Below are 72,089 nucleotides of genomic sequence, written 5' to 3' on the forward strand. Positions count from 1 at the left end.
CTGACATTCCAAATACCTATCAGCTAGGCCTGTGCGGTATACTGGTTAGTACGGAAAACCGGTCTTTATTTTCGTTATGATAGGAATTTTTCATATACCGCCATACCGGTGAATAGCCCAAACAACATCCAGAACGTGTGCGGTGGGAAAGTGTTTCAGCGGGAACCAATTTCACTGCTGCACACCAACACCACAGGCGTGCTTGCTTCAGTGTGTTCTCTAGGGATGTTCCTGGCGAATAATTTCCCTGTCTATTTAGACTAGTTGAGTAGTCTAACACTAAGAAATCACTCATAAAGCAGTTAAAATTTAGCAGAATTTACTGTGCGAAAAAAATACTGTGTGTATTAAGAGCAATTTGAAGCCGTTAATCACAGTCTACAATCACCAAATCGTACTTTAAATGCAGCTGAAATGTGCGCTACTTTGCACTGTGCAATACAAACCTTACGCATTAATGTACAAAACATGACAACAATTCACTAAACGCTTCACCTTTTCAGACCGAAGAGGGTCACAGTGTCTGCGGGTAAAGGACCCAGAGCTAACGTTAGCTGCCAGCCTGACACACAGTGTGGCTAACGTTAGCAGTGCTAGTAGCAGCAGCTCTGCTTGCAGGTTTATGTCCATGTATGTGCTTAATGTGGTCACGTTTCTCCAGTCGAGTGAATATATATATCAGCTTATTCTGTCACAGTCTACATTAATCTGTCTGACTTTGCTGATATAAACGTCCGGAGTTGCCTCGGCAATCGGTTCATACGCGCTGGGCGAGAGGAGCTGCTGTCTGACAGAGCTGCAGCCCTGATTAGTGGTGTGCGGCTGCATAAAATCTTAGAGGCAACAGATAACTGGCATCGTGCATGAATAAAATATTGATAAATATTTTAAACCACTAGTATTTCTGGTGCCGACTAGCGTGCATGGGGACGTTTAATTGTATAGTCGTCCCTGCCATGTGATTGTAACCATACTTTGAAGGGGTCATGCTTTTATGCTTTTTGATAACCCATTGTCAGGTTAAATGAAATGTTTGTTCATAACAAAGCCGTGAGTTGCACTTCTAAATGCTTGTGATGAGAGTTAAAAAAATGCTTAAACTCTTGTGGAGAAATGAGGAGCGCAGAATGAGGTCATGGTAATTTGCGAGAAGAAACACCACTTACATTAACTTCATGAAGATGAAAGACTTAGTGATAGCAAGAGCACCTTTAGGACGAATGTCCTCAATGCCAGCCTAGACATCTTTATCTGACAGCTTTTGCAGAGGTTCACTTCTAACCGTTCCAGGCTGTCCACCCTGACACAATGCCTCGCTGAGCACCACAGCAGAGATTTCCCAGACCAACTTCTTGCAGTCAGTCTGTATTTATTCTGAAGTGATAAAAGAGCCAACTATGAAGGATCTGGACAGGATGCTTATTGTGGAACGCAAAGGCGGCAACCTTTAGTGATGTTTGCACAGCTTTGCTGTTACACCTCACAACACCTTTCACTGTTGTGTGACTACAGAATGGTCATTCTCCATGATTATGTTTATAAAGTCTTAAGGAGCAGCAGAGCCAGGAATTTGGACATGAGCAGTGTTGTTAATGACTTTGCAGACCACAAGGCATGTAGAAATAATTCTACATGGGTGAGTACAGGTTTATCTTATAGGTTATGGAGTGAGATCAAAGATTTAAATTTGCAATAATCTCTTTGTAATTGTTACCTCTCACCTGTTGGAAAATGTGCACGTACTGTTATCTTTGTCTGTGATAACATTTCGACAATTTGCCATGAATGTTGATGATGAATGATTAAGTGCTGTCATCCAAAATGTGTAGGTACATCATGAGTTGCTTTGCTTTTCTTGATTTGAATTTGTTCTATGCTTAACATACTGTTCAAGCTGCCTTTGTGTTGATTTGTTATTGTCAGCGGGCTGAAGCTATTTCGGATGTTTGATAGCTGGAGAAATCAGGCTTTGGTGGTTTGAATCCAGGGCAGGCTGTTAGATTAGCGCTGATAAATGCGGCACTGTGGCTGCTATCTGTGATGCTGATAAAGGACTGGTTTCCAGGATGGGAGTTGCATGGTGAGCCTCTCTGTTGTGACTTAGTTGTTGTTGCAGTTGTTTGAAGTGGTTGTGTGTGTCTCTGTGTGTTTTTTTGTGTGCATATGCATGAGCACGTGCTTGTGTTTTGAGCGAGGTGATGGACGCAAGAAAAAAATATCTGCAACTGGGGCGAGTCACAACTATGTTATACTACTGTTCTGATGTGTCTCTAAAGACCCTTTGTTCTTACATTCAGAAATAAATAATAATATCTAATCTGCAAAACACTTTGACATGATGTTGACTGCAAAAAGAGATTTCTGAGTTTGAGGTGGTGCTATGAGAAGGGTTGTGCATAAGACTGTAATTACACTGTCATGCCCATGTCATGACAACATGTCAGTTATGTCATTTTTAATTGTTTGAGGTGTTTTCATTATGACAACTTGACATTAACCAAGACAGTATAACCTGTCGCTGTCTTTGACATGACAACTCAAAATGGTGAAACTTAAAGAAACTGTAAGCTTTATACAGACATCACATGTCATATGTGGTTGGTTTTGACACTGGCTGTCATAATGTCAAGTTTGTATCAAAAATGATGTGACTGACTGAATGGCAACAGTCATAAATATCCAAGCCTCCTTCATTTTCATGTCAGGTGGTATGACACGTTTATGACGTTATGAAAGCCTCTGCATACCCCTTCACATAAAGTGTTACCAAGTTCAACACCTCAAATACCTCTATGACTTACATGTATTTCCACCTCTTCCTGTGTGATTGGGTTATAGTCAATAAAAGAAATCAATAAAAATAATGGGTTGGACTCATCACAGTACTCAAGAGTAACCTTCATTCCAAGTATAATCACTATCTAATTAAAGTATATTGTACAGAGGAAACAGTGGCGCACATCCACTCTGTGGATTAAGCCTTCTTTTCTCTCCTTTGGCACAAGTATAGAAGCTCACAGTGAATTGAGACAAAGTCGGCCAGACTCCAAAACAATTAATACCAAAGTTGCGACCAAAACTGGAGCAATACTCATAAAATGTTCAAGGTTTAATAAGTATAGATTTTTTTGTGCCAAGTACTGATTGGTGTGGTGGCTGCCATGGCTTTGTGGAGCAGCCCTGTACAAAGTGTTAAATCTGCTCCGTGGACAGAGAAACACTGTCTTATTGTTCAGTGTCCGGTTGCATAAAACCACTTAGGCTAAGAAATTTTCATCGAAGGATGCCCTGTTGTATAAAACCACATACAGACTGTTGTAAGGGAAAATCCTGTAATCACTAGCTTTGCCGTAACTACTTAAGTATTACCATAAGTGTTGCTAGAAGGACCTTGGCAATATTTTTCCTCTGCAATTTTGAAGAGACCAGAAATAGTGAAATAATTTTTGGAAGAAAAAGAGATACACTGGACACTATGAGAGATGTACAACTTGTTACATAACTCTGTCTCCTATATTAATGTTAGCTATATAGTTTTATTTAAACGTACCAGTTTTTGTTGACTCGAGTTTATGTTCTTTGTTGCTTTTACAGTAATATTTAAATATTTCATCATGACTTCTTCCACAGTTCATTTCACAACAGATTTCTCGCATTGACTTTATCATTTTTTTTACTTTTTGCCACAGCTTCTGCTTGATTGTAATGGCAACATGGTTAAATTTGTTTTGTATTATTTGCTTGCACTTTCTGTTTTCTTTGAGGTGAACATTTTCTATCCAGTTTCTTTGTTTTCTTTTTCTTGTCTGATTTGGAGAGGCTACTTAACAAAGAAAAAAAAAGTTTTATTTTCTTGGGTTTTGGTGAATGAAAATAACAAACAATAGGTTCACCTCCCTGTCGTAAATTGTATATTTTTGCCTATACATGAAAAGGAGAAAGCCCACAGCAGTCAAATATGTCCTACACTGAAGCTGGTTTAATAATACTTAGCCAAGGAGAATAAAGGTATAATCAGTACACGCTTTGTCCCGATGTTCCCTTCAATTCTGGAGTTTTGGTCCTCTGGGATAGTCTTTAAACATTCACAGATAAATTCATGATGAACCTGTGCCCAAATAAGGTCCGACTCAACACATCTACAGCATATAGAATTAGCCTATCGGTCTGCAAATCCAAACACGGGAAATATGAATACATAAGGTCTGAGACCACAGCTTAGCTTTCCTTCTATTCCTCACAGGGTCAGTGACATGATAAGAGGTACATCTGCTCCTTTTAGAGAGACAAGACAAACACCTCTCCAACCTTAGCCGCCATAGCAAAGCTATCGAATTGTTCCCTTGTTTATCTGAAGCAAGAAGACTGCTGTATCTACTGTCTAGAACAGGGCCAGAGCCACATACTCCTCTCCAGTGGCTTCCTGTGACTGACAAAAAATTATATGGAAATGAATAATATATTTTTTAAATATTTTTCATGTTTCATTGTTGTAGTCAATGAAAAAGTTGAGACAGATCAGAATTTCAAGCCAACATACTACATACATAGTACATCAGTTTTGAGCCCAAGTCAAATTCTTCAGGTTTGAAAAAGTTTTACTGATCTTTTGTTGAGATAAATTACCGTTCTGCTTGAGACAAATTTAAATATTTGAATTTTAGAAACCCCAAAATGTTGTATTTAAAAAATGATAGCATAAACTATTTCAGTTTAAGGCAACAAAATAGTAGCAAATTAGGTTCACAGTTAACTGTGACCAAATTTTGAAAAACTTTTTTTTTTGAGTTTCTCAAACTTTTTAACTTTTACTATAAATGTATCTAAGGAAGAATAGTAAATTATCTCAACTAAAGGTCAGCAGAAGGTTTGCAAAAGTTTGAGTTGGGCACAAAACTCAAAAATCTATTGCAGTGTGATGCACACCAAATTTAAAAAAGTGTTAATATTTCATCAACTAAAATATCAAAGACTGTGTCTATTAGAAAAGAATTAGTGCGGGCCCCTCAAGGACTCCAAGCCTTTGTATGATACCTGAAACTGAGAAAGTCCCCAACTCTGCCTTAAAAGAATCTTGACACAACAGATTTTACAAAATGCATGCCCCTTTAAAACTTTCCTGTAGCTGTATTTTTGTTCAGGTGTAAACAGCAGGCTTTTGTAGTTGTAGGGCTTATACGCTCTGTGCAGTGCCAGAAACATGTTGCGATAATGAAAGGAAAAAAGATGTGAAAATTTGTCAAACATCGGGAGAAACACAGAACTGTGATATTGGGAGGAAATAGGGGAGATGGCAATGAAAAACCGGAGTCTTCTGGGAAAATTGGGATGGTTGGTAAGCATGGTTCTGGTGACTTCAAATGGGATGCTGTTTATCATGTTTATGAAAGTCCATAGTCCATAAGAGTCCATATAATGTTGTTTTCACAACATTGTGAACAGGAAGTTTTCTGAAAGCTTTGAGGATACACCAATGTTAATGCAACTTTTTATGCCATAAATGAGTTCACAAGTTCCATTTGAATGCAGCAATAGTCTAAACACTAGAGATGCACTAGCGATTGACCAAGCGATTGATTGGCTTTTGTTTTCAGCATGACCGGCCCTGACCGGTGACCGGCTGGTCAGTCATATTCACACACGTGCTCTGCCTGATGGTCACATCATGCTCGCAGCAGACGTTACGTTGCTAATCACAGCAGCACACACTCAGACACATGCTTGCTTCTGCTTCTGTTTTTCGCACTGCAAAGTTTTACTACAGAAAACTGTTGAACTGCAACTGTCTCTGGTTTGTTTTCATCTGCTTCCTCATGAGATCATGTTGAATCATGCCCCGTAAGATTCCGCAACATCGTCTTCCCTCTAGTACATAATCTTATTTATATAATATAATAAAGCCCGGCTGTAATCTGGAGCATATTTGGAGAAAATGTATATGTTATTTAATAGTCAGTGTTTTATTATGAACATCTGGTTTAATTTTACAAGAAAAGTTGCAAAAGTATTTGCAAATGCTGTCAATTATAGTTCTTAGAAAGACTGAAAGTAGGACTGGGACAAAATCGGAATCGGCAGATCAGACCCTGAAAAAAATCGGAACTTGTAATTGGCCAAGATAAATTAGAATCTCTGCATCTCTACTAAATATATGGTCAAGGAGATAATTTCAGAGGCTTTCTGCAGCGCTGCTGAATGAACTTCTTTTCTTAGGGAGATATAATAAGGGACAAACTTAAGTTCGAAACTTGGAACAAGATAAAAGTTTGAAGCATTATAAAGAGTGAGTGGGCGAGTCTGCAAATCCACAGCTGTGGCAGCTAGTCCAGATGCAAGTGCCGTTCTAATGATAAAGTGTGAGCTGGCCAGTAACCTTGGGAGTAAAGTTAAGATTAATGGGCCATCCCAATGTTTGTGATAAACAGTAGGAAGAGGAAGAGGACAACACTAACACTAACCTTGGTATATCCACCAACTTTTCTTACTTTAAGCCCTGTGCTGATTTCTCCAATGTCCTTATTATTTTCAGCTCATGTTGTTTTGCATTTGCTGCTTTCTACACCCAGTTACATCATATTCCAATGTTTATGTAGAAGGCTGGAATATATGTAGCTGTAATATGGGGAAGGGAAGTAGCTCAGAGAGAAGAAGACTGCCACAGATGCTGCCTCAATCCCTTTGTACGTCTTTGGCTGTATTCTCATTCTCGCTGCATACATTGAACATACATTATTCATTACTCTTTGCCCCTCTATAATCCTCTAACACTAGTCTTTTTGCTAATACTGACCTCGCTATTCTTTATAGTCTCTATGCAGTGTAAAGAGCAGAATGTCACGCATAGTGCATGTTATCAGTTCTTTGTTTACCCGTTCTGATCTACAGTATTTTCACTGAAGATCACGGTTGTAGCTAAGGATTGGTTCTGAAAGGCATTAAACTCAAGGACCCTCTCCCCATCCATTTCCATTAGCCTGCTCTCTACACATCTTTGAACTAAATGGCCTGTCTGTCTGTGTGCTGTCTCACAGTTATTTGGTTCAACCCGAGCCAGTTTACGAGAAGAAAAAGCATTCCATACCCAATTCAGCATTCAATTAGACAGCTAGAAAGACAGATGAGTGTGTTTTGTTCTTTAGTGGTCTTCCAGGTGAGATGAACAATTAATCTGAGAGGGGAAGAAAGCAAATTATCAGAAAATCGGGATACAAGACAAACATGACTTATTTATTTGTCACATGTTTTTAGGGAAACTGCTGCCTTGATTATGATCAGTGGCTATATATTTCCAAATGAAAGGAGTGCTATGGTTTTTTATCTCTCTTAAGCTGTAAGGAGGTGGTCAGGGTGGATGGTAGGTCTATAAAGAGCAGGACTTTGACACTGGAGTCCAGCATATGGTGAGGTTCAGGCGACAAAAGTACTTTGATTAAGATTATGGAATGATTAAAGGTTTGATTACATTGTTGAGCAGCCCCTCTAGGATTTCACAGGCTTTGTTTGTGATTGTTACAACCTATAATGCCTGATTTCATGACGGCTTTAAAAAAAAAAAAAAAAAAGAAGAAGACAAAAATGGATGTTGCAGTGGTTTTAGGCACTTTTTGCAAATTAGTTGAGGGAGCAAGTTTAAAGTTAGGATTGCAAAAAAAGGAAGTTACAATTTTTTAATCAAGAGTGAGTCTGAGCCTGCTGAGTAACCTAACTTGAGATTACAAAAATTGTAAATGTAGAAGTGTACCTGGGGGGTATTCAACAAAGAAGCAAAATCTTTTTGGAGCTCAAACTCAAGCAAGAACAAAATTTTAGAATATATAATAGATATACGTGTACAGATCATTGATGAATGTCAATAGCAATGGCGAACCTTGTGTTCTTTTTAGTGCCTGTGACAAAATGAAAAAAATTAAAAAGCAAAAAAAGAAAACATTTTCATTGAAACATACATGTATGACGAGGGCTGTGATTGGTAGAACTTCAGGAAGCCATGATAATTGGTCAAATTTGGAAAAAAAGTTGCAGTGATTGGACAAAATTGCAAGGTCATGCAGAATTCACTGAAATTGGTTGTGTTAATTGTTGCATCTGAAACATTGCAACTTCCTGGAGGGGCTGGTTGATAAAACTAGCATGTCCATTGTTGACTTTTTCTTCGAAAATGGTGGTCAGCCAGTCCACCATTTTGGTCCATACTGAAATATCTCAGCAACTACCTGATGCCCAATGGATGAATCCTGATTACCCTGACCTATCTCTGGATTTGTTCCAATATTATTTTTTCCTCCCTGATATGATTTTAGTACCTGAACTTTGTGTATTGCCCAGTACTGAGTAGCATTCCGATACTGCTGAATAGAAAAATACTCTTAGGTTTTAATCCACTTGTTTTCCCCACAATCTCAAAACAGTTCAGTCCAGTCCAGTTCACAATAACACATGAATTGGGACATAAAAAGTTCGCTGTGGGTTTTACTGTGGATCTGCACAAAAACAAACCAAATCAGGAAATAAAAACTGAAATGACAGCATCTGTATTCACAGTTCAATAACAGAGATTATGGGCACCTCACAAATTGAATCTATTACAGTTCAGAGAGCTACAACTCAGTGATAAAACGATTCTCGATGCATCAAAATCTTAAGCTTTTAAGCCAGGGGGTGCTGGTTGGATTGTATTTATCTGTACCTGCTCATGTTCAGCCATACTCATCAAAAGTCAAGATGTAGCGTAATTTAGAAGTCAACACAATGCACATGTTACATTTGGAGGGGATCTTTTTGTCTGATTTGATTCAGAATCTGTTAGTTAAGTAGAAGTTAACTGCATTAATTCATGAATTAATCAATTTGAATCCTACAGTCCCCTGCCTGTTTGAGAATAATAAAATGGGGTGGGGGGGCAGAGTGTTTCGCTGTGTGTGGTGTTATTAACGTTTCGTCTCCTGCAGTGCAGAGCAGCCTCTCTGCTGCACCGTGAGCTCCAGAGAAACACATCACTGTCCAACATGCAGAGCCAGCGCACAGTTTTTTGAGGTGAAACAAACTGACTCATCATAGAGTTGGTTTAAGTTTAATGCAGCAGCAGGTGCAATTATTTAGACACTAAATTAAAACATGATTGCAACCACTGCCCCTGTTAACTGCTGATAACTGTAGCAACTGTGCTTTTTAGACTTTCCAGGTGTTGCATTGCCCTCTCAGTTAAGTTCCACCTATTTGGCTCCATCAACATCAAGTTCATTGACATTTAGATAATCGAGTTTTTCCCCCATCCCTCCTGAGTACTGATGGTCAGTCAGTCAGGTTTGCAGCGTCAGCCTTTTAACACTACATGCTTGAGCAGCATGTGTGTGTGGTGTTACCTGTTGGTTTTGATTTCAGCACCTGTACTGACAGATTAAAAGCAGCCACACAGCGGCTGTAGTCATGCTTTGGCTTCAGATTTGCTTATTTTTTCCGTGTTACAGTTGGCAGTCAGGCAAGTGAAAATTATCAGTTGACAATCATATCGACATGATGTCAGCAACGTGACACCTCTCACTACAGTTTCCGTGTCTGCATCTGTAGAATATGTCAGGAACAATGAGATGCAGGGCAAGGGTTTTCTTTTTCCCTCCCTCACTAAACATGAGGGAAAATCACTGATTGCCTTCTGAATATAGCTCTTTTTCCTTTTCCTCAAAACTCTTCTCCATACTCAATGTAGAAAGACAGGGCGGTCAGTAGGGCTGTCCCCGAATAAGTTTTTCCTCTATGAATATTTGATGATTCATCCTTTTTTTTTACGCTGCAGTGTACCACACTAAAGTCCTATATGAGCCTACATGAGTATGTTTTACTCATAACACTTTTTTTCATCATCTGTGATGTGAAGACAGACAGATTTTCACACAGCCAAGTGTGTGTCCTGCAGTTCAGTTGTAAAATCAGTGGACCTGTTGAGCTTCTCTCCTGAGACTTTAAGTACTGTCCAGCATCCCCTGCACTGCATGCTCCCTGCTCCTTTACACTCTGAATTAAAGATTTATTTTGACCAAACCACAGTTGGTGATTGTGGAGATGGTAGAAAGATGAACCAAGATGCTTTTTGGTGAGTTTTATTTAGTTTCTGTAATTTCTGAAGGAAGCTGATGATGATGATGCAAAAGGAGTCTGGTGAGTAATTTAACAGCTATTTCTGGTTAAACTAGAGATGGACCGATTTCAATTTTCTTGGCCAATTCGTATTTCCGTTTTTTTTTTTTTTTTGTTTTTTTGTTTTTTTGTGTGTGTCTGAGTGTGTGTAGCTGTGATCATGACATCACAGTCAGTTTGTCTGCTGCGCGTATGACATGACCATCGTGCAGAACATGTGTGACACTGAAAACCGTCCGGTTCGATCAGTGCATCTCTAAAACAAACTGTATCTATTGGGTTGATTCCACCAAGCACAACACGTCTGCACCATGGTTCTGACCCGTCCACCAGCAGCGTTTCAGAAGCATTTCAGCATTGTAGCGTTTTGCCTGCCTGATTATGTTTACTTGCTCTTTGTGCTTCTACCATGGAAAAGCAGGCTACATGGTTAAATAGTTAATTTTCTGTGAGTCCGCATGGGGTCTTTTATTTTGAAAATTAACCAGGTTCTCCCTACCTTTTCTGTGTCTGACTTCCTGCCTGTTCAGTCTGCTCTGTGCTAACTGATGTGGCATCTGCTTGATTTGTGTCCCCCAGGCTGTCCCTTATTTTTCCACACTGAAGGTGGCAATCCTAGAGGAGACCATGATAACAACTATACAGCTAAACACCGTGTTAGGATGGTAGCATGCTGAAATTAGTATACAGCTCCTCCTCCATCTAAGTACAGCCTCATGCAGCCACTAGCATGACTGTAGAATCTTGCTCAGTATTTCACCAACCTTAACCATGAGCTATGAGTGCCCAACATGACCATAAAAAACTTTAATCATGCTTTAGTTGCTCCGAGTGGAGATCGTTGGGGGAAACAAATGAAAAACATTGTGAGTGCACATTTTTCAGGTGCATTCTGGTGGCGTTCCATTTCTCTCGGAAGGTATTTGCTGTTGCAAATTGGTAGCATATGTAATTTCCTGGAGACAGGGTTGTACATCAAGATCTCAGGAGTTATTATGACAGCAGCAGCACAGCACCCTGCGTATTAGTATACATATATTGAGCTACTGTGAATATCACATCAGGGATATTCGCCTTCCCCTCGGTTGTTAAAGAGGCCAACCTTCGGTTAATCTGCAGGGACGCTTCTCTGTTGTTGTGGATAGAGCAATCAGGATAATTGATAAGTGGCTTCTACTGAAGGAAACCTCCATAATTAAATTGAAACTCGTCAGCTCTCTAAGTGGAACACTGCTGCTGGTCGCCATGGCGACTGCAAGATGCTGGTCTGAATTTGCAGAGGAGATGCAGAGTTGGATTTTTAATTTTCTGATAGCGGTGGATAGCACACTCTGGGACTCAGAGCAGCCTTGGGCCATCTCTTGTGTGTTTATCTGAGCACCAGTGGAAATGCACTTTGCAGTCCAATGTCATGACGGACTATTTTGAAGCACTCTCCACTTTTGTAATTGAATCATGGTCATGCAAGATGGATTATTCCATTATGAGCCCAATAATTTTCAAGAAAATAAGAAAATATTATGCAACCCTATTCCTCCTTGTTTCCAGGAAACCAAAGCAGAGGGTTTTCAAAAATGGAGCTCATGCAGTTTTCTCTCAGCTTCATTTTATTTTCTTCATTTTTTTTTTGCCAACAATTTGAATAAGGCAAATTGAAACACAGCTGCTGCATTAGAAATGTTTTATACAACAGATGCACCAGAAGCTAAAAAGTAATAACACTGCAAAATAACTGGTTTAGTGTCAAGTATGATCAGCACAATTGCCTTACACACCATACTGCAGTCATGGGTTATACAACAAATTAGCATCTTACACAAATGTACAATTATTTATATTCACACAGGCTTTACAATATTCCCTTTACAGCGTTAAGCAGTTTTATATCAAATAGAAAAATGACAAAGTAGTAAACACAATAATGTAAATTACAGAGGTACAAAAGGAAGCAAATGAGAGCAGAGTGAGTAGAGAGGATTAAAGGAGCAACCAGTAACATGAAGTCTTCAGTAGCATCGATTGACAATCAATAGGAACTCTGTCCAGCATATATGGCTCCTTCTTAAAGGGAAAATTCACTACATTTCATGTGGATATTGAGTCAGACTTGATGGTAAGTGTAGTCAGTTGAAACAGTGAATTCCTCTGTGCAACTTAGAGCTGAACAGTGACTGCCCACTTTTTGAACAACTCTGGTTCTGGAAGGGAAATTCCCATTCATTCAATCCATTTGTATAAAGAGTTTTAATCCTGGAGTCAAGCCCACCAACTACAAAATGAATCGTGACTTCAACAAAGATTTGAAAATGCACAAAAAGGCTAAACTACAAGGTTGTGTATAGAATTAGTTTGAGAGTGAAAGAACTACTTATCCCATAAACCACTGCAAATGATACAGCTTCTTCTTGAATTTAATTAGTCATTATTATAGTGTTGTCATATATTGTAGTTTGTGTTGTGTCTGTATATAAATTACATTCAATGTGGAAACAGCATTATTAGTACGAAACGTTAGCTAATGCTAACTAACTAGCCAGCCTGTGAATATAACTACCCATTTACAGATGCTGTAAATATTGCCATGGCAACAGCAAGGTCCACCAATCAAAGACTGCTTGCTGTTACACTTTAGGATTGTGGGTAGTGTAGTACTTCTCCATGTCATTGCGAATAAAATAGTTTTTTCTTAAAATGAGGTAGATATCATATAGACTTGTAGCTTCTACAGGAAGATATATAACATTGTTTTGCAATCTCCTGTGTCTAGTGATGTCACAGTGATGTCATTGGTGTAAAGAAAGAACTATAGACGATTTTAGCGTGGATTTTGAGTCTCCACCTCTTGGTAGCCTGGGCTCATGCTAAATGAGTATTTTTTGTCGCTATTGATACGTTCAAGTAGAACTCACAAACTGGACTTTAAGTTGTGAATAGAACATTGTGAACTCAGAGCTAATTGAAAACTTCCAGTTCACAATGTTGTGAAGACAACATGAAGAGGGCATTCAAATAGGCTCATCTTGTAAACACAACCCCATTTGAACGCAGCACGTTTTGGCTAACAAAGCATCAGCCGGTGCACAATGCATCTGCTGTCACGAGTCCGCAAACAGGAGAACTCAGCTTTATTGGTCAATATCATGCTAAGGAATTTATTGCTTCCATTGACTACATTTACCATCAATACCAGCTGGACTTCCATATAATGATCGGCGATTTTTCCCCTTAACTGTGGTGGTTCGCTCACTCACACCTCTCCCACCATTCCTTTTCTTTCTATCATAAACAGCTTATAAAATGTTTCATACAGTGTAATTGAACCAAATAAGCTACAGTTAATGGATAGAAAACAACAAAATAGAACTGAACTAATGACTGCTATACAGTAAAATTTTGTTGCTACTCCAGAACTCACATCTGTGGTTAGTGTCAGAAAGTATTAATTGACAAAAATTCAGTTCTCATGAAAGACTAAATCTGTTACCAACTGTTAGCCTACGTCTTGAAACACAAGTTGAGTCATGTTAAAAAAATCTAGCTAATAAATGGAAGTTTCATTTATTTACAAGACACATTTCGGTTAGTCTTCGCATCGTTTCAAAATATTTGGTTCTAGAGTCTTGGTAACACAGTGACTTTACTAACAAGGCTAATGGATGAACTGCTGTAGCTGCTGAGCTAACAGTTAACATGCTAGTCCAGTCACAAAAGCTTCCAGACTGTCACTCTATCTTCTCTCTACCGTTGTTTTCTACTCCTAGCATTTTGTTCTTGATCAGTTGCCATTTGGCTCAATAAAATGTTATTTATTGTTAGCAAATTCATTAACATGTTAGCTTAGCACAGTCACAAACGAGTTCAAAAGATGCATTTATACCGCTGACTCCTGTCTCATAGTTATAAGCAACTTATTCCTGTTTTTTTTTCCAGAGGAGATGAAATAATAAAACAGCTAAGAAGCTACAATCGAGAGTTTGCAGATCAATTCACAAAATTTAAACTTGACGTGAGCAAATCTACTAATTGAAAAAGGAATAGACAGGTGAAGTCACGCCCCTTCCAGGACCTAACTTTGGAAAAAAAGTTAAGGTAAAAAGAGCAGTTGACAAATTTATTTTTGATTGTTTGAACTGTGCTGCAAATTTAACATGTGTTGTTTGTCAGTTTAAAACATAATTTCTACAAGTCAAGAAAGGCACATTTTGTTGAAGATTTGTCATAGTTTAGTTTAGTTTTATGTGAAACTGCTCAGTGAGCTACATCTTTTGTCTCACACAATATATGACATCGACTATAATTTTGCTGCCCCGTGTTACGTCACCTTGCTTCAAGTGTTTTATCAGCGACTCCTGGTCCTTTTATCAGTCATGAAGAGAAATGACCTTTTATTGTGTGACTACATCCCAGTATGAAAACAATGTCGGCTTTTGCAGAGAGAAAATCATGATGTCACTCATGTGGCTGTGTAGTTTTTCTAATTCCATATCTTCATAGTCTGACACTTGAACAGCTCTGTGACGAACTGTGACTTTCTTGACTTGTAAACTTATCTGTTACATTGACAAACATCATATGTGAAATTCGTGGCTCAAGTCTAATTAGGTTAAAAAAATAATCACTCATTCTATATCTTTTTTTTTTTTTTTTTTTTTTAAATTAAGTCCCATGTTGGTCCACCAGATGGGGTGTTACGGGTGTTACTTCGCCTCTCTATTAAAGCCACTGCGATATTTTGCTGTTTTTGCCACGTCCATATGCTGCGTTCAAATGGAACTCGTGAACATGAAATTACAACATTGGAAAGTCATTTACACTTCTCTTGCTGCTGTTCTACTGCTATCGTGAACTTGGAGTTTTCAGAAAACCTGCAGTTCATGATTTCGGGAGTGTGACACGAGGGGGATGTTAATATTGATTCATTTTGTAAATGGAATAAACGCGACCCCATTTTAAGGTACTGTTATCTCCGCCCTTGAGTTTGGGCTGGTTACTGGATTGATTGGGTTAGCTAATATTTGTAAGTAGTATCATCAAGAAATATTAGAGAGGCAGCTGTTAGAAGGCTTAAAGGGATACTTAGGATTTTCTGAAGGGGGGGTTATTTGAGGTTGTTATCTGTATTACCTACAGTAGATGGCAGTTGCCATGCCCCTGTTTGGGGAAGCAGACAGGATTACCAGTGTAGGAAGCGTAGCAATGTGCTGCCATGGACATGGACAGTAGCAAAGTGTATTTTAGCCACCTAAAAAAAATTAACATCAGTTTAAGTGCATGCAATATTTAGAATATTTTCATTGCTTTGCTGCTGTTGGACAAATGGAAACCACAGTTATTTTAGGCAAATACTGCTTTCTCCAAAACAGTAATTTTACCCTGCAGAAAAAGGAGTTGCTGTTCTACCGCTGCCTCCGTTGGTCAGTTTGTGTTATTGTGTGACTTCAGGGTTGTAAAGGATTTAGTTCAGATACAACCAAATTCACACAATAAGAAAAAAACAAACAAAAAAACAATCGAGGCAGCAGTAGACCACCAACTCCCATGTTCTATGAGGTAAAATTATGGCGATGGTAATAACAAATGAGACTGGGATGGCTTTATCTTTCTCCATTTGCTGTTGCAAATGAGTAATACTGCCATTAAATTTAATGTGGTTTGGCATTTAAGCATTTGTTCAGCTACCTTTTTCTTTCTTTCCTTCCTTTCTTTCTTTCTTTCTTTTTCTTTTCTTGTTAAAAGTTTTTAAACGATGTTTTGCCAGCTAAAGCAGCAGTAATACCCTGACAACAGAGAAGCTCTGATGGAAGTTTCTGTGACTGAACCCCATTACAATGAAGATTTTAATTAATTGTTTTTGATGAAGTGTTGCCTGTTTGCTTGATGAATACAATTAATCCAGTCATTCATTCTGTTCTGCACCGAGTAATACTGTGACAAAGTGCTGTCAGGGAGTGTATTCTGGGGGGGGGGGGGGGGGGTTTGGGAAACATATTGTTCAGTTACTCTTTGTCCTTCCATATTTATTGATAGTAAAGGTCAGAGGGCACAGGGGACATGTTTTGCTCCAGTAGGCAGGGTTTAGTAGCCTCTTAAAATACCCCAGAGTGTGGACCAGACTTGTAAAGCTTGCAATCTCTGTTGCCATTAGAGCAACACTTAATGACCAGCATTGATCAGTACCACTTGAATACCTCTGTTACTTTATTATACTCACTTTGTGCAAAGAGGTGGTAAAATATTACTGACTGTTTATTTTGGAGTCACCCACACAGAGAAAATTACAACAATGACAGCATGTTTTATGTAACACCCATTCTTGAGAACTGGGACAAATCATGTCCTACAAAAAACACTATTTTTTTAAGCCTTTTTTGGTGAAAACTTATTCTTTAAGGATTTATATCTGAGAGATGTGTAATTTATGAATCGTGTTTAATTTCTAAACTTGCTCTGTGCCAGAAAACGGCCTTGTCCAGGCAGTGTTTCACAACTTCAAACAATTTAAAAATGTGGTAAAATCCTTTAAAATCTAAAACTAACAAGACCTACTCATAACATAGGTGTAAACATGCTATTATAATTATATATTTGTTTTAAAATATATTTTTCAAAGTTGTGCCTCAGATTTTTGTCAACTCTGTCTGGTTTATACAAAAGCATGATTTAATCAGACATAAAAAGGGTTAGCTATACCCTAAGGACCCCCTGTCTCACTTCCTGGTTTAAAGACGGCAGGAAAAGTGCTCAAGCTCTGGTAAACTTCATATTGTTTGGCGAACTCATTAAATAATATTGCTATCAGATGTGTCTCAACCATAACATGTCAACTCTGTAGTCCTTCTAAATCAGAGCTAAAGAGGAATTATGGTTTAAAAATCTGTATTTTAATTAATTTTAAAGAGACCTCTGAGCTACTTTGAAAAATAAAATGGCTACTCACTACAACTCTGCTGTGAAATGAAAAAATGTAACATTTTATCAACTCTGTTCCTCCTGATTTTCATCTGACGGATCTGTTGCAAGGTTTGATCTTCTAAAGTATATTTTCCAGCATAATTGAAGAGTAAAAATCAAACGTCCTTCAAAATACAGTTTTGTCCCATTTCTTAAGAATGAGTGATAACTAAGTGTATCCAGCATTTGAAAACAAATTTCTAAAACAACAAAAAGCATCACCAGTGACAGTAAATTTGATCATACAGTGTGATTAAAAAATGAGACAAATAAACAATTTTTAATTTGCCATCTGGAAAATGAGAATCATGCACACGCGCCCACACACTTCAGCTTTGATCATACCCTGAATGCACATGGTTTGTTACACTTATTTAATCCATCAGTTTATTAGAAGTAATAAGCTTTTGTTGATTTGTCAAATATATAATACACCCTTGTCATTCTTTTTAGGAAAACTAGTTCTATACATTTTTGACAATATATATCTTGACTTTGCAAAAGTAATGGTAGCTGAGAGATATCCTGCACACTTGACACATGCAGCACTTGGTTGAAGCTAAGCAGGTATATACAGTACACTTTAAATCACCACTGTCGCTGTAAGAAAATATGCAGGAATGTGTCACGCTGCAAAAATGTCTAACTCCCACTGCACACAGAATAGTCAATATTTACTGTCTCTCTCCCCGTCTCTGTGGGCAACTACTGTCAACCCACAAGCAAATTGCTGAATCTGTAAACAGAGCAGAAATCCATTTCCACGCTGGATTGTTGTCTTCCCTTTTCTCCTAGTTTTTTTTTCCCCCATTTGAACCACATGAATAAAAGCGTTGTGGTGAAATATTACAATCCAATACGTGTAAAGAAAGCGTACAGAATCACAGGCACACCTCAAAGTCATTTTAACTGTGGCTGAAGCCAAATTTGTTAAAATGCAAGAGCTTATATTATCTACAAATTCACATTTATCAACTTTTTTTTTTCCTTTCATTTTTCAAGTCGTGTCAGTTTTATTAATGTGTAGCCCAATATCACAAATCACAAATTAGCCTCGAGGGGCTTTATAATCTATACAACACATGACACCCTCCAGCCTTGGACCCTCATCTTCTTTGATTTATGTTCACTTCATCTGTTCCACATTTAGCACATTTGTCATAATGCCAACTTAAAGCTACTACAAGGAACTTTCATATTTATTTTGTTTTGGAGGCCCCTGTGGACAAAAGTGGTAGTCTTTCCATGTAATAACCACAAAATATAATGTCAATAAGAAAGGAAGAAATATTAAATTTTCCTTTTATAACTAGCTAACATACTACTTACTGGAACTTTGCCTGAGAAAATATAATCGGGCTCATTTCATCTGATTTCATGGAGAATCGGACCCGGTGGCAGGCTTTAAGAACACCCACTCTTGAAAACTGGGACAACTCAATACCAACACTCTAGTTCCAATTTTTCAGTGAAAATGTAGTCTTTAAGGATTTACATATATACAAAATATCTAAATTTTATGATATGACTTGGTGGGATTTATTTTTTTAATTTCTAAAACTTTCTCTGTACCAGAAAACACCCTTGCCCCAGACAAGAATTCACAACTTAAAACAATTTAAAACTGTGGTAAATACCTTCAAAATCTAAAACTGAAATACTGATAACACGGGTATAAAAATGCGCTATTTTAATTTTTTTTTTTTCTTTTTTTTGAAATGATTAAATGTTTGTCTGTAAAGTTGTCCCAGATTTCCATCAACTCTGTCTGATTTTTACAAAAATCCGATTTAATCAGGCATAAGAAGGGCTAGCTATATCCTAAGGACCCCTGTCTCATCTCCTCATTTAAAAAGAAAAAACAAATTTATTACATAATATTTCTACCAGATGTGTCTCAACCATAACATGTCAACTCTGTAGCCCTTTTAAATCAAAGCTCAGTAAGAATTATGGCGTAAAAATATGTATTTTGATTAGCATGAAGAGGACTTCTAGCAACTTTAACATTTTGTCAACCCACTCAAATGTAATTTCATCAGGAGTTTGGCCCATTACAAGGTTTAATATCCAAGCATTTAAACTTATAAAACATTATTTCCCAAGCATAATTGAAGAGTAAAAATCAAGAACCCCTCAAAATACTGTTTTGTCCCAGTGCTCAATAATGAGTGCCAATCTTCTCGCGGATGGTCTTGTTTGTTTATGTAGGTCATGTAGAGGCATCAGTAATAAATTGAGTGTTTCGTACCTACTCCTCGTAGTAGCTTTAATATTTCAACATTAATCAAAACTATGGCATATATTGACATGTCTGCATGTCAAAACATATTTAGTCCTCAAAATATTTCCACATGACGGCAAATCCCCATGAACTCTGCATTATTACCTCTGAGATACCTCATCAGTTATGCAGAGTTGATGTGGTCATTAATGTCATGGCATCCACTGATTGATGTCTTCCATTTGATTGAAGTTGTAGTAAATAACCCAGAATAAATTGCTATTCTGGTTCATGCCACTCAGCACGTCTTAAATGTGGTACAGATATTCGATGTGACAGATGGAGGGCTTTTTGCTTATTTAAAATGCAGATCAATAATCTCCTTGAAGCGGTTTGTTTGTTGACATCAGGACAGGCGTCTCTATCCTGTGATGAAGCTGCTCTCAGCTCGAGTGTCGGGGCGGTCCTTGACTTAACATTTGCTTTAAACAATGAATACGGTGAGAATTGTGGCTGCCTGCAGTGTTCTTCAGTGGCAGGTTTATCATTCTTTAGTGATTCTGCTCAGAGGCTCACTGCGGGCTTGACACCACCCATGAAAGTCAAGTAGGTGAGCAGAAAAAAAGACGTCCATAGAAATCCAGACTCCAGTGGATTGGTGTCATTCTGGATTTTTCCATCTGAGCACAGGAGCACACAAACTAAGCTTAATATGACTTCATGTCCTTTATGACAGCCATTTTCAAATCAGTGGAACATTGAGCCCCAAATTTCTCCTTCAAAACACTTAATAGAGGCAGAGCATAATGGGAAAAAACAAAAAGGTTAGCTGAATCACACAAAGTACCAAACAAGATTTCCCTTCTTCTCCATGTGAGAGTGGTTGACTTTGTTTGCAGCAGACTATGCTGTAATTCATCATCCAGCTGTCGGTGGCTATTACTTATGTGGGTCTGCTCTATAAGGCTCATTTGTTTTGTGTTAATGTTAAAGATACAGTTGAAAAAGTTTTCTTGCTTACTGCTTCTGCTTCTTATCATCAAAACCATGTTTCTTTGAATGTACAGGAAAAGTGTTCCCGGGAAAGAAGTTTCAAAGTTTGAATTGAAAAGTTCATTGTTTCATACTCCGGTCTTTTGTTGCACACTTTTTGCCCTGACAGTCAGTCTATTTTATTAAAAGGATTGTGTCTTAATGATGCATTCTTCTTGACAAGATAAAAACCTGTAGGTGTTTCTTTGTTCTTTTTGCATCATCTAAAAGTCTTGTACTCTTGTATTTCGATCCTTTGGGCGGACAACTCTTGAGCTGGGGATGTTTCATAATCTTGCCTTAACATTTGGATAAACTCTTTGGGCTGTCACCCCATTTCTTGTCAGTGCCTTTGTAAGGCATCATATTTCCTTTGAGAAAAAAAGACTCCACTTTGTTATTAGAACTTTAATAGAAAAGTAAGAAACTTATTTTCCATTACCTTTAGCTACTCCTTTGAATGTCCGGTGTGTCAGCCAAATTGGACAGAATCAGAGGCATGACTTAATTCTTTGAGGCTTGCTCTTTCTCATAAACATCTCTTAAAACTCTGTTGTGGAGATCTGAGTAACCTCTGATTGCAGATCCTGCTGGATCCTCCTGGAGCGAGAGCTGTGGGGGACCCAGTCCATGCCTAGTCATGCCGGCTTCTTCCCCACTTCTGTTGGAGCGCAGACGGACACCGGCTCCCTGGTGGTGTTGCGGCCCCTGGTCAGACTGTGCTGCTCCACGCGGGTCCGACAGGGAAGGCAGAAATCCCTGAAGCATCGCTTGAAATTTTCATCCAAAAATGCGTAGAGGACGGGGTTGAGGCTGCTGTTGGTGTAGCCCAAGGCGATGCACAGGTGCCAGCTGGCTATCACAAAAGGGTTCCTGCTGTCAATCTCCACCATGGTTTTCACGATGATGAAGATGTGGATGGGGGTCCAGCAGATGATGAAAGCTGCCACCACCACCAGGACCATGCGGGTGATGCGGCGCATGTTGCGGTCTTTCTCCTTGGAGCCTGAGAGCAGACGGACGCTCCTGAGGCGCAGGATCATCAGACCATAACATATGGTGATTACCATCACGGGAACCACAAAAGCAAAGATGAAGACGCAGATCTTTGTCACTGTGTCCCAGTACCAGTCAGGGTCAGGGAACTTCAGCATGCACATGGTTTTACCTGGAAAGAGGGCAGGTAGATTTAGAAAGGTTAATGTATGGTTATGTAACTATTGTGATACAGTTTTCTGGCTTTAAAGCCAAAGCTACAGAGAAACATCTGTACTCACAATTCACACTTTAACCACAAAATGCTACTCTTGTTGCTGCTGTGCAAATTAAAGACTATCAAGAATATATTCTGTGTGTACAGCCTGTTGTCTGTAACAATGTCTTTGTCCAACTCTGTTATAAAGGTTTCTACAATATCCATGGCATGCATCCATGGTTTGATTAAAAGAAAGGATTATCTATCCATCAGTCTAATTCTTTCACTTATCCGGGGTTGAGTGGTGGTGGCAGCAGGTTGTACAGGGTATTCCAGAAGTCCTTTTGCCCAGCAACACTTCCCAGCTCCTCCTAGGGGATTCCACTGTGTTCCCAGGCCACATGGGATATGTAATCCCTCCAGTGAATTCTGGGTCTACCCCGGGGCCTTCTCCAAGTTGGATGTGAAAACCTCTGAAAGAAGGTGCCCAAGAGGCATCTTAATCAAATGTCCGGACACCCTAAGCAGCAGCTCTACTCCCAGATCCCTCTGGATGTCTGAGCTTTTCACCTCATCTCTAAGGCTGAGCCCAGAGATAGGAAACTCATTTCAGCTGCTTGTATCCGTGATCTCATTCTTTCAGCCACTACCCAAAGCTCATGACCATACATGAGGGCTGGAATGTAAATTGACTGTTAAATTCAAAGATATGCCTTCTGTTTCAGCTCCCTTTTCACTGGGACCCTCTCCTGAAGCCAGACTTGTGAGAGGAGTTCACTGATTAGTGTTTGCTGGCTGGGCCTTGACCTATGGGACTCTGACCTGAAAGAATGACATGAAGCCACTGTCTTGTGGGCCCACCACCTGCATGGATTGGCATTGGGGTGGGGTGCTCTGCACAGGATGGCAGGCAAACTATTGGAACATTGGTGTGCTGACACCTGACTGATTGATTTTGGCAAATAAACTATGGTTGAGTTATGGTTAGGGCTTGTTTATAGTGGAAAAGAACTCAAGAACTACCACACTCAAAGGCTAGGTAACAACCTGGAAACACATTTGACCATCCAACAAGCACTTTAGATGGAGTATGGCTGGAGAACCTTCAGTGTTAGGCAATTAAATAATTGTTAGGATTAAAGACTAAAAACACTTTTTGCAAGTCTGTAATAGGACACAAAACTGCACTACATGCCACACCACCAGCCTGACTCCTCAACCTTGTACCCTGTTCACATTTATGGAATACCTTGCGTAACCTCTACTGTCTCTCACAAGCTTAAAACCTGTGACCATCTTTAGCATTAAGAATGTAATTTACTCTGAGTGGAAAGTTATTTTCTCAAGTTGCAACTACACTGGAGCACAATGAAGTTGTTCATTTCTCAAATTCTGTTTTTGCACAAGAAGATCTGGTAGCTCATCACTTTTAAAAATATTTTTTTAAGTGAGTGAACCACAACAATTCACTTCTCTGTCATTTTATTGAAAGTATTTCTGCATAGCTGAGTTGCAATAGAAAACAGCTCTGCTTCTGTCTCCTGAGGAAAACAAAACAAGTGTGATTAGTCATCTCGGGTTGTTGCACCCACGCGTCTAGCGCCTATTCCAACTTCTGAATGTCACACTGTTGGACAAATTCTGAGTTGTGAATAACACTGGGCAGTGCAAGGATGTTATTCATTGGTGTCATTCACAAGGAATGGCAGCTTATCACACCTCCAATGAATTAGTCCGTATTTGTGAACAAGGGTTACTTAACTACATAAAGGGCACACTAATTTACATTGGCACTACATGTAAATCATGGATGTCAATCATTTTTCCAATATGAACAGAAGTCCGAGGAATGCTGGGCTGGATTTTCTGAGTCAGTTATCTCTTATGCACAACGTTTTCTCTACTTCCAGAGATTCATTAGAAAGACTTCTTCGGTGTTGTAATTTGAGCTATGACTTGATCCCAAAGGCTTACAGGCTTTTCACATATTCTTAGCCCAGGGGTAAATATGGTTAACCTAAGCCCAGGGCTATACGATTCACACTGCACTTCCACAAGCCCTGGGTTAGATGTCTGTTGGAACATTTGATGAGTGTTAGTGTGATGTGTGGCGACTCTTTTGCAGCCTTTTAGGCCCTTGTGTTGTTGATTTTTCAGAGGATAACTCCACATACTTGGGGCTAACTCTGCTCCGGAGCAGTGCCAGCAAGCCTTAGGCTAAAGTTGGGTTTAACCCACTTTGGAATGTGCCAGGGTTGTGCTTGTGTGAAACTTTTCTTAGCCTGAGGCTAAAACTGTTATAAGAATGCAGAATAGCCCAAGACTATGTGCATTGTGAAAAGCCATATTGATTGAGTAACCATTCAGCACTTACTCAGACACAGAAAAAAAAAGAAGATTATACAATTCTGAGTGAGTCAGAAAAGTACAGTACAATTACCCAAAAAGGTAATACCCTGAACCCCTGAAGGAAATTAAGTATTACCATAGGGTTTCAAGGGTGTTTGGATCCATTGGTCTAAATTTTTCAAAGACTCTTCTACTTACTCTGTGAATCCACAATGGATCATTCAAAGTAATGGGTGGGGCTGGATTCATAATAACCACTTTTCGTGCTCTTGCTTTCTTTTCCATGTAAGCTCTGAAGGTCTTAAGGACCAGAAGCTTGGCCTAGTAAATGCTAATTATGCAGATCAAAGTGTAATGGAGGTCTTTTCTACTGTGCATTGTCTGTTCTTTGGCACTTTGGCAAAGTCTGAAAATAGCTGATACTTGTTCTAACTAACACTTGGCATTCATAATGAAAAATAGAACAGTGGAAGGAAGCACCGTCTCACCACTATCTGTCACTTTGGTCACAGCCATGATCATGATGGGCACCCCAATCGCAGATGACAGAACCCAGATGAGCACGTTGATCAACTTAGCCTTGACTGGTGTCCGAAACTCCAGCGCCCTGACTGGGTGGCACACTGCGATGTAGCGATCCACGCTCATCATGGTGAGGGTGAAGATACTCGTGAACATGTTGTAGTAGTCAATGGCGATGATGAGCTTGCACAGGACCTCCCCGAATGGCCAGGTGTTCATGAGGTACTTGGCACTCTGGAAGGGCAGTGTGCTGGTGGCCAGGGCGTCGGCGAGAGCCAAGTTGAAGATGTAGATGTTCGTGGCCGTCTTCATCTTGGTGTATCTGGTTGTAATCACAGAGCAGAGGAAAAAGCGTTTGCAATAAGCAGCAGCGGTAATGAGGGCAGCTGGGTATGAAGTCTCTTTATGGGATAGAGGGATTTAAAAGAGATATTCAATGTGGAGTGTGTTTTTATGGCTCAGATGAAGAGTTAATTCCCTCATGCTATAGATGTGCCATGTAGAGCTGCGAACGCCTAATGCTCATTCTTCACAGCTTAGTTTTTTTTCTAAATGAGTGATTTGAGATAATGGTTACAATTGCCTTGTTGGCCTCTGATCAAGCAACCTACTTGCACAGAAAGCACCAGAGAGTTGCAAAAAGAAAATACTTCTGCTATTGAATTGAGATTCATATATATTGTATGTCCTGGATACTGCTTTTAGCATGGGACTGGGCATTTTTTTTCTCTGTGTGTGAGATGAAGGTATCTTTTTCTTATGTATATGAAAAAATAATGGTCATCAGCACTGAACTCGTTTTATTTGCCACAATATGGACTTATTGGGGTCAGAATTCTCCTCTGGGGAACACGGATTATTTTTATGAAGGCTTCTCTCATCAGAAACCTTTCAAGATTTATTTATACTGTGTATAAATCTCAGCTGATTTAGTTTTATAGAAGACAGAAAGATTTTTTTATCACTGCATCAAATAACAATCCAACTTACGTGTAGAGCAGACTGCCCAAAGGCACAAATGGCAAGCAATAGAGACCGAAAAGTACTACATTTTATTGTGATATACCGTATAATACATAGTACAATGCTGTATGAATACATTAAGCTGATACTACATGGAACTGAACATACTTATCTGTCTTTGATTAAAAAACATGGTTGAATGAGCAGATTACATAATAGAGAAGGAAATGAGAAATGACATTCATATTGGTGGTGTAATCTTTGTTGTTCTGTTCCATTAGAATACACCCACGCCCGATGTCTAAATGGATATTCATTGATTTTTCCTCGGGTCATTTTTCACCCAGCCAGTATAGACAATAACCTATAGGGGACTTGGTGATAGTGAAGGCAGGGGGTTGTGTGTATTTGCACAAAGATGTTCCATTTTTAGCCAAGAGGTTTTTGTATTTGTATGATCTATTTTCAGCATTAGCACTAAATTTAAATAATGTTTTGTTTTTATCGGGATTTGACAATTTGCTGGTTTTTAATGGGCTAAACCAGCTTATCAGGAATGACTTCTGTGTTAATAAACACATCTTGGTCTTGGTGGAACTGATTAAAGGCTTCTTTTGCACACAATAAAAGAAACCTGGTTTGATGGGTTTGTACCAAATTAGTACAGTCTCTTCAGCGGCAAATATTTTCAACCATAACAGTCATAAAATTAGAGACAAGGCACAATCAATAGAAAGAAGCAGAGTTGGATTCTGAAATAGAGAATATATTCATTAACCCTCAACCATAAAAATCATCAGTCAAGAATCAAGTGCAGCACATGTTAGAGTTTCCACTCTTTGCTAAGGTCTTAACCATATCAAGCTTGTAATGTTTGCTTTTAAAGTCTGTGTCAAGCAGTATTAAATGTGTGTTCTGAGTTTGACACACCACAGAAATGTTTTATTAACCCTGCAGCAAAATTTGAATTAGGGATGCCTGCGATTAGTCGCCTATACAATTAAACGTCCCCATCCACGCTAGTTGGCACCAGAAATACTAGTCGTTTAAAATATTTATCAGTATTTCATTCATGCATGATGCCAGTTATCTGTTACCTCTAAGATTTTATGCAGCTGCTCGCCACTAGTTGGGGCTGTGGCACTGTGGTCAGACGGCAGCCCCTCTCGCCCAGCGTATGCCTTCTCTGCCAAGTCTGCTAAATTTTAAATGCTTTCTGAGTGTTTTCTTAGTATTAGACTAGTCGACCAGTCTAAATTAAATTTTGAGTTTAATCAACAGGGAAATTAGTCACCAGGAACATCCATAATTTGAATTATGTAAAAAAAGATTGCTATGTGTATAAAATTAGGTCTCAAAATCAAGGAAAAATGAGCAGTTTTGTCTTGTCTGAATCACTAAAGGCATGTCTGCTCTGCTGTCTCAGTGTCAAACACCATTATGACCTGAAAAAGACCTAAAACATGGGAGCTCCATCTAGCAGCTAGTCTAGACATGTTTGAGCCACGAGACCAGAGGACAGTGACAGGATGGTGTTTTATTTCTTCTTTGTTGGGTTGTTGGAACTGAAGTAAGCTGAAGTAAACTGCTGGGCTGATTAGGACTGAGAGAGTTGCTAACATTATGTACATACCTGACTGTTGGGGATGGTGAGGGACGGGGAGGCGGTGTTGTTCGGTTTGTGGGGCTTATATCATGTTGGGGGACATTGGCTCCATTAACTCTTTAATCCAGGACTACATACTTCTTTTCACATGTTTTCAGCAACTATTTTCTAACGCACCTGAACAAAATCTTAAGACCTGGGGAAAAATTACAAGTATTCACATGTCACGCTGGTGGATCATAACCATGTTGTAAGTAGAGCTTCAAAATGCAAAAAAAAAAAAAAAACGGAAACAGGAGCAAGACACAAAAAATAGAGAGTAGGTGATTTATTGAAAACTGGATTTAAATTCAAACAGGCTGTTCATCAGCTGATCAAAAATTTAAGACCATAGCCTTAAAAAGTCAAATCTGTGCCAAAAGCTGGCCTTCATGTCATTTTCTTTCAGGCATTCACACTGTCATGACCTCCTGATGGCAAAGGTAAAAAGGCTTTCTGTCTTTGAACGTGGCAGGATTGTTGAGCTACACAAGCAAGGCCTCTCACAATGTGCCATCACTGCCAAAGTTGGACATAATTAGACAGTCATTGTAAATTTCTTAAAAGATTCTGTGGGTTATGGGACAAAAAATTCAAGCAGTAGATCCAAAAAAATTCATCTGCACTGAGCCAGAGGATCCAACAGGCTGTCTGTGAAGAAACAAGACTTTGCAAGAGAGCACCAAACATGGGACATTGAAAGGTAGAAGAAACTCTTATTCTCTGATGAGAAAAAATTTAACCTGGACGGTCCTGATGGCTTCCAACGTTACTGGCATGACAAGGAGATCCCACTGGAGATGTTTTCTATGCGGCACAGTGGAGGAGGCTGCATCATGCTTTTTCCTTCAATGGAACAATGGAACTTCAGGTTGTTGTTTCAGGTCTATTTTTTTATTTCTCTTGCTCCAGTTTCTGCTTTTTGCATTTTGAAGCTCTACTTTCAACCTGGTTACAATCCACCAGCGCAAAATGCAACGACTTGTAATTTTTGAGTGTGTTTTCACAACAGAAAGTCTTTTTTCATTACACAGACTTTAAAAAGAAAAAAATATCCATTAATCTTTTCTATTGTGAATTTTTAAAACATACAGATTTGGATGTGATTTTATTTCAGTATTTGCCACAAGCCATGCGAGCAAAGATAAAACATGCGTGTACCTGTAAGGGGAAAGACTTACATTAAGTGGGTGGGTAGCCATTTTTCCATATATGGAAACGTTTCACACAAAATTCAATTCCTAGAATTAAATTAGAATAGAATTGCTGTTGCCATGGTCGAAGGCACTAAAAGTCACACTGAGAACCAAAAGCAAACCACCTCAGCAGTGTTAATTCCACTGTGTAACAATTAGACATTGCAGTGCAAAAAGCCTCTAGATTTTAAGTCAGAGACACTTGTGTCAAGAAATTGACCATTTTTAGTAAATGGTTATAGGCTACAGTTAGATTTGCTGTTTGAGGAAGCACTCAAAGAATCCAAGCTGCTGGAGGATTCTGCTGAGAGAGCTAATCCTCCCTAATGAATGTACAACAACATAAATCTTAGTTACATCAACAACTCAAAATACCACGTGAGGATGTTCGGGGTGGTAGAGGGAGCTGCAGCAGAAAAACAGCACTGGCATGAGTGGGATCATTAAGATTAATAGTGATAGTGTGATACAGTAGGTTATAATATCTAAGCTGTGCACTTGCATGAATGTAACATTACCACTAGGGGCGTCTCTCGCATTAAAATGATAACAAGACGTAATTAAAGTAGCGTTAAGGCACTGAGAATAGATAATCAGATGGAGAATCAGATAATAATGGATCTGAAATGTAATCGTGTTCATTGACAACATAGTTTTGTTCATGTTAAGTCATATTTTCTTTTTTCCTTCTTCACTGAAGTTACAGTAACTAGCAGCTACCACGGAAAGGCACCGTTACCTTAAATAAATTTGAAACTTGAAAATGTACTCATACAAGTACTCCTCAAAAAAAAAAAAAAAACTATGCAATTCCAGTAATTTGACTATTTGTAATTAGTTACTTCATCACCTGATTGTCAGCCTCAGAGACTGCAGGAATCCAACAGGTTTGGCGCCCGGGTTCCTGTTGCCTAGCAATGGTGTTCTGAGGACTTAACGGCTTGAACACCAATCATATCGTGTACATGACCTCCCACGTTATAACCACAAGCTCACAGGTTCACTGTCGTTCTGGAAAATGGACTTTGAGCTCATGTCATGCTTGTGCAATAGAATCCTCACCCTGGGTTTCTACTTCCCTGAGAAGAACTAGTGAGCTGTTGAGTTTATAGACAAGGTTAATGTCTGAGCTGGAGATCCGGTCCTCAAGAATTAAACTGATGACATCTATCAGATGACAGTTTTGGGCGTTGGTCCATTGATGATATATGAGTGACTGATCTCTGTGGGCTGATAGGAATTGTATATGATGTAATAAATCAGTTTGATGAGAATCTTGACTTTTGTTGAATCAGAAAACATAATTACAGTGACTGCTGTCTAAGATTACCATCAGTCACTTCATTATTCACTGTCAGCAGCAACAAGACAACTGTCTGTCATATCTGTTCAGCTGAAGGAGAATCTGGCTCCAATTTACTAATTTAAACTCAGCTATTATAGAAATAACATTATATTTTGATGTCATAGCAGGAAAAACAACAGGTATAATTTAGTGTAAGAATAATGTCTGCAGTCTGTTCAGGTTCCAGTTCTAGGGAGCTGCGGTTGTGCACGCTGGATCAATGACGAGGCTTAGGCTGTTTGGACTCTTAAATGGAATCAAAGCCCCAGTCAGAGTGCATTTATTTCTCTAGGGGAGGAGGAGTCATTTGAAAATTACCTGCACAGTGATTTTAATACTGGGTAGACATCCTTTTTAATTTAAGTTGGATCTCTGACTTTTTTGCTGCTTTTTTTCAACAAGGTCCTTGTGAAAATTGACTTTCGTGTAAAAATGGAGTAAAAAAAATGTTTTTGTTAATCTGATAGATGGAAACATGGTAGCACCAACATTTAAGCTATTTTGGAACCAATATGACAACTGAAAATGGAAAGACTACATAAAAGATCATTAAAAGTTGTAATGTCGTGTTGTAATGTCAGCCATAGGAAGGTAAATTACTGGTATTCTCTGTTGTTTTGTTCAGTCAATATCTGTTTACATTTTGGCAAGTTAGAACCATTAACAGCATGCCGAAATAGCCATTAGCAGTTTCTGTTTGCAGTGTCCTCATGGACGTACAGGCTGTACTTTGACACCGAATAATGCTTAAAAAACATGATGATCCTAAGGCAAGTTCTGAATCTTCTTTTTCTACGATTACTCAGGGGATTTATGCGTCTATTCACGATGGTGTCATGTCTGCCTGTTAAGACTCGACCGAGCAATGAGTCCATGAACGGTCATGATTTTTGACTGATAAAGTCACCTCACACAGTGCCGCCTGACATCGGTCTCTCCACGCCTCCCCTTCAAATGACCCGCGCCCCCGTGGAGAAGGCTTAGGCTTTCTCTTTTCATTCCGTTGTCATTCCCAAGTTGTCAGATATCGCCGTTTTGTCACGCTCCTCTGTGTCTCACGCTGGGGGCACACAGCAGGCGGAGGTGCCGTGAAGCGCTGCGATATGTCAGTTCTGGAGCGAGCAGTAGCCTGGCTGTTCACACCAGAAGCACACATGGTGACAACAGATCCTGCTCCGCTGCTCCTTTCTACTTACACTTTACTTTTTAATAATCCAAGTTCAAGATTTTTATTTGTTTCTGGATAAGGAGGGAGGACGAGGGGCTTATAACCTCCCTCTATGTATGTTTCTCTCGCTCTTTGTTGAGATGCAACTGACAAATGTATGTATGTGGAATAGAACATAATTTAAAATACAGAATAAATAAAGTGGATGGCAAATTTTTGACTTTCATCATGTGGGGGGGAAAAAATCAAACAGAGAGTTGGAAAACATGATAGATATTTCATCATTTATGAGAATCTTATCATTAACACATATATATCGTTTCTATTGGTTATAGTAGATCAGTGGACTTCAAATGTTTTGTGCCCAAGGCACACCAAAAGGCAAGCCAAAATCTTTTTTAATATCTGTGCAAAAGCACCATAGCTGGTCGGGAGCAGAGCGAAAACATCTTTTCTGTCGAGAGAAGCCTTCAGTGCCAGTCTTTGCTCTTCTTTCAGTGAAGAAATACTCTCCAGTTCTGATGTTATCACAGCATCTCTGATCACCTCTTCAGGAGCCGCCATCGTTTGTTCAAGATGAGTCACTTCCATGGACCCTTCTCACTGTCGTCACACCTAAAACCACACCAGTTGTCCCTCTTAGGACACTGATTGGCTGCACCACTTTTGGTGTGACACTAACAGTTAACTTAAAGCCTGGCGAGATGGATTCTCACATGACCTTGTGAATCCAGCTGACTAGTTAGTCCACTAGTCTAATAGTGAGAAAACACTCAGAAAGCAGGTAAAGTTGAGCACAATTTATGAAATAATGTTAAACACTGTCCGCTAAAATACTGTGTGTATTAAGAGCCATTTGAAGCCGTTAATCACAGTCTATAATCACCAAATTATATTTTAAATGCCTCTGAAATGCATGTCACTTTGCGCTGTGCAATAAAAACATTACACATTATCCTACAAAGCATGACAACTCAATAAACGCTTCACCTTTTCAAACCAAAGAGGATCACAGTATCTGTGGGTAAGGGGCTGATGTTAGCTACCAGCCTGCTACACCATGTGGCTAATGTTAGCAGTGCTAGCAGCAGCAGCAGCAGCTGCTCTGCTTGCAGGTTAATGTTCGTGTCTGTGTTGAATGTGGTCATTCTGTCAGTCTACATTCAATGTTATTTTCATTTTCTAGATTAAAACACTGCCAAACCATGCCCCCCCCCGAATGTCCATGTCTATTACAAACCACATCCTTTCATTTCTCCTTGGTTAAAACGCTGCACAGAAAGATGGGTTACATTACAGAGGAGCACCATGAATATTTCATTCCTTGCCTCACCTTAAGCCTCACCAGCTCAAGTCATATTTAATGTCATTAGTTACACCTGTGCTTTTTAACGCGTATACCAGTCAAAATGTCTTCCTTCATCTAAGGTCTAAGGCCTATCCACTCTGTGAATTTGCAACACATTTCCATGTAGCCTTGACTGAATGAATGAATTCAGCTTCATTTCCAGTTCAGCTCTCAATCTAGACAAAAGGAAAGAGTGAAGTCGGCAGCAGATGGCTCGTTTTGAACATTCTCTTGTATGTTTGATCATTCTAATCCCATGCTTGTATTAAGTTCCACTTACAGCAAAGGAGAGCAGTGCGCTTTTGATAGTTATGTAAGGGCTGTCTGCGAAGCAAGCACAATATTAATGTGATGCTTTGAACTCTCGGAAAACACATTAAAAAAACACGTCTTGCTTAGGGAAGAGATTGGCATTGACGTAAAAAGGCATCAGTCATTGATAAGAAACAGAAAATCGCCAGCTGGAGTTTTGGAACACAGCAAGGAAAACTTAAATATAGACTCACGCGGTTTACTTTTGCATCTCAATCAGTTTGAAGCCTTTGATTCAGCTCCTTAAGCCTGACTTTTGACATGGGGAGAGGATTATGTTTATGGTCCCTTTCATAATTGAACTGTGATTCCAAGAAAAAAAAAAACACTTTCCCCCCTCCCTAATCCATGATCTGGCCCACACACAAGGCATCTCACTGCGAAAAGCTGCAACTTTATCCCTGCCTTCAGTAAACAAGTGCTGGCCTAGACACTACTCCACCCATTGGGATATTATGACCCTGTGGAGATTAGAAATGAAATGGTGGAAAGGGCTGTAAAAATAATGCAGCAAAAGTCTGCAGCCTTTTACTGTAGGGTCCGTTTGTACACATGAAGACAATAAATCAGGGGTAAAATAATTGAGAACTGAGATTGGTTGGTGTGGCTTTCTCGGCCCCCGAGATATTATGTCACATCGGCACCAGCACAGAGGAGCTTGGTTGGATTATGAGAATATCAAAGAACCAGTCGTGTGGCATAAAACAGCTAACAGTGGCTACAGGGGAGGCTGTTTTATGCTGTTAATGCATGAGTCTTGGCTACAAAGTGTGCCTCTTCTCAGCAGGTCACAAGCACACGTCAAGACTTTAATTTCACACCGGACTGTGACAGGCAGAGGTGGCACAAGTACACACATTCTGTACTCAAGTACAAATACAGATTCTTACGTAAAAATAGAGTGGTAAAAGTAGAAGCACTGATTCAACTTCTTTATTCAAGAAAAATTGACAAAGCACAGGCTATGAAAAGTATTAAAAGCATAAAAGTAAAAAGTCTACAGAGTGTCCGGTTGATTCTGTTGAAAGTGAACTGAACCTCACTTGTCCCGCAGTCGAACCTCCCTCTTGTCTGTTTCATCTTGATACGTCTTTTATCTCATTTTTCATCTTGCCACGTCTTGTTCCATGTGATGTCTTTTTTTTTGTCTTGTTGTCTTGTTGTGTCTTTTACATTGTTTTTCATCTTCTTGTGTCTTTTTTTTGTCCTCTACGTTTTTTTGTTTTGTTGCATCTTTTTTGCCTTATGTCTTTTACATTGTTTTTCCCCTTGTTACATCTTTTACGTTATTTTTCATCTTGTTACTTCTTTTTCGTCTTGTTACATTTCTTTTGTGTTGCGTCTTTTATATTGTTTTCCACATCTCTTGTATTTTTCATCTTTTACATTGGCTTTCTTCTTGTTATGCCTTTTTTTATGTTTTGTTACGTCTTGAAAGTGTTTCCATCCCATAATTTCTTTTTCATCCTGTTACACTGTTGTTAGTCTTGTTATGTCTTTGTCTTCTTAGGTTGATTTTTGTCTTGTTACGTCTTTTAAATCTTGTCACTTGTATTTTGTTTTGTTACGTCTTGTAAAGCGTTTTGGTCTTGTTACATCTTTTATGTCTTGTTATATCGTTCTTAGTCTTGTTATGTCTATTTGTCTTGTTATGTTGTTATTTCTCATTAAATCGTTTTCGTCTTGTTACATCTTTTTTGTCTTGTTACATTGTTTTTAATCTTGTTACATCTGTTACGCCTTGTGAAGTTTTTTGGTCTCGTTACATCTTTTTCATCTTGTTACATCATTTTTAGTCTTGTTACATCTTCTTAATCTTGTTACATTGTTTTTTGTCTTGTTATATGATTTTCGTCTCATTATGTGTGATTTGCACTGATGAAGAAGAACAAATTGTCTTTTCTATGTGTTATTGTCCCATTCATTTAGGTTGAAATCAGTTGTCAGAAAAATGAATACTCACATAAAGTAGAGATACCTGAAAAATCAAGGTACAGTAATAAAGTGTCTGTATTTAGTTACTTCCCTGGTTACAGGTGGTTGTGTAAAAGAACTGACAACAAACTTTTCCATTTCCATGTTCTGCCAATAGAATCACAGAGCTGGTTCTGAGGTTATGTTATGGATATTTCTTCAGCGTATAATTCAGAGAGAGGAAAGGCTTTTAAACATTCTTTTTCTCTTTTGTTGCCTTGGAGAAGCAATTATGTGGCAGGAAATCTAAATGTAACGCCCCTTTTCATGTCAGAAAGAAGCACGTTTTTTGGCACAGTCTGTGATGGTTTAATCACCCTCTTCGTGTCTTTTTCCTCAGTTTCCTTACAGCGTGGACTCCCTGCTACGAGGCTGTCACGGCTGTCCAATCGCTTCCTCCTCACACACGTCCTTTGGTGCCACATCAGAGGAAAAACGTAGTCTCAAAGCCAAGGAAAAAAAAACAGAGATGTGCAGTCTCAACTAAACACAAATACAGACCATCCTGACCTCTGCGGTGTGTCGGCCAAGTGAATGATTTTTGTTTGATTACGTAGATGGAGAGCCATTGATCACAATCTGTCGCCACTGGTTTGTCACTCAGCTTGCCATTAATCACATGCTGCCAGCTCGGCACTATGTAAATCCCATCTAAGCAGCCAGGGTTGTAGGAGCACTCTATTATTTATTAAGTGACACAGATCCGTGGAGCTCTGAAGCTGACAAAAGGGTATTAAAGGTTATCAAACAGGCAAAAAAAAAAAGACTGAATACATCAATAAATTATAGAGATGGAAACCATGTATGTCCAGGGTAACGATTAGTTCAGTGATTGTGCGCAACATTGGTGGACAGAACTGTATGGCGAGGAAGTGTTAGCTTAAAGGTGCAGTAATTGATTCTGGGGAAAGACAGTTAATTGTTGAGTCTTCCCGGGTTGTCGAAGATTGACATTTTTAGAGCGAGACTCCGCAATCCACTATCTTATCGACTTGTGATTGTAAGGCTGGATTTTTTTTTTAAAGCCTGAAAACAGAGCCAAGAGAAGGTGCAGGTCAAGTCTAGTTTTGTCTCAAACGACTTTAATTACATTATGTTTTGGTTATTATGGATCTTTTGCCCACTGATGCCAAATTCAGAATAGTTTCTTGAATGGCGGTGAGAACAGCCGCTAGCAAACCTACAGCCCTTACTAGGACATGCCTTACCGGAAACAGCGCCCCTGCTCCCATTCTCAGTGGTAGGCACACCACTTCTCCATGTCATTGCCCCAATATGAAGGGCCGACCTAAAGACTCTGGATTGGTTCTACAGTGCAATTAAGGGCCAAGTGGGAACTTGCCGAAGTAAGTTGCCAGAAATAAATCCTCAAGTTAAAAACTTTCTTGGTGCTATGTGCTAGGTGAGCAGTTTGTATTGTACTGAATAACCACCATATGTGGGCCGGGAATCCAGATCTTATAATACATCCATGGTTTAGCCACCAGCGCTAAGAGTTTTACAGTGTTAACACACCACTCACTGCTCTGGACGTACATGAACAAGCCTATCTCATCACTGTACTATAAACATTAGAAAAATGCTGAGCTGAGAGGATAGGGAGTATAAAAATTATTACAGGTGTGCCAGTTGACTACCATTTTGAAGCCTCTTGTTTGGCATTTGAGCCATCTTGTTTTTTTGCACGCACAGTACCGACAAGAGTGTGATGCTGATGCTCATATTACTTACTAACCTACCTACTTAACTAAACATTATGCTAAAATATGTTTCTTAAAATCTTTTAAGCGAGAAATAGCAACGTAGCAACAGAATCTTGGTCCACATTTGATCAATACCGTCTAGTTTGACAGTTCGATCTGAGTTTTGGGAGATGTGTGTGTTGCATTGGACTCACTGAAAATGACTTGTCAGTCACACCGTAGCCCTCTCCTAAAGCATTCCCTGCATTATTGTCTACATTAAATGGGACCATAATTTGCAAAATAAACATCCTGCTATGTAGAAGAAGAACCTTTTACTGAGGTAATAAATCAAGTGAAAAGTAGGATCATTTTCTTATATGACATAAAACAATCTAACTTCTTTTTGCAAACAGTAGAGTCGCCCCCTGCTGGACATGAGATAGAATGCAAGTTAAAGGCACTTAGCATTTGCTTCGCTTTTCAGACCTGAATGTTGCGTCCAATTATTTTTCTATGGTCGATGGCCAGGAGCCAAAAACTAGGATAACTAAGAGGCTGAAAAATAAGACCAGAAAAAGATTAGATATTTAATAATGATTAAGTCTGATTTTATTTTATCAAGTGGTCGACGTTAAAAGGGATAATATACATTTATTCATCTAAGTAAATATTAACTGTCTTTTTTTTTATTCAATTATTCTAATGACCTTTTATTGGCTTTTGGCAATTCGAGCACCATCAAAAGCCACAGTCAGCTATTGAGAATTAGCATAATTTTTGGCATGTAAAATAGTCCTGATCCTTCATCATTATGCTAGCTTTGTGACACATCCACACATATCAATCCTTCCCCTGCTGATACACAAGTCAACTCTCCGGTGTCTGTGTCTGAAGGCCATACACACACCACTCGAACACAGTATGACATACAGAAAATGCTCATGGTTGGATGGAAGACAAGTTGTGAGACAGTTCCAATGTTGAGTCAGCCTGGGAAATAAACAGGCTCTCACACACACACATAAACACACACGCAGAGAGGCAGTCATGCTCCTACTGGCAATGAGCTGTGATGTTCTCAGCCAAATTTCCACTCCCAGTCCTTAAAGAGAGTGACAGTGTGTTGACTCATGCTGTAGCTTTATCTTTGTCTTTACCAAAACATTACCAGAATGTACAGAGCGCTGTCTAAGATCTGCTTTCTTATTCGAAATGGAACAATAATCCACAAGAAGCGGCTCAGTGAAGAATCCACTTTCTCACAAACTAATCCAGCCTTCCCACTCGCTGCACATCAAACTGATTTCAAACGGAGGCCACTTGATAATAAATTGCATGTGCACTGAGCCAGCTCTTATCTAACAGGTGTGGCATCGGCAAGACGGGCCGAGGAAGAGGAGGAAGGATGGCTGGAAGATAAGAGAAGCCTCGTGCTGCTGACCCATCCAGCGTGGTCTATCTCCAGAGGTGTCAGTGTCAGCCCCTCCATCAGCAATCAGAGCGTTGGCTCTCCACGCCAGAGTGGCCCAATTCACACTGACGGGAGCATCCATGCAGACTCTTGTGTAAATGAGGTTTGTGTGCATTTGAGTGTCTCTATCCAGGAATCTTGGTGGAGGCAAGTATCTAAAATTCATTACTTGCTGCTAAATTTATAAGCTGCCTTACTAAAGGATGCTTTCAAATACCTTATAGTGGAGTTGTTGAGTTATAATTATTGCTGAAATGAATAGTCAATTAACAGGAAATTGATCAAATAAAATTGGGCCAAATCATTAAAGTAATTTTTTCAACAAATAATAAAATTCTTTAACATTCCAGCTTTTTAAATGTGAGAATTTGTTGTTGTTTTTCTCAATTTAAAGGCGCTATATAAAGCAATAGTGCATTGGAGTGTAATAAATAGGCAGAATCTCCATTTAATACATGTTTTATGGTTGAAATTAGTTGTTTCTGTGTCCCTTCCTCCTCAGATTCAAGGAGGCAGAGTGCAGGAACACTGCAGGAGTGAACTACCATATATGCAGGTAATGCAGCTACATTAGGGCCCCGCGACTGACAAGAGCCCGTGTGCACAAGCCTCCAAGTGTGCACTAAACAGAAATGAGCCACACACACACAGGATGGGCCCTAATCTTCACAAGACATTACAACAATACACTGTGGCTGCCACTTTTTAACACATAATTTTGTCATGTGGCGTGGACAGAATTTATAGTGCTTATTCAGTCAAGTCAGATAGTTCATGGGGCCACATACGTGCAGTCATTCACCAAATAACATTACAATAACGCAAATAAGTTTTACATACATGAGCTTATAGTTTATACATCTGTTATGTTTCTAAGTTAAGTTTAAATAAGGATTAATGTGCAATTTCATGTTCAAAAATGTACAAAGAGTGCCCGCAGGGAATTCTGGGTTATTGCAGTAACGGACATGAGCTATACTGCCACAAGGGAAAATCACTGGCAAGTTAGCCAGTGAAATGTCAAGACAGCAAGTGAGTGAGAAATGAGCAAGATACAAACATAAAATTAAGTTTGAGAAATAGGGATGCACGCGATTAGTCGACTATACGATTAAACGTCCCCACCCACGCTAGTCGGCACCAGAAATACTAGTCGTTTAAACTATTTATCAATATTTTATTCATGCATGATGCCAGTTATCTGTTGCCTCTAAGATTTTATGCAGCCGCCCACCACTAGTCGGGGTTGATGCACTGTCAAACGGCAGCCCCTCTCGCCCAGCACGTATGCCCCGATTGCCTAGGCCAGTGTTTCCCAACCCTGGTCCTCAGGGACCCCTGCCCTGCATGTTTTAGATGTTTCCCTACTCCAACACACCTAATTTAAATGATCAGGTTGTTATCAGGCTTCTGCAGAGGCTTGATGATGAAACACTGGCCTAGGATGTTTATATCAGCAAAGACAGATTGGTGCTCGTAAAACCAGCGCAGTTTGGCAGTGTTTTAATCTAGAAAATGGAAATAATGTTGAATTCAGACTGACAGAATAAACTGATATATTCAATCGACTGGAGAAACGTGACCACATTCAGCACAGACATGGACATAAACCTGCAAGCAGAGCAGCTGCTGCTAGCACTGCTAATGTTAGCCTTACTGTGTAGCAGGCCGACAGCTAACATCAGCTCTGGGTCCTTTACCCACAGACACTGTGATCGTCTTTGTTCTGAAAAGGTGAAGCATTTAGTGTTTAGTTGTTGTCATGTTTTGTAGGTTAATATGTAAGGTTTGTATTGCACAGTGGAAAGTAGCGCGCATTTCAGCAGCACTTAAAGTACGATTCGGTGATTGTAGACTGTGATTAATGGCTTCAAATGACTCTTAATACACACAGTATTTTTTTCCGTACAGTGTTTAACATTATAAATGAATAAACTATGCTAAATTTTAACTGCTTTCTGAGTGTTTTCTTAGTGTTAGACTTGTTGACTAGTCTAAATTAAATTTTGCATTTAATCAACAGGGAAATCATTCACCAGGAACATCCCTATTGAGAAGCCAGAATTGAAAGAAGCAGCAGAGAAAGAAAAGGCAGCTTCCACAAATAGTTTTCTTTCAGAAAGTTTCAGAGAGATGAGAGTCATAAGTTGTTCCTGTGGATGTATTAATGAGAGTGCCCCTATGATGTAAATTGAACTTATTTATTATTTTATTTGACAAATAATCAAGTGTGTGTTTTAAGGTGTGTTGTCACCTGTTAGTTTACTGTATTTTCATCCATGTTTCGGTGTACAGTGATAAACACTTACTCCTTCTAAAAGATTATTAATGATTTCTGATGGCTCATAATATAAACACTTTTGGCGAACATTCAACATTAATTTGAGCTCTAATTAATGTGAAATGGGAAAACAAAATTTCTAAGGGAGCTGTCGCATTGTTAGAAGAGAAGCGACTATTTCAACTTAGCATGGTTCTTTAATGTCTGATGGCATATCATAGTCATTTTATAATAAATGACATTAAATGTATTACAGATTTCTCCTTTAATGTCACTATACATTATGTATCTTGTATTTTCTGGGACATGTTCCACTGTTTCTGGCATTTTAGTGATGAACATAGTTGATAGACTAAGCATAAAAATAATAGCTATTTGCGTCACTGGTTATAATCTTTAAGATTGTCATTGTCAAATAAAACGTCCTACCAAAACGAGATAGGTCGATTCCTAATCATTCCCAAAGTTACCTGTAAGGCTGTTGTCTTACACAGACTTTCACTCTCTTCATACAGCTCCTTCATAATCACTATGGCTCGTTAGCCTACAAGATGAAATCGGTGATGTGACATCTTCAAATGTTTTGTCATGTTCAAGTCAACTATCCAGTTTACTTTCAAAAAAGAAAGTAAAAGCAGCAACCCTGACAACTGAGAAACTGACACAAAGGGAATGTTTGGCATTTCTCCTTGAATAATTACCTTTGATAAATGATAGTAATTGATAGTGATTCATGACAATAGTTGGCACATTGTTGACTGTCATTTATTTTTTCTTCCAGTTAATCCTCTCAGCCCACCATTTGTTTGTTTGCGCTGTAAACTGATCGAGGAGCTTTTTTCTCGCCCCCAGTGCTTGATACATGTGTCAGTGTAAGCAAGAAACAGTGCTGTAACGCAAACCTGAGCCATAATTCATCCTTCACGGCTGACAGGATTTTGCTGTTCCAAACGTCAGTGTTGTTTTGGGGAGTTTGGCAGGGACAAAGGAAAATATGAATCAACAAAGATTTTCTATCCAGGAACCTAAGTGGAGCCAAACAGCTAAAATGTTTTACTGTTGCCAAATTTATAAGCTGTCTGATGTGTCTGGCAAAAAACAAAACAAAACAAAAAAAACCCAAAACAGTAGGATGCTTTCAAACCAGTGTTATGATTACTACTGAAAGGAAAATTCTATTAACAGAAGATTAATTAATTAAACATTTTGACAACAAACTAATCATTTAAATTATTTATCAAGAAAAAAATGAGACTCTTAACATTCTGGTCTCTCAAATGTGAAGATTTGTTATTGCTTTTCTCTATTTATTATCATCCTAAATTAGACATCTGTAATTTTCTGAGATGTGTTCCTCTGTTTCTGGCATTTTAGTGATATATTGTGACAAACAGTTGATGGATTAAGCAAAATAGAAATAATTATTTGCATCACTCTTTATAATCTTTAAGATTTTTATTGCCGAACATCATGTCCTCATACCTAAACAACAGAATAGGTTGATTGCTAATGATTGAAGAGTATCAGTAACAGGTAGCGCTGGACTTTATACAAGTTTATACTTTACACAAGTCACGTGATGTCAGGTATGTTATGTTAAATAAGTTGTCAGTGTTGTTTAATGGTGACAGTTACATTTGGAAAAAATCATGACTAAAATAGATGTTTTACTTTCTTATGTTGCGCTACATTACATTATGGTGCATTATGTTACTTATGCGATGTAATTCACATACATGATGTAACTTAATAAACTTTAAACATTAAATAATAAACTGTGACCTTTGGTTCCACGCAGGAAACCCAGTCTCTTAGATGAAAGTCCTTTGACCCATCCATCAGCCCCGTCCTCCTCCGTACGAGGACTTTCTCGCTCTTTATACTGATCCTTCATAATAAGTACGACCACTAGAGGTCGCCACCTTTCAATGAAAGTAAATATGGATTTTAATAAGCTGCTTGCATAGACGAAGTTCATTTTTCTGATGAGCATCAGCTGCAAGTAACAATTCTTAGCATGGTTTACATTAAAATAAGTACATCATTTATGTGAATTTAAGTACATAACATATTTTCATAGATTAATATATGTAACGTAACTTGCGTAGTAATTTACCCACATTACCTAAAATGCGTATGTTACCAACATTACGTGCATTAAGTCAACACTGACAACTAGTTCCACAGGGGCGTGAACGCCAGTCTCCTGGGTGAAAGTCCTGTTATGTTCAGTGCTTAACAGTTTTATTAGACCACCACCCAGTGTAAGTTTTATGCCACAGCTGCCTTAAATTAACAGCATTGGTAATTACCAAAATCATTTTCTATGTTTCTGTAATAGTTAATACACCAGTATGTAGAACCTTTTTAACCAAAATGATATTTTTAATGCTAAAATATAATTATTATTGATATCCATGAATTTTCAAATTTACTGTTTTACAAAAAAAAAAAAAAAAAAAAAACTGAAAAAATATTAAAGCACATTATTATTTCTTGATTAAGATGTCAAATTATAGTTATTCACTTGCACTCCTGAACAGAAAAATTAGTTTTAGTGGTTGAATGCTATTCTTGATTAATTTCTGTCTTCTCAGAGAAGCCCAGTGAGTCGCCTCAAATTTGGTTATAAAAATGTGAATTCAGTGTGAAATTCCTCATTCCTGTTGAAAATGGTAAAATGTGGAGAGCTCACTGAAAATGAAAGAGTCCACAGTAAAGCACCTCATGATCCTGGATGGTCTCTGAGACAAACAGGGAAAGACATAAAGTGTCTCACAGTGTGGTCAAGTATGCTTTGGAGTCAACTGCTGAGACTGGTACTTACAAAATGCACCAAGGAAGAGGCAGGAAACGAAAGTTAACTGAAGCAGATGTCAGACACCTCAAGATGTGAAGTACTAGAGACAGAAGGAGGACCACTGCTGATCTTCAGGCAGAAATAAATGCTTCTAGATCAGAGTCTGAGAAAGTCTCCAGAATGACCATAAGCAGATGACAAGGTGGATGGAATGAGGCTTAACTAACTGCTAAGAAGCCATTATTGAGGCCTGCAAACATCCAGCAACGCCTCAGATTTGCCTATTGGTTCTACCGGGGCATGAACTCTGGTCTTTTGGGTGAAAGTCCTCTGTTTGTTTCACCTCAGATGTATTTCTTTGACACTTTCTCGCTCTTCACACCACATTATCTGACTTTGATGGCACATAAAGTCGTACCTAAACATCGCCTGCAGCATCATAGTTTGAAGCATAAAGGCGCTGATCGAGCAGCCATATTTGATGAGCTGTAAGTGAGAATGGGCTGTACAGGTCTGTTGGCTGAATCGCAAGCTAGGTGGCTAGTGGGAGAGGCAGTAAGTGGACCTTGATTTAAAAGTTTTTATCAAACGTGTCATTTGAAACTATTCAATTGAATTCAATTGAAATTATTCAACACATCCTCATACCTTAACACCAGAATAGGTGGATTGTCAGCTATTCCCAAAACCGCATATTGGCTATTACCAGTGGAGAGTACCAGCAGCGACAAGCTGTTGTGTAGGTCATGTGACATTACACGCATGATCCGTTGTTGTTGAAACAGTTACAGTTTGGTTAGGTTTAGGTAATAAAAATACTTGGTTAGGGTCAGGAAAGGAACATGGTTTGAGATAAAATAACTATGTTATGTATGTCACTTGACAGACGAGACGTCACTAATGAGACGGAAGTGACGTAATGGATGTTATGTCCATAACGACTTTTCAAGTTTCTCAGAACTATAAATAACTTTATGTTTGCTTTTTGTTCCACACAGGACTTAACTCCTGGTCTTCTTTGTTATACATAGCATGTCATACATATGATGTCCACTTGGGGGCAGACATACCAGTCAGAATAAATTGTTTTTACTTTCGAACAACACGCGTTTTTCTGGTGAGGATGGGCTGGTATTATGAAAACACCCTTACTGTTACTATCTGTAAGGAGTGGTGATCAGTTTAACCAAAACTGAAATGTGAAGGGTTACAACCTAACGTGTGTGTGTACTTGTCTTTTTCTTTCTTTGCCTCAGATGTCATCAGTCAGTGCGACCCTGAGTGTAGTGCTGAATAAAACTGTTTGACTAATAAATCTGCAGTACGCATCATAGAAAAACTAAAGAAACAAGTTATTACCACATGGAGGTCAGTGTTTACCCGGCCTTTCTTCTTTTATTTATTACATTATGTCACATCTATGTCTAAGTTTGGGCTTCTTCTCCAAGTTTGGGTTAGCTCCCTGCAGAGTTTACAGATGTTCCACAGTAGATTATATATTCTGACGGGGATGGTTAATGTGCTCAGCTTTCCTCTGCCTCTGTCTCCAGGGGGGTCTGGCGTCAGCGAAGAGTCCTCCCGAACAAACACAAATGCCAGGCGAATCTCTGCGCACGATTTGATTCACTGCCTCTCCGGAGCTCTCATCCATCTCCCCTTTGTCTCCCTCTTACCTCCCTCACTCCCTCTTTCGTGTTTGTCTTGTTTTGCCCATTATTCATACTCTGACTCCTGAATGGAAATAATGGGCAGAGTTGTAAATATTTATGAGTTTTTCTTGGTTCAATATCCAAAGATTGCCACTTGCAGAAAATGGCTTGCTCATGGCTTTTTGTACATTCAACCATACGTTCTTTTTTCTTTTTCTTCATGCTGCCTCACTATACAAAATTAGCATTTAAACCACATTTACATCTTAATGTGTACATTTTACCCTGTCATGTCATGTTTGCTGGCTGAAAAATGACCGCCGGCATTGAGTACGTCGCCTTCACCTGGTTGTGTGTTATCCGTCTCTGCTGAAATTGGGGCATCTTAAATGAATTCTGCCTGCATGTTTAATGTGCCGCTCCAGCTGTAGTAATTAATGCTGTAGGTGATACTGGGGAAACACATATAGAGATTAGAAGGTAATTAATATGATGACGGAGGACAAGCAGAGCTGCTGCCAAAGATATAAGCTGTTTTATTCCTGACAAGCGTGCAGGTTTAGGGCTGGATGTTCTTGTGGAATGACAGCTTGCTTGTATCTTGAGGCAAAGTGGGAATAGTATATTGGTTTTAGAGCCGAGGGAGGACGACAATCTGTGACCACAGACTGACAGTTATATTGCAAATATTCACTAATGGACAAAATCAGTTTACTTTCCAGAAAAGCACAGGTATTTTAAGCCTCAAAAAACCTTAGTTTGCATAAATTAAAGCTATAATATGTAACATTTCCTCATTATCTATTCAAGGTAATGGTGAGTTTCCTGCTTGTTGTTGCTAGCTAGTTGCTAGGTGGTATAACTTCAGGAAAAACATGGTATACATCAGATAGAGTAAGGAAGGTAATGTGAAATATACTTTAATATTACCTCGTCCATGAATTTGATTTTTTATGTATGTGTGTTGGGGTTAGGTACCATTCACATCTGAACAGATACAGTAATGATACTGTCCTTGGAATTTGGTACCGGTACCGAACTGTACTGTACTGTACTCTCTCTGTAATAATAGGGCAATTTAAATTGTCAAAATGAATCCAAACCTCTCTACTTCAACACTGTTATTTATTTCGATTATTTTCTTTATTTAAAGCATTTTACACACCACACCAGAGTCCAAAAACGCCCAGTTGCACAAGTTGGATTACACAAACTACATAAGCTTTCCAGACTGAGTTCAGTTTTAGCCTCATGTTGTCTAACCACCACCACTACTACTACTACTACTACTACTACTACTACTACTACTAATTTTAATAATAATGATAATAATGTTAATAATAATAACAATAATAATAACAATAATTATAATGGTTTTAGGTATTGTATCAGTATCAACAGATCCAAATTCAGACATCAGAATCAGATCAGAACTAAAAACAATGAAAATACTATAAACAGTGGATTGGTACATTTCTATTCATGATGTCATCAAACTACATCTTTCGTTATTGTGTTACTATGAAAGACACCCATAGTGGCAGGATTTATTTATTATTTATAGTGCATGTAAATGTGGAAACTAATGACCTTAAAGGTGCAAAAAAGAGGTTTGTCGTTCCTATTTATGTTCCAATAAAGACACAAAACAGAACATAAAACCAAAACAGCACGTCTCCCTAAGTACTTTCCAACAGCAGGATTTCCTGCCCCTCTTCCCATTAGACCCACTGGGCAGGAGACCCACAGATCTGTGTGAGCTAATGGAGACTCTGTTTGAGCTGCCCTCCCTGCCTGAGGTGCAGCTGAGTCAGACTGAATTGAGAAACGGCGTCTGAGACCAGAGGTTTCGTCTGCCCCCAACCCCTTTTTGGCATAAAAATTGCACACTGTTGTTGCTCCATGTACAAATAATGAAAGAAGCATCTCATGCTTTATGCAGGGAACCTGAGATTACTTGTTTGGGGGAGCACACAGTTCACGCACAAATGCACAAATCAGGGATGCATGCAGGCACGTAGCCCTCCCTTCTCAACTCATAGGCAGGGTTGCACCTACAAGAATTATTTTTTAGACCTGATTAAATCATCGTTTACCTTTTAACTTTAAAATATAATGCACCAAACTTTAAAACTAACTTAAAATTAAGAAATTTAAACATCTCATCTAAACATCTGTTTAGTTTTTACTCAGAAACAAGGTTAAATTGAACTCTATTCCACCATAACTTCAAACTCCAGTTTAAAATGTGATCTAGTATTGAGTATTATTATCTAGTATTATCTAGTATCATTAAACTCACCCTTGGGGAGGCATACCTTTTAAAATGGCTGCCTTTTTGAGATGGAGTGAGAAAAATAATTTTACTCAAATGAAATTAAGGACAGATTTAATCAAGTTGAGTTTTAACATTTGTCTCTTCTTTCTTTCACTTCAGTTAAAAATTCCACCAACAAGTTTTTCTCAAAGGAGAAGTAATTAGAACGTCTCTGTCAAGCCATTATGAGCAGGCTAAGATTTTAGCTAGCTAGCAAACAATGTAGACCTTAAAAATATTAGCTAGGTAGCTAGCAAACAGACGTTTTAAAAACATTTAAACTAGCTAGCAAACAATGAACAGTTTTGTTAACTTTTCAGATAGCTTGCAAACAATGTAGTGTAACATTTTTTAAACTTTTACTTAGCTAGAAAACAACGTAACCTTTTGTTAACCTTTTAACCTGCCAGCAAACAATATTACATTTTTTTTATTTTTTAACAAACTAGCAAACAGTGCAGTGTTTTGTTAACCTTTTAGTGTGCTGCTTTAGTGTGCATTTTTAAAAACTTTTGTTCAGCTGGTAAACAATGTAACCTTTTGCTTGTTAGCAAACAATATTACCTTTGTTTTTTACTTTTTAACCAGCTAGCAAACAATACAACATTTTGTTAACTTTTTAGCTAGCATATATTAATATTAATATTGATTGAACTCTGACTTTGATTAAACTAAACTTTAATTTTGTTTTTCATCATTTGTTTTATTAAACAAACATACTTTTCATTTGTTCAACAGAGCTCTGCTTAATTTTAGATCTGGAGTTATTCATTTTAAACCCAGTTTTGCTAAACCCCCATTCAAACTAATATTAGATTATCTCTGTTTTTGCAACACTGCCATAGACTCATGAGGCTTTCACACACACACACACACACACACACACACACACACACACACACACACACACACACACACACACACACAGTTTCCAGTGTATTACTGGAAGAAAACACCCTAAGGCACCGTGAGTGATTTTCACTTTTCACACATGCAGCTTCATTCAGAAACATTTCAGCGTCACACCTTTTCACACATGCCATTGTAGTGCTGGAATAGATGGGGCAATGGACAGCCAAAGTTTCATTTTCACACCTGAAAGTGTCGTTTGCATCAATGTTCACCCTTCAGTCATATCAATGAAGCTGCACTGAAGCTCAGTTTATATTGCACTGTTAGATAAAATATATTGTTATGTTTTTGTTGTTATCTGTGCTGTCAGCCATGAGTGACAGATAAAAGGTTGTCTCAGCGTGTATCCTGCATAATACACATATTTCTTTGGTCTCTTTCTGCTTTTTCTGAGTCTGCACTGTCAGAAGGCTGTAACCCTTTATGTGCTAGTCCCTGTAACGTCACTGCTTTCAGTCACAACACAACCATAGAGGCATTTTCTCTGAAGTGTTGCACAGTCTTCAGGTAGTAAACTGGTGGTACAGATCCCCATCAAAATTGATCCTTACACCCATTCATATGTGACCCAATGCAGAAAATGTTCCTGAACATTTAAAGGAACAGTTCACCCCCAAATCAAACATTTTAAATTGTTTCTGTGTGAGCTGCAGAGTTTTGGAGGCTGTAGAGGTGGAACTAGATGGCACTCTGCTGCTCAAAGTGCCACAAAAATACATTTAAAAAACTCAACAGTGATGTCTCTTTACATAAATCATGACCCTGTTACTCAAGGTAATCCACAGACCTTGTTGTAAGCACTTTTCATGTAGGAACTACTTTCCTTCTGCCATAGAAAGAACTACAAAGAAGCACACACCACAGGCAAAACTACATCACCAACTGGAACACACAGACAAGAACACATAGTGTAAATGCAAAATGCAGTACTATCTTGTGTGGCGGATTACCTGAGCAGAGTGCAAACAGAAAGCTAAATTCACAGAGACTCGGTGACCACAGCCTGGCCACAGAGAGAGGCCCGAAACAAAAAATCATGGCTCCCCAAAGACGAGAGGTTCAGCCAGTTGTGCAAGAGAGACTAAATCGAGACAGAGCTGCATTTTCTCACAGAATGCACCAAAGTGCAGCCACTTTGAACTAAATATTTCCCCACATTCAAATACAAACACCTTGAAAACTGATCATCCTTTTAAGACAGCACATATTACATATATATAATGTTTATTATTATTATTAATATAAAAGTCTTGCATATATGCATCAGCTCTGTTCAGTGTTCTATTTTTGTTTTGCACTCTAATGTTACTGTATCAGTTTTATTGCTTGCAGTGTTTGCTTTTGTATATTGTGCTTTGGCAATACTGTGTTATATCATGGTCATGCTTTACTAATACTCATAAAAGACTTGATGTTGACTTGATATTCATGACTTGAGACTTGACAAAGCTTTAGACAGATGGCTCAAAAGGAATTTGCATTTTTTTTTTAATTAAATATTTGAATATTTCGAGGCAGACCAAGCAGAGGTCTGTGCATGAGGCATTGATCATGTTAGTCCAAAAATAATAAAAATTTGGATCCAAGTATGTTGTTGATGACAGTGGTGCGCAGAATGAGAGCAGTGGTGTGCTGTATCATATGAGAAGCACCTTGGACAGATGTGTTGATAGGTCAAGGAGAAATGGCATGATCCTCCTGAAGGGAAGCCATTCAGGAGGCCATTTGTTAATGTAGGAGTCTTGTTATTGATGGCATAAAATTTCAGATATCATTGAGATTTGTAAAGTGTAAGCAGGCTGTAACAGTTGAAATGAATAATGTTCAATTTTAATTAATTAATGTTGAAAATAAAATTCAGCTCTTCATGATCGCAGTCTTTTAAGTGATTTAAAAGTGGAACTGAGGCTGGGCTTATCAGAATTTTGTGTGACTTGACTTGCTTGACTTGTAGCAGGGACTCGCACTTGGGAGTTCCCTGTGACTTGGACATTGGTGACTTGCTCTCACCTCTGGGTCAGGCCATTAAAACTTCTTTGAATTGAATTGGGAGAACACATATTTTTGATTTTGGGGTGAACTGTCCCTTTAAGGGATATACTACATGAAACTGCAAGGGCTTAAATATACAGCCAGAAAAGACGGTAATAAATGCTGATCTACTTGGGAATTTTAGTGTAGCCACACCATGTCAGTCCTAAAAGGGTCTACTTTTGGATTTGTGTTGTGTTTTTCCTAATTTTAAAGGCTACACTAAAGTAAGTAATGCACAACTAAGTACAGTAGCTGTTCTGTTACACGGTAAACCTGAATAAGTTAGCAGTACTCTGAGGCAATCAGTTACAACAATTTTTTTCGAGTTCATAAATTCCCTGAGGTTATCAGGGCTTAAACATGTGGAGTTCTTACATGCACTCTTTCATTACAGTTCAATTAAAATTATTGATTAATCTCAAAAGTTCATTAAGGTCAAATGTTCATTAAATGCAACTCAGAGCTGTCATTCACTTCCTCAACAGAACGGAATTAAGTATTTCTTCTTCAGTAAAGTTCTAAACAAATTTTAAGTTTTCACAATTAATTAATTTGAGATTTTGTTTTCACAGTGTACTTGTCTTTACCCAGTTACTCATCTTATTCACATTGCTTGTGACTTTCTGTCAAAAAAAAATCTCACTGTGTTAATATTTTTGAAGTCATCCTTACATTGTTTTTGCAATATTGAAGTATTTGGTTAAAAAACAAAAAGACAATATTTGCTTTGGTCGATATTGCCAAGCCCTGCCTCAAACCTTTTCATTAAATTGAAGTCATTGTTTTGAGAGTGGGTTTAGTACTTTTATGAAAGAAGGGAAATAATAAAAGACTAAAAGACAAAAGAAGAAATAATAATAATAAAAATGTTGTTTAGACTTGTCTTAAAGCACCAAAACATGTTAAAATTTGAGATAATCGCTCAATACTCTATTTCAAATGTCGGTCAAGGGGTGTTATAAGGTCTCATAAGCCCACAATGACACCATCATAAGTGCATGGTGGTGAATTTTACAGTACATACAATTTGGGCTAGTCCTTTAAAGCAATTACCATGCTCACTGCATTAACAGAATTTTTTTAAGAATAATACATTATTATCTCATGTTCAGTAAAGTTCTAAACGAATTTTAAGCTTTTCCACTTATTACAGATTATTAATTTGGGCTTTTGTTTTTACAGTGTATTTGCTTTTGCACATAGTCATTATATTTACATTACTGTAGATTTTTTGACTAAAAAAAAATCTGATTGTGGTAATATTTTGTTGAAGCAGCAACAGTCATCGTTATAAGCTTGTCACAATATCGAGGTATTTGGTGAGAAAATATTGCGATATTTGATGTTGTCCATATCGCCCAGCCTTGCCTTAAACAGAAATCATTGTTATCAGCGTGGTGTTAGTACTTTAATGAAAGGAGGGAGATGGTACAAGCCAAAAACAGGCAAAAAGAAAAAAGTGGAATAAGAATTTATAGATAATTGAAAATTTAAAGAAACGCTGTGCATCAAAATGCACCAAAACGTGTTAAATTTGTGAAATAATGACTGAAACTATCTCAACAGTCCATTCAAATGTCGGTCAAGGGGCGTTATAAGGTCTCATAAGCCCACAATGACACAATCATGCGCGCATGGTGGTGAATTTTACACTACACAAATTTTGTGCTGGTCCTTTAAAAGCAATTTCCCCGCTCATTAAAAGCTGTAATAGAAGACAGTGTTTACCTGACCACCCCGTACATGACGAGCACGTTGCCCAGGAGTCCCACCACGCAGATGACGGAGTAGAGAGCCGTGATGGAGATGGCTATGATGATCCCCCCGGCGCTCCTCACCGGGCTCTGCTGCCGCTGCTCGGTGTAGTTCTGCAGCCTGTCGCCCATCAGGACGCTCTCCTCGTCCGGGAAGGTGACATTGAAGGGGATGACGGAGTAAAGGTCGGACAGGGAGAGCTGGGCTCCCGGGACCGTGTAGGGCTCCATGCTGCGGTGCTGTCCACTGCGCCCGCGGTGCTGAAGGGAAAAAAAAAAAAAAAACTTAACGCACTTATCTGAAGGAACTTTAGTTTTCTGGAAGGGTGAAGCGGGTCCGACTGAAAGCAAGAAGTGGAGAGAGAGTCGAGAAAGAGTTTCCCCCAAAAAAGAAAAGATGTGTGGAATCAAAGAGGTTCGGTTTTGCTCCTGTGTTTTCTATCCAGATAGAAGAAGAGACGGTGGCCCCTCAGCCGCGGTCAGCTGTGTGTCTGTGCGCTCGAGCTGTGTGTGTGTACACCTCTTATACGCTCCAAGATCCCCACCTCACAAGCCGGGGCGCGACGTCAAGGCTGCGCAACATGAGCGTCAAAAGGGACTGAATGGCAAAATTAATGGACCTGAAGTTGCAGTAAGAGATGAATGATTTCGTATTGTGTTTTTATCCTTAAAAATAAAGAAAAAAAATCTCCTTTTTTGGAAGAGTTATGAATGATTTTCAAACAGGAGCATTTAAGGGCAGAAAAAAGTAGGGGAGACCTGGGATGGTAGTAACACGTTTTGTTTGAGCATCAGTAACTCAGTGGGTCATCTCACATGGCCAGGCTTGGGGAGAAACGGATTACGTGTATTAGGATTGTGTAATCAGGGTACCAAAAAGAAGGGCAATTTAAAAGAAAAATGCACTGCAGGGACAGGGAATGAATGAATGAAATTTCCCTCAGTATCTACTCACCTCTGTGCTGATGTGAGGATGGGTGAAGATCTCCAGTTCACAAAACACTCCCGGAGCTTCGGTGGAAAACAGCGATGCAGCCAAATCCAGTACAATTGAAGTGAACGGTGACCAGTTTTAAAATGTAAAAAAGGAACACCAAAAAACCCATAAAATGTCTCCATACTGCTCGTGTGGTGTGATTTAAGTGTCTGTAAGCCGCGACATTAAAATTTGACCCAAAAATACGCCATTTACACCATGTTTTTAGCTTATAAGTCAGCTGTAGCCTCTCAGACCGCGCTGTTTACAGGGTGAGTGAATGACGCCGGACGTCTTCATGTTTAGCTGTCAGTACTTTTCTATTTTCGTGCTGAATCTTTATGTTTTTAAACGTAGTTCCTCTTTTCTGTCAGTGATTTTTACTGTCAGGTGTCTGTTTTATTACACACAGCTGATGTCTGTCGGTTTGTGCTCGCTCATTATAGCCTCCTAAACTGTTGCTTGCGCTCATAAAGGGCGTGCTGCTCGTCCGGTGGGAAGGACTGAGGATGCAGAAAACGCATCTTAACTCAGATGAGACCCAAAAATCAACCATTTAAAGGCTTTCTACCTACTGCAGCTTTAAATGTGCATAATTACTGCTGTTAATCTAAATGTGCATTAATTGTGCATATAAAAAAAAGTAAGGAATATCTGAACAAAGAATAACTCTAACAATAATCATAAAACATTATATTAGGGAAAATAATTTTGGCATTTGGTAATGAGGTAATCCAAAAGTAATCAAGTTACATTACTTTAATATTGTGATACTTGGATTAGATTAGTGATTACATTTTTTAACAGATAATCAGTAACTGTATCTGAATACATTTTCTAAGTAACCCTCCCAAGCCTGCGTATAGCCAGGCCTCTCTTCACAGCACTCAGCACTAGAGACAGGAAGAGAAAGGTCTGGCTTATTTGTATTTCTCTAAACCAATTACAATTGTCTTGTACAGCGCTAAGCTCAAGATGTAGCAGGGGTCTTGGGTGGGCAGGGAGGTCTTGTTTTGATAGAATATATGCATGTTGGCACGTGAGCCCTGGCTTGTTTTTGTTTGTACTATTAGCGACCAGGTGCTAATTTGCCATTCTCAGCATGTAGGTTGCTAGCTCAGCAGTTGTTTTTATTGCCCAGGGACTCTGAAAACGCAGATAGCGGATGCTGTGATGCTGACTGAAATTAGCAACCAATGATGGCCTTATTATCGACAGAGTAAATGCCAAATAGTACATCAAATGCAAAGAATTCCGTTGTTACAACCTGCCCCACTACTGTCGCGAGTCGTAACACTACCTGGGGACAGATGTAACAATCAGAGGTGATTTGCTGAATTAAGATCCACACGAGCCAATTCATCAAAAAACTTTATTGAACATTAAAGTATGAAAAGATTTTTTTTTTTTTTTTAAAGTGAACTATTTGTGTGTGGACTGTGTTCCTGAATATGCATGAATCAGAAAAGGATTCATTAACTGTAACAGTTCTACCAGATCTAGCTGGCTGCTTGTGCAGGCTTTATGGTCCCAGAGCTGACAAAGTACATACTTGACCCACACTTTCTTTGGCTTTAAATTTGCAGTGTGTTCCATGCACACATTTTAGAAATTCTCGTCATTTTAATGAGCTGTTACAACCGTCGCCACCCCAAGCAGCCATTACTGTATTATCATGTGGCCGATGGGAGTGTACCATATTGATGACATCACCACAGCACTTTTCTAATTGGTAAAACTGACAGTGTTGATAGTATGTAACCCCAAACATGATCTGTGGAGGGCAAGATGGCAGCACAGCAATTAATGCCTTAACAGAACTTCCCTTCAACTTTCTCAAAGAATTTGCTTCAGTATTGTCACACGCCTTTTTGACTAAACACAAAAGTGAAGGTCGCTCACCTGTGACTTCTACAAAAATGCCATTCTCAAAAAGAATAAAATAAACAGCAGACAGCATCGTAGCTGTGCCCCAACTAGCTTTTTGAGGATCAAGCCTCTTCAATTGGAAAGTCTAGTGAGGAAACTCAAACCTTCCATCAACTTTCTCACTGCTGACACACAAAACATAAAAGGTACTTCACAACACACTGTTGACACGTTCAGCAAAGCCAAAGCAAAGAAAAAGTCCCTGGAAAGTAAAGTTTTTGAATTTACAGCACTCCCCTGTCTCCCCTAATACCAAGTGTGATGAGTTAACAAAAAAAGTCATAGCCTGTTACAATCAATGTCCCTTGTGACGTTATCTTACCTCATGTGACTACATCCCGGAATGAAAACATATGGGCATCGTAGCGTCAGCAGCTAACGTTAGTTTTAGGAAGGAGATATTCACAATGTCATTTATGCAACTTCTCGATGTGACGTGTCTCTAATTACATGTCACCACAGTTTGACACTTAAGCAGATTTATGACAAATAGCAACTTGATTGACTTGTAAAATTATCCTTTAAATTTGCAAACATGTTATGTGAAATTAATGCCACAAGTCAAACAGCATAAAGTCTCTCACCACTGAGTACTGTTATTAAGGTCGTGGTCCAGCTGTGAGCTAAGGGGCTTTGTCTCTCTTAAACTAATGTAATCGTTTTTCATTTCCATTTACTGAGCCTCCTCTGAAACTGTTTGGAACCCACCCCGCTCCCCACCTTCCACTTTGAAAAACCTCTGCTTTAAATGGTGTTAACTTGCAATCTCCAGAGTGGCTTTAATCTGATAGTCTGATATCGATTGCTTCACATTGGATAATCTTCCTCGTTAGATTAACGTCCTTGCTGAGAAAACACCACACATCACTCCTGTGAATGTAAAGAATATCAAGAGATTGTTATTGTGACATTTTAAGTAAGGTAGATCGAAGTTTTGTTGAGAGTAGTAAAGTGCGTGTGTATCTGTGTGCGTTTGGGCAAGCCCCAGCTTGATAACAACTGTGAGTTCACATGTACATGTTGCAATATTTTGCACAATTACCAGTATGTTACTTGCACTTTAGCGAGTTTTGGTTTTATGTTAATCTAACTTGAATAAGGTGTGTTAGAGTTCTGCACCGGGTTGGGTACTCAGTGTTACGGATGATCTGCAAAAACGTTGTCTAACAGGTTAAAAATATATAAATATAAATTCACATGGTCATGAGTAAAACTGATGTAGACCTAACCCAGACAGGCAATGGGTGAGAACAATAATACATACATACAATATGTTTTTTTTCCCTGGAGAAATTAAAAATGAAAATGATTGCGCCGATTCTTAACATTTACATCCGGTAATACAGTAATATCAAGCCTAGCTGACAGGATTATTATTGTGAAAGCCTACAACACAACTTTTGACCCTACGTCTGGCTATGCAATTGGACATAACTGTTTGATCTGACAGCGATGTCGGCTCGCTGCTGTTTAAAATTAAATACGCAGTTACAGACAATACATCGTCAAAGGCCAAGTTGGAAGTTTGGGGGAGATTTTGGTGCACTTTGGACTGTGAGTGACTTTCCTGCTTGTAAAAAGCTTCAAAAAGTATTAGTTTTTGATAGCTGCAAGCTAGGCTCATTGTCACTATGGAAACATATTGACAACTCCAATAGCACATGGTTCTCAACTTTGCAGGTGCACATGCATATGCAAAACGGGACCTGTGCAGGACTCTGACGTGTGTACCCTCTACTTTCCTCTTAAATTTTTAGGAGCGAAAAACTATCACTCTAAACATTTTGTCAATCATTTGGTCTCCAGTTTTACTAAGATGTTGTGAGCATTTTAAAGGCGGCTATTACAAGATGCAAGAACTGTGCATACGGGTTAAATTGATGTGTCTGCTTACAAGCTGTGAGAATAATCAACCCTCCCAGCTGCCAACAAACAAACAAGTCCAGAATCAATAAAGTTCCCATTGAAGTAATTCAAGGATGTGTGTGACAGAGAAAAAAGGTTTCACAATGTTTTGACTGCCGTGGGATGAAAGCCCAAATCAGTTACACAAAACAGAAATCATAAAATGTAGTTTTCAATGTCACAGCACAGCAATGAATAAACTGATGAAGAATATTAGAACTGAGAAAACAATCTAACCACAGCATGGTCTACAGCTTTCTATTATATCACATGATCTTTGAGTTTGTCCAGTCATCATGAAAATATAGATCTGTTTTTTTTCTGAGCACTTTGAAAGTCCAATATGTAAGAATTTTAGTTGAAAACATTCAAACAAAGTTGTCAACGACGTCTATGTATTATAAACCCTTAATTCATCTATTTAAACTGGCCTCACACTGCAGGAGTTTTGGGCCGATCTTCCTCAGGTTTTCCCCTCCTGAGAATTGGAGGTGAAATACGAGCCAGATCTCAGGTCAGCACCGAAGTTAAGTCTAGATTATCCAGCAATGGGCAGGGTTTACAGATCCAATCATCACTGGAGTCAGAGTCCTGTTTGGAGCCGGTGTAAGTCACCTCAGTAATATATTATCTCTCATAAAACTGGCCTCCATCAGTCTTTTTCCAGCTGTGTTTATAGGCTGCAGAGCCCAGTTTCATTGGCCGTTGTTCAGCTCTGGTGCCCATTTCGCTGCTAAACTCTGAGGGTCTTCCTCGCAACTGACCTGAAAACCTCTACGAACACTCCCCAGGTGCTCCGCACTCTTAGTCCCAACAGTGTCAGCTGATGTATGGCTGCTAGCTTCACAGCTAGGCAGTTAACTAGTTAACGGCAGCTACAGTTAGCAGTTGCTTTGTTGATATGCTACCCCCTATTTGAATTAAGTATGAATTCAACAGATGACTTACATGGGGATTCCACCAGACGTGGCTTTGTGACGTTGTGTGTGCGCCGCGGTTTTGTTCCGTTCTCTGCATGGCTGCAGCGCCTACCAGCAGCGTTTCAGAAGCATTTCAGCTGCAAAGCGTTTTGCCCGCCTGATTATGTTTACTTGCTCTGAGTTTGTTGAGTAGGTCCTCTTTCCTTGGTCTTTGTGCGTCAGCCATGGATAAGCAGGCTACGTAGTTAAATAGTTTCTTTTCGGTCTGTCTCTATGATCGTGAGTCTGCACAGTTTGAAAATTAACCAGATTCTCCCTGCTTTTTCTGTGCCTGACTTCCGGCCCGTTTGATCTGCTCTGTGCTAATTGATGTGGCTTCAGTCAAAATCAGTCGCTCCGACTGCCGCGGAGTGGCCATAACACGGCGCGGCCGTACCTGGTGGAAATTGTGGGTTAAGTCTTGCAGTTGTTGTTGTTGCTCTCTAACTGTGTCTGTTTGCTTCTGGGATTGTAGGGTGCACTGATGTTTTAGAGGTCCTTTCTTTTTTCTTTGTTTCTTTTTTTTTAATACTGAAAATAAGCTGAAACTCACTATACAGCTCCATAAAGCTGAGGGGAGATTCAGCTGAAAAGTCTGTGTAGTTTGATCAGTAGGAGTGACTTCTTTCATGTTGTTTTCACATCATTATTTCATACATTGCTATTATAAATATATTGATCATACCTACTCTGAAGTCTGCATTGCTTGGCAAATTAGACAGTGCTAGTAGATGTAGCATTGTGACTTGCTCACAGGGTTGGTTGGTAAATTTCTGTAGCTCCCATACCAATGGATAACATGCTAGCAAGCTTAGAATCACCAGCTCTAGTCCATCATAATAGCTCTCAGAGAAAATTTCTTTCGTCTCCTAACTGCTCTGTTTATTGGTGGCACGGTGGTAGAGTGGTTAGCCCTGTCGCCTCACACCAAGAAGGTTCTGGGTTCACACACAGTTCATCCTGCATTCATGTGGTGTTGGAATAATCAGAAAAATTAGCTCCCAACTGGGAAAAATCACATGAGGAACATTAGGTCGGACAGCAAATGAACATTTTAGTACATGGCCTGACGACTTATTATCTGATGTCATATGTGGAGAAACATGGTGGACGTGTTTGGTTAATAACTTCAACAAATCTGGGACAAAGAGTGTGGTGCCATGTGCAACAGTTTTGTTGACCCTGCTGGGTACCCCAAAGAGTGAAGTTGCGTACTGTGCTGTCATACTGTTTTGGTAAAGATTAAAAAGAGAATAAAGAGAAGAAGTTGTAGCAGCTTATTACCAATTATTATGACCAACTGTTTTAAGATTAATTAGTCAAGGCATTACACTAGTTTATACCAACTGGGGCGACTGACTGACTTATTGGTCAGTGGCTGGCGGTGATCTACAGGTGCAGTCTCTGAGGTTGTTTCAGTTTTACATGGACTTGCATGGTATTTTATGGACAGTTGCCAAAATTGCTGTGGTTGTTATTGGTTGATATTGAAGACATTGACTCTCGCTGATAATCGTGGGGCGACCAAAAAAGAGGCGAAGCATTAGTGAACTTCTTGAACTCTATATTGTGTTGGATCTTTAAATGTTTGCTTGTGTCGAGCGGCCATGTTTCGTGATGTGGTGTTGGGTATCAGTGTAGTTTTATGAGTATGTGAGGACAGTATTGGACCAATACCCGATGCTGGTATTAGCACATCTCTAAATATAACCCTGACACTACAACAAGTACAACAACCCCACCTTAACCAGAGTCCATGTTGCTTCCATAGTAAGACTTACAGACAGTTAATAAGCTATGGAGGTGTCCTACATTTTGGATTCTCTGGCTCTCCATTCTCCCTACATTTCCATGAAAACTGGGAAAAGATTGTTTTCTCCACTCCTGTTTCCAAAGCCAAGCATGAACTTTGAACCTCAGGAAAATCCCAGTAACACCAATGAAATTAAGTTTATTAAGTTAATTTTAAACTGATTATTGGGTGTCACTTGTGCAACATACTTCCCTTGGGATCATTTAACACGCAAAACCATAGATAAAACTAAAAATGAACAATAAAAACAGAAAATATCATACAAAATGACAAAGACTTTTGCTCAGTATCGACATTCTGTTCTCTTCAATGTCTCTGCTTGAAAAGAGCCTCTGTGCTACCGTGCATCGTGACACCCTGAGTGCCTTTAACACATCACGTCTTCTTCACTGCAGGAGTGATCAAGGTGAGTCTGAAGTGCAGGCAAACGGCAAGTGCAGGGTTGTCTCCCGGGCAGACAAAGGTTGATTGATCCTGAACGCTGTCTGCATGCTCATCAATGCTCATCTGATGGATCCGATGCTCCTCCTGGGAAATGAAATGCTTAGCAGATATACATTGAAGGAATTCAGATTGGACCATTAGCCTCTTCAGATCCATCAATCACTTTAACCCATCCCCCTGTCTCTTCCGTTCATCCTCCCAGTCAGCCTCTCCCTTGACCACAACACATCAGCTGTTATGGTGGAACTACTGATTCTGCTTGCTTGTACTTACCATTATGTGACATTAGTTTAAGTATTTTGTTTTTGTCGATATTGTTCATTGTTGTTATAATTAGTTTCCCACTGAGACTGGTGTGTGTCCTCCACTGCCAGACTTGAGGTGTGCATCACACTCTCTTGCTTCTGGCTTACAATGTTCCTTTAGCCACCTAAAAGTGTCCTGTGTTTCATTATATGACTTTACATTTACTGCCATCACTGCTTCAGAATTTCATGAAGTTACATTTATGCAACTCTACTGAGCAGACAGCTCTATTGAACTCAAAGTTAGCTAGTTAGCAGCTACAAGTCTTTTTTTTTTAATTTTTTTATAACTGTGGTGGATAAAATATCAAACGAGAACATGATGGATCATCTGATCCCCATGGTTTCCGCCTCTGCGGCTCCAAAACCTTTTTCGGAGATCTCTGTTTTAAAGTTTTTCTTTTTTCTTTAAATTGTCTTTAGCCTGCTCTTAGCTGGTAACTGACTAGCTCACTCTCACAGCAAGCCCCTTTAGACCTATGGCACATGCACAGGTTCCCCACAAACGTTCCTTTAAGGGGAAGGACGTATTTAGAAGTTATTTAAGCAAAAGCACTAATACAAACCTCAGTTTCTAAATAATTCACAACAAGTTAGTTCTAAATCTTGCTAAGGTAAAACTCTCAGTATAATATAACAATTGTCCAAATCCCTGTTGATTTTTTATGTTTTTATTGGCCTACATTTTCCATTTTGGGCAAGCAAGTTTGGCTGTTGGGCAAGTAAATCATTTGTGCTTCAAATGTCAGAAAAAGCTTAATGTCAAAGCCTGGATGGGTAAAGTAGTTCTTTTCAGTAGAATCCATTCAATAACTGTGGGGGGGTGTCATCTTGGTTTTTTGCAACCAGAGCATGTGCAGTACAGATAAGAGCATGGAACTAGTGAGTGATGTACCAGGTGGTGTTTGGTATTGACTCGTCCATTCAGCAGGAAATATCGGCAGCCTGCTGGGTTGAACTCTTTCTCCTATTGTTATCTTACATGTTTCTGAAAACCTTTCAAGCTAGAAACAGGCAATGCGCTAACAGAATCTTGATCCATATTTAATCAGCACTGCCCAGTCTCACAGTTTGATCTGTTTCGAGATGCTCTGTTGGAGAACGGAAACACAATGGCCTGCTCATGATCTTTCATGGCTGTATGACGGACCTTTCTCATACTACAGCTAAACAACACACTAAATTATGTTCCTGAAAACATTTTAAGTGGCAAAATAGGCAATGCAGTAACAGAATTGGCATCCATGACCTATTATGAATCTGTTGTTATCAGGTATATACTGTTATTTTCATCCTGACGATCTTGTGGAGCACATTACTACCAGTGTTGGGCACGTTACTTTGAAAAAGTAATTAGTTATAGTTACTAGTTACTTCTCCAAAAAGTAACTGTTTCTCCACTATAAAAGTAACTAGTTACCAGGGAAAGTAACCATTGCGTTACTTTTTTTTTTTTTTTTTTAAGTTTAAAAATGTCAAAGAGTTTGGATTTTTTTCAGATCAGGTTTCACAAGCCAGGTGCATAGAGTAGAACAGGAAAGACAGGTACCTGCACAGAGGTTTTAATATTTATTGCATCTCAACAGACCACAACTGGTACAACTGTACTGTACAACAGCAGCATGTTTTCTACAACATACCTGCCTATCAATTCATTAAGTTCTGTCTGTGTCACAAGTTTTTGTGGAGCTGGAGCAGAAAATCCAGCTTTTGCTGCTTGGACAGCGTGGCTCTGTGTCCTTCTTTGCTGGCGGAGCTCACGTTAACAGCGCCTGGCCTGCTATCATCATTACCTGTGTCAGCAGTGTTTTTGGCCACTAGTTTAGTAGAAGCGTGTGCCGTCAAGAGGTGCTTCATTAAATTGGAGTTGCTTACACCGGATGTGGACAAACTCTGTGCTCTGGGACATAATGTACACTCAACATGTACATTTTTACCTTTTACCTCGATGAGATCAAAGTAGTGCCTGTATTTCCACCTCGAAAACGCCATCTTTCCCTGTGACTCCGGACTCGCCATCTCTGATAGTTTGTGTGTGCTGCTATGTGCTGGGTTTGTGTGTAAACACCCGCCCACCTGGTTGGCTTAACATGAAATCTTACTCTACCTTAGCCAATCATCATTACTTAGGTGGTTATCTCGCCCCTCCCCTCCCCCCTCACCAAAGGGAAAAAAAAACACACATTTGCAGCTCCTGTGTCTGTGTGAGCCAAGTCGGATGACAGCTTCAGTGAGTAGCTTCAGTAATGCACAGTAACGGCGTGTTGGTAACAGTAACGGTGTTGTAACGATAGAAAAAGTAATTAGTTAGATTACCCGTTACTGAAAAAAGTAACGCCGTTAGTAACAGCGTTTATTTTAACGCTGTTATTCCCATCACTGATTACTACAAAGCTGGCTATGACCTAAAATGTAAAAAAAGAAGAAATAGTTGAGAATACTTAAAATTTCAAGGCAAGTGTTAAGCTCAACTCAAACTCTTCAGTTTTAAAAAAAATGTATCTTCTTTAGGTAAATTTGAATCTTTGAGTTTTAGAAACTAAAACAAAAGGAAAGAAAAATTAAAAAATTGGTCACAGTGAGCTGCAAACCTGATTTATCTTTTTTGAGTGCCTGAAAAATGAAATAATTTTAATTGAAAAAAGTAAAAATTTTAACATTTACTTTCAGTATTTCAGCATAGATTTTTTTTTAATTAAAAGCTTTAAGTTTATCTAAAGAATAAAAGTAAATTATGAAAATAAAAGATCAATAGCTGGTAAAACTCAGCTCCAAACTCAAAATCTATTACAGTCTGTTGCCTTGAAATTTTGAGTTTTCTAAACATTTTTTTACAGTGCAGTGTCCTTATATCAGTCTGTTGTTAACAGAGTAAAGGGCCTGATTCATCACACAATGCAAGAGAAAGTGTGTGACGGCTCCACCGACCCCCCCCCCAATCACTTCTCCAGAACAATGTGCATGTGTCTGAGTGTAACGTGCATCACTTACCCCTGCTCTCCCGACTCCTTTCCTGCCATCACAGTGTAATTGAACTCACTGTTTCTCCGGCAAGCTTCTCTGGCATTTAATTAGTGTTGAGTTTCACTCTCTGTAGTACACTTTCCATCCGCTTTATGCTCGGTGCAGTTCCCACAGTGCCGCCCCTTTTGGGAGATACCACCTCAATTCTTAATTACCTCGAAAAGAAAATGTCTTACGAACATTGACTAATTATGATGCTGCACATTTTGCTTTCTCCAGACACCTGTGTCCCTTCTTTGTTATGTGAGACAATCTGGTCTCCACCCTGGACAAATAATGAAGGGGACACTGAGGGACAGGCAGTAACAGAATTCCCACTCAGAGTGATGACTGAGAAGTGGACTGTGATTGAATGGTCATTAGCTCAAACCCCCAGGCTGGATGGCAAAAATTGGCTGGTATCAAGTGAAAATTGGAGGGAGGAGAAACACTATTCACTCCATGTGCAACTGACCCGTTGATGGACCCTTAAGCAAGGCACTTCAACCTCAATTTACTGCTCGCTAAATCACTCTGCAGACCTATCAAGCTGATTTCTCCTCATGCCGAAGCGGCCTGCGCGGAGCTCTAGTTAGAGCAATACTCGACATTTTATGAGAATGAAGCTGGTGGATTTTTTTCAGGCTTCTGCAGAAACACAAGAGCAAGAGTGTGAAGAATGGATTACACTGTTGTTATCTGCTCTAACAGAAGCAGCAGAAAAATCTCTGCATTTATCACGAGTGCTCCAAAGCTCACCATGACACACCGAGAGGAGGAAAGTGATGTTGAGAGGGAGGATAAATATTACCTTTTTGAATGGCCTCATCTTTCCAGTGGGGGACAGCATTTTTCTGTCGCCTCTGAAATACATGGGAGGTGCATTTTTTTAAAAAAGGAAAGAAGCTGCATTCTGATGCTCCTCTGCTTTTCACAGATACCGCCAGCAGGTTAATGTCAATTCTAAACAACAGCATCACAAACATCAATTTGTTGCGGTGTGTTGTCGTTGATCTGGTGCAACAGTGAGTGAGGGGATCGGGTTCATTTCCTCATGTGACCCTTGGCAGCTTGTTCCTCTTCATTATGCTCAGATCGATGGCATGTGCCACATCAGTGGGACCGACGAAATCAAACAGAATCTCTGCTGAGTAAACCCACACAGACTGTCTTTAAATGTACGGGACAGATTAATGTGTCAAACACCACCATGGCCTGAAAACGACCAGAAACATGGACACTCCATCTAGCAGCTTTATTGGACATGTCCAGACATGTTTGAGCCACCAGAGCCAGAGGACGGATCATAATTTTTTCCTTCTGTGTCAGGTTGCTGGAACTGAAGTGAGCTGAAGTGAACTGATGGACTGATTTGCACTGAGTCACTTATAGTACATTCATAACTGACCCTTATATAGAGTTAGGGCACATAACATTATGACGCGTCTGCAACACTTCACCAGTCTAACGCTACAATTTAGTACTACATATCTCAGTGTTTTCACATTTTCAGCAAGTATAATGTGTTTCGAAGAAAAGCTCCCCTTTAAATTTCCCAAACATATCATGATTGTATTTCAGTGAAGGGTTCAGTGTTCCATCATAGTCTACTTTTTAAGTGTCTCTTCCACCCTGTCGAGAATATAACTCAGGGGAAAACTTGAAATTTGTTTTTGGCATGAAAGGTCAAATTTAGATTTTGTGCATGGCTTATCAGCTTTCAGCCACTTTAAATTTCAGCAACTTGAAAGAGCTGCACACTATAAATCTTATTTGGAATAAACCTGGGGGGTATGAGGCTGAGGCTGAGAGTATTTGTTTGGGTAATCAGGCCATACATCTTACCTGATGTACTGGTGGGGTTCAAGGCCCAGACATCACCCTCAGATCCAGCTAAATTGTTTAATACCTACAATAGTATTCTTTTTCCAAGGTAAAGGAGCACATCCTTGGCCAAGGTTGTATTAGTTTGTGAAATTGCAGATCGCATTATAAAAAGTCCTGTGACCCTCATGACTAGCACATCCACTGTGTGTTATTTAGCCACTGTGTTCTTGGATGTTAGGGTAATGTAAGGAGTCCTGTTTCAGTGGCTGATTGTTCCAAAACCCCGAAAGCCCATTTATCCAACAGCCCATTATCCCTAAAACAAATGCCCATTGCGCCATAGGCCCATTACTTCAAAAATACACACTATCTCTGTGGTTGTTATTTCAGTTACCGCCAGTCAGCTGTGCTAAACTAGCAGGGGGTTTGCCCTTAATAGGCTATTTTTCTGGTCTTACAACAAAAGGAATTTCAAACGATTTTGCTGTCACAATGTTGGAATAAAATCGTGAACTTTACACCAGTTGGGCCGCAGACATCGGATCACTGGGTTAGGGTAAGGGTTAGCAACTGCATGGAGAGTGCATATATTTGGAGCAATGGGCCTTGCTGTCAAACAAATGGACTGGCAGTCAACATTTTTCATACCACTGGCGTTTCAGAATCATGGGCCGAATAATGGCATGGCACTGCTCTGTCCTCTGTATTGCAACAGCATTGCAAAATGGCGTTACAAACTTGAAAATGTACTGTTTTCAAGTGTGTAACCTGAGGTTTTTGGCACAAAGTACATATGTAAGACCCTTTACAGGATTGCTGTTTTTGAAACAAGTAAGTTGCCATAAACGTAGCTATAAAAAGTGCTTTTGTCCAATCTACAGAGACAATATTAGCTTTATTAGCTACCTAGCTGTACTATGGTTAATAAAATCTGACAGAAACAGCTGTCATTTCAGCCAGCTGAAACCTGAAGCCCATTGAAGTCTGCCTGTACAACATAATGCCATGGGATGGCATATAAATAACACAACACTTTCAAGGACATTTCACATGTTGTCTATTAAGTTTTTGCATATGTGACATTTGTCATCATGGTGACCTTTCTTGTGGTCAACATTATGAAATGGTTGCATTTTGATTAGGCTTAGGTATCAAAACTCCTTGATGAGGTTGAGGAAAACATCGCGATTTGGGTTCAAATAAGTACGTTACTTCTGTAAGTTATGTGTGTGACATACTTACATATTTAGGCATAAGTTAATTTGAGTGCTTAAGCTAGAGTAACTCAAAGTTGACTTTTGGTTTTAAACTGGACACAAACTGAGGTCTCCTGAATCCTGTGTTTGTTTGATGCATCTGTTGTCTGATTTTTTTTTCCTCTATGACATTGTGACTAACATGGCACTCAAAAACACGCCCAAAAAGCAAGAAGGAAATTGTGATAAGACGCAAAATGACTTAAAACATTGGTGTGTGATTCATTCGCCTTTTGATGAGGCTGTAAAATGCGTATGTGCTGTGAAAGAATGTAAAGTTTGCCAGTTGAAGCAACAATGACTAAAAAGAACAAGGATTAGCAAGTGGTCAATTGCTCCAGCACCTGATCAGCAGCGGAAATTAAAAGTTGCTGAAAAAGAAGCATAAATAAATTAAGGACTTAAGGAATCAATGCACTAAAACACTCCGTGTCAGGGTTCAGAGTACCACAGTTTCCTTGTTGCCCTTGAGGGAGAGAGACATCCTGTGTGTTACACGCACACAGCCCTGTGGTAGCCTCAAGCGACAGGCAGGTACACTGAGACAAAAACAAAACATTTCAACTTGCACCTGTATGTCATGGCAGCTCACCTCCCTTGCGGCATTCGGTTACTCTTCATCCCCAAATCCTTGTCTTGTTTAGCCATGGCTGAAATCGGTGAAGCAATGAAGAACGGTCACAGCTTATGAATTTGTCAGGGGAGTGAGAGGTACGTGCCTTGCAAACCTGAGGCACATTGTTGGAGTCATGCAACCTGAGGCATGTAGTCAGAGTTACGCAATGACTACACCATGTTGGAAATAGATATAAGCTACTATTTGTGACAGTATTTCTACTATTATGCACTCATATCAACATTTCTTATATTGATTGAGGACTGCTTCCTCCTACAAGACACTTTTATTCATATTTAAAGTTGTATAAAGGAAAAAAGGAGCAGAAAGTCCTCAGCTGACTTTAGTTCCAACAACCCAACACAGAAGAAAAAAAAAACATACAGTCACTGTCCTCTGGCTCTGGTTAGTCAAACAAAGCGACTCTCGCAGTTTGCTTGAGCTCACTTCGGTTCCAAAAATCAGCACAGACGGAATAAAAAAAAAACAAAACATCCTGTCACCGTCCTCTGGCTGTGGTGGCTCAAAGATGTCTGGACATGTCCAATAAAGCTGCTATGCCATGTTCCAGGTCGTTTTCAGGTCGTAGTGGTGTTTGACACTGAGACAGCTGAGCGGACTCTGCCCCAGCTATTCAGAGCAGAGAAAACTGCTTTCTCTGGTGTGACAAGCACACATTTATTGTTGCTTTACACAATCTTTAAGTGGAATTGCAACGTCTGTGCCTTTGAGTCAGCAGACCCCTAATATCTTCTTTTGGCTTCATAAATGAATTCTCAGGCCTTCTATCAATAATCCTACCAACATGTGACAGGTGTTTAATTCTAGGTGATTTTAATTTTCATGTCTGCTGCACCTCTAACAGTCTAAGTGCTAAAGTTTTATCCCTGATTGATTCCTTTAATTTATCGCTCCCACCGACTGGGCCCACTCATTGTCATGGCCACACTCTTGATGGTCTTACATCATGTGCCTTGACAAGTTCTTGGTCCTTGTATTTCTCATCACCATTGTAAAGGTTTTACATTGGTTTTACCTCCTTGTTGTAGCTAAAGCTTTTAACATTGACTTACTCACCTACAGTTTCATTCTTAATAAAATTGCCCCATTTAAAACCAGGAAATCCAAGGATAAATGAAGACACTCATGCTCTCAAACGTAAATGTTCTTAAGTAGAGAGTCAGTGGAAGGCCTCTAAGCTCCCTGGCTGCCATGAGGACCTTCAGCCTCTGATGAAGCACTTTAATGAAGAGGTTAAAGACTCTAGACAGTCCTACTTTTCCACTCTCATTAAATCTTAATAGTTCTCCTCCAAATAAAATGCCTCTTAACTTTCTAAGCTGTACTAGTAATGCTTTTGTGATCTCATCAACCTGTCTTTCTTTCAACCTGTCCTGTGGACATTCTCCCCCTTCAATTGTTAAAGAAGCTTTCTAATGCCTTCATGCCTTCAATGCCTTCATGTCCCTTCATACTGAGCATTTTAAACAGCTCAACATTCTCTGGTACCAAGCGGCAGCCTCCGGGGCAGAAAAGTGAAGCCAGTACGGACGTGCCCAAAACTGCACCTAGTGGCCACTTGAGGCTGATTCCAAACCAAGATAATCGCTGTAGACCCTGTGTTAAAGTTAAAATTAACAACCTTCCAACCTTGTTAAAAAAAAAGAGCACATGCACATGAAACTTTTTGACCAACCTCTAGATTTTCTTTCTTTATTAAAAGTCCTGGAGAAGATCAACTTTTAGCCTTTACAAATTAAAACACGTTTGGATCTTTCCAATCACCCAAGAGCTCACCACAGCTGCCCCTTTTTGGGTCATAACTTCCTTTTAGCAGCTACAAGTAATGTTAGATGCCCCTCCATTTTAATACTCTTAGATTTCGGTGCAGCATTTGACAATGTTTATCACACCATCTATCCATTTACACCAGTGATGGACATCAGTGGTATGGCCCTTGAATGCTTTAAGTCCACTTAAAGACAGGAATTTCTGTGTTAGTGCTGCTGAGCCTAGTTCTTCCACCTCTAAACTGCAATGTGGGGTTCCTCAGGGTTCGGTGCTTTTGCCCAAATCTGCTGACTAGTTGCATGCTGCTGTGTGGCCCAATGGTCCCAATTATCTTGCATCGGTTTCTGTATCAGTATCAGTTTCTGCATTTATTACACAGATGATACCCAGGGTTACCTTCACTGTGACCCTTGCATGATATCAGGGTAAGGGGGCTAGGACCTAGGCCCAGATCTGAGAACACTTGACCCCAAAGTCCAGTCATGTACCAGCAGAGTTGGTCCAGACAGTAAAAACTTTTTTAGAAACTATGAATCAAATTGCAGATAATTTAAATAGCCAAAAACCGGATTTCTCTCTAATATGGCTTGGAGCTGTGGAGCTGCAAACCATGGATAGAGTAATAAATCCAATCAGATGGTTGACTGCATTTTCTTTTGGTCACAGACCGCCATGATGTAAGCTTGTAGCTGCTAATTAACTAGCCCTGCTGTTGCATAAGCACTCCTTATTTGTTTTCTGTGACAGCAAACACAACAAATAGCCTTTCAGTCACTATTATACCGTACACCAAGCTGATCTTCTTTAGTCAACTTAAAACAGCCTCAATAGCAGTGTCTTTGGAAGTCACCATTGTTGTTATTACTACTCCTGGGTTCCAGCACACAACTTGACAACCCCTGACAACAGTGTTAATCCCCGTGGCACTGATTAGCTAATCATTAGTTCTCCCGTCGCACTCATTGGTTGTTTATTTTTTTAATGAAGACACTGTTGTTCCAAGTCACAATGCCAGACAAGAGAAGTCAGCGGAGTGGGCGGCAACTGTGATCCCAATAACTTCAATGAAATGTTGTCGCTCATAAACTGTCTCAAGGACATTCATAAGTGGATGGCACAAAGTTTCCTTTAACTGAGATACTTCTGTTTAGCACTGACTCCTCCAGCAATCAAATTGCAAACTTACAAGGTTTATACTCACATTTTTATTATTCTGTAGTGTAGAGACCTTGAGACCCAGTGCATCACTTTAAGCAGCCAGATCCATCATACAGTAATGCTTTCTTCAACTTAGGGGAAAGTCATTTCTGTCTAAACCTTGAAAATGCCATTTGTGCTTGCATTTCATCACAGCTAGATTGTTGCAACTCCCCTTTTCTTCATCTGCAGCAAAAGGACTCTCCTTTGTACAATTAATCCAAAATGCAGCCGCCAGGATCAGATACCAGGAAATAGAAGCCCATTACACGTCTCCTTTCATCTTTGCAGTGACTTCCTGTTAAATTTTAGACTGGCATTAAAATTTTGCTTACCAACGGTTTGGCCCCAAGCAATATTTCAGACCTTTTAACTCCTGATGTGGCGTCACATGCCCTGAGGTCTTCAAATCCTGCTGTACTGGTGGTTCCTAAATGACAGAGCATTTTCCATCAGGGCGCTCAGCCTGAGATCGCTAGGTCTGTCTCTTCATTCAAGTCGCGTCTTAAAGGGATAGCTCACCCAAAAATTCAGGCATTACCCGCTCACCCTCTTGCCGATTGAAGGTCAGGTTTAATTTTGTTTGTCCACAAAACACTGCTGGAGTTTCACAAGAAAACACTGAATCTCCCAAACAATGGAAGTGAATGGTGACCCGTTTTCAAACATAAATAAACAGCTGGGGAAAAAAAAACATGAAATGCCTCCAAACTGCTCGTCTGGTATAATCCAAGTCTCCTAAAGCCCCGACATGCCAAGGTGACTAAAAAAAAACATGTTATTTACAGCATGTTTTTAGCCTGAATCTTCACTATAGATCCTTAGCTTGGAGCCACGTTCACATGCACAAACACACCATCTGAACTGTGTGTGTGTGTGTTGTGACGGTGTGCAAAACAGCATGTCTGGACTTCAGGAGACTTGGATTATGCCAGACATGCGGTATGGAGGCATTTTATGTATTTTTTCCCAGTTGTTTTTTCCATTTGAAAACTGGTCACCATTCGCTTCCATTGTTGCAGATATTATTCTGCAACACTGTTTTCCTGTGATACTCCAGCAGTGTTTTGCAGACTAAGAAAATAAACCTACCCTTCAATCAGCATGAAGGTGAGAAGATAATGACTGAATTTCCATTTGTAGATGAATTATCCCTTTAAAACATACTTTTATAGTATAGTATAGGTTTCCTATGATCATTCTATCACTTACGACACCATTTGGTTTTAATATTTCCTTTAATGTTGTTATGTTTTATTGCTTTATTTTTCTTGTCTTATTGATGGTGCTGTTGTTCTTATTAATGTTAATGCAACACTGGAAAACAGCTTGTAAACCCTGTTTTATCATCATTATTATTGTTATTATTACCATTATTAACCTCATCATCATTATTATTATTTCTGTCTGTTCAACAGCAGCAAGTGAGTCCTCCTCTCAGAGAAATCCAGAGATGGTCTGGCTGCAGCTGTCAGTAACAGATTTTTGGCAGTTGGACGGTCCATTTGTCCGTCTGACTCTTTGTCAGAACATATCTCAATAACCACTGACCAGAATGCCATGAAATTTGCTCTGAATAGTGACTCTAAAAGGATTATTCCTGGTGATTTTACAGACCCCATGACCTTCAATCTTATGGCGCCACTTTGTCAACATTTCTGCGTATAAAAGTATATTTGCATGAAATTTACTAAGCGCCTTCATCCTTCCAGGAGAATGAACCCTTTTTATGTTGACTGCTGAAATTGTCAGTTTAGTAAGATGAATTTCCCTGAAATCTGCTCTGAATATTCATGCATCAGGAGGATGAGTCATTCTGTTTTTTTTTGGGTGACCCTTCATCTTCTATCATCAAACTTCTCTTGTGTACACATTTCCACTTATACACAAGAGAAGAACAAATCTGCACATGAAGATGCTCTGCCAAGAAATTTATGCATGGATTTAAAACTCATTTGAGTGCGTAGACCACTTTGATATATAGTCGTTCTGCAATTAAATCTTAATGTCCTCTGCCCACCTTATTTTTCAAAATAACAAGGAAGTGCTTCACTGCAATATGTCTTTGGGGACATCTCGTGCTTTGGTCTTCTGGTGCCTGTGACGACCTTGTGCCTGTGCCCAAGCAAATATTCCAATATTACCAGTAATATCAACACCAACTATTGTACAAACCAAGTCCTCTACTCAACTTATTTTGCTACTGGCAGAAAAATAGGACAGATAAACTCAGAATGTTTACTGTTTGATATTTCAAAGTTCACCCCTGTGGTTGTTAGACTGGGTTACAAACAGTATTAAAATCAATGAGAGGTCAGACTGCAGGTATATTGCAATCTCTGCCTTGAAAGGCTGTGTACGTGCCACTGGAAACTACCCACTAGAAGTCTGTAAAGCACATTTTCAAATTTCTCATGTCTGACAGTCTTGTGACATTTCTTTGAAGGATTATTGAGCGTGGCTGCCTTAGCGGAGGGTTCTAGTCCGTTCTCTTTCCCAGGTCGTCAAATACCACATAGTAGAGCAGCCAGACCACACTGCCTGTGTGTGGTCAGAAGTCGGTGATTTTTATTTACCATCATTTAAAAGAGAGACAGAAAGAGAAAAGAGAGTGCATCGGAAATATACCGCCCTTCACCTGATTGTCTAGGACATAATCTGTTTATATAGACATTGAAGATGTAATGAAGGGCTTCATGTTGTTGGTATGATGTTGATACGACTATCAACAAGTCATTTTACTGATTAGTTCTGCTGATAAATGGGAAAATGTTCTGTAATGGGAAATTTTCTGTAGCCCCACCTCC

The 72,089-nt window shown here is 39.3% G+C and overlaps 1 protein-coding gene and 1 long non-coding RNA gene across 2 annotated transcripts; both read right to left on the reverse strand.

The window, feature by feature from the left end:
• Positions 1–11,720: 11,720 nt before the first annotated feature.
• LOC146312691 (uncharacterized) lies at positions 11,721–13,935 on the reverse strand. Its single transcript, XR_014772052.1, has 2 exons — positions 12,405–13,935; positions 11,721–12,287 (listed from the first exon to the last, which is right to left on the reverse strand). It is a non-coding gene; the product is annotated as an uncharacterized LOC146312691 (long non-coding RNA).
• Positions 13,936–20,155: 6,220 nt separating this feature from the next.
• oprd1a (opioid receptor, delta 1a) lies at positions 20,156–51,811 on the reverse strand. The gene is made up of 3 exons (XM_084738569.1): positions 51,236–51,811; positions 24,374–24,729; positions 20,156–21,509 (listed from the first exon to the last, which is right to left on the reverse strand). Exons 1-3 carry the CDS (start codon positions 51,490–51,492, stop codon positions 20,980–20,982), a joined length of 1,143 nt encoding a protein of 380 aa, XP_084594695.1. The 5' UTR covers positions 51,493–51,811; the 3' UTR covers positions 20,156–20,979.
• Positions 51,812–72,089: the final 20,278 nt, after the last annotated feature.

Source organism: Lutjanus erythropterus, chromosome 16, assembly GCF_056507025.1.
Source record: "Lutjanus erythropterus isolate fLutEry1 chromosome 16, fLutEry1.hap2, whole genome shotgun sequence".
Classification (NCBI taxonomy): Eukaryota; Metazoa; Chordata; class Actinopteri; order Lutjaniformes; family Lutjanidae; genus Lutjanus; species Lutjanus erythropterus.

Excerpts from the sequence above, each read along its gene's own strand:
- oprd1a (XM_084738569.1), bottom strand. The coding sequence starts at position 51,492 with ATGGAGCCCTACACGGTCCCGGGAGCCCAGCTCTCCCTGTCCGACCTT. Across the intron at positions 24,730-51,235 it reads GTCATGTACGGGGTGGTCAG|ATACACCAAGATGAAGACGG; the intron begins GTAAACACTGTC and ends GATTACAACCAG. Across the intron at positions 21,510-24,373 it reads GACCAAAGTGACAGATAGTG|GTAAAACCATGTGCATGCTG; the intron begins GTGAGACGGTGC and ends CCCTCTTTCCAG.